The sequence below is a fragment of the Nipponia nippon genome, unplaced genomic scaffold (genome assembly GCF_047370975.1).
Source record: "Nipponia nippon isolate SJK-2023a ecotype South Korea unplaced genomic scaffold, ASM4737097v1 scaffold_8, whole genome shotgun sequence".
Classification (NCBI taxonomy): domain Eukaryota; kingdom Metazoa; phylum Chordata; class Aves; order Pelecaniformes; family Threskiornithidae; genus Nipponia; species Nipponia nippon.
The window spans coordinates 12,659,441-12,731,529 of NW_028262402.1; the positions used below are offsets into that span (position 1 = coordinate 12,659,441).

General features: G+C 43.5%; 1 protein-coding gene across 1 annotated transcript; it reads left to right on the plus strand.

Annotated features, from left to right (window-relative positions):
- Positions 1-3,091: 3,091 nt before the first annotated feature.
- Positions 3,092-27,145, plus strand: FEM1C (fem-1 homolog C). Its single transcript, XM_087742207.1, has 3 exons — positions 3,092-3,229; positions 3,844-4,573; positions 19,225-27,145. Exons 2-3 carry the CDS (start codon positions 4,030-4,032, stop codon positions 20,532-20,534), a joined length of 1,854 nt encoding a protein of 617 aa, XP_087598333.1. The 5' UTR covers positions 3,092-3,229; positions 3,844-4,029; the 3' UTR covers positions 20,535-27,145.
- The last annotated feature ends 44,944 nt before the right edge of the window (positions 27,146-72,089 follow it).

Here is a 72,089-nt window from a genome sequence, read left to right on the forward strand (position 1 = left end):
CACTGACTGGGGCTGTACCAGGACCTGTGGCTCTCGGTACCCCTCTGGAGCCAGGTACCACTGAGCAAGTGCCACCTCCGCAGGGCAGCATGGAAGTGTGAAACATGTACAATAGTGGTCAGGATGCAGCCGCATTGTCAGACCTCCCTAAGTCCACTCATGTCCTGAGAATGGCCTTTATAAAATACAAATACAATTAAATTATTGTTGAAGACATATGTATATTGAGGTATGAAAGAGAAGGATGGCAGCAGGGCACTTGGAGAAGTATAAGTCCTGTCAAATTTTCTTTAATAATTTATTTCTCTGCTTAATCCATAGACGCCTACACCTAGTGACTCTAAGGCAGATTTCTGAAATATCAAAGCAGACCTATTATTTGCCACAGGAGACAGAGATTTTTATTTAAAGAAGAAGGCCGGTGGTCTGGCTGGCTGTGTGCCTCGCAGCTGTGTGCCAGGGTTCATCTTCTGCCGTGGTCCAGGCGGGAGCTCTCTGCAGAATCCGTTCCCATTCCCTTCTGGCCTGCCTGCCCCATTTTCTGCCCATGGACCCTGACCCGGGACCCTGGCCTAATTCAGAGCTGTGAGGGAGTGGGGAAATGCCTGTGTTTGACATCTGTAGAAGCACTGCTGCAACTGCTACTTTACAGACAACCATGAAGCTCTGTAGTTTGCAGGTCCATCAGCACTGGCTGCGCTGCCTGCCACCCGCCCTGAAAACTCCAGGGGCTGAAGGGGAAAGGTCTGTCAGGTTATCATCTCCATGTTCCCTCCCACACAGAACTGTTCCCTACAGTACCTTATTTATATGTGATATGATTTGCACAGGCCAGTCGCAAATGACTCTGTCAATGAGCTCCCACAACTTCTAAATGATTTTTCTGGCTTGACAGGGCCTCCCTACCAGGACATTATTTTTGATGCTAAGCATGCGCTCTCCTCCCTTAATTTTCTTCCCAATTGCTGTTGACTAAAGCTTGTAAAACTCTTCAAATAAGTCCTCCGTTCCACTCACATCTCTTGAAAAAGTTCTCTTTTCTTCTTACCCCTACTTACTTCTAATTTAACATTTACAAACAGTTACATTTTTTAATCTCTCCCCATAAATTAATACCACAAGCCCCTTAATCATTTTGATTGCTCTTCTCTAAATCCCCATCAGTTTGTTTTCATTTTTCTGGTTCTGAGGTTTGCAGACAAAGCAATTGGCAGCTTCCTTGCCAGCACAGGGTACAAAGGGACAAATGACAACCCAGGCCGTGATATATTGCTTTTGGACATAAAATTGCAAATTGTACTGTTTTCTCTTTTTTTTGTTGTTTTTTTTTGGGGGGGGGGGTGTTGTATTGGGTTTGTGTGACAAGGTTTTGGTAGTAGGGGGGTCACAGGGGTGGCTTCTGTGAGAAGCTGCCAGAAGCTTCCCCCATGTCTGACAGAGCCAATGCCAGTCGGCTCCAAGATGGACCCACCGCTGGCGAAGGCTGAGCCCATCAGCGATGGTGGTAGTGCCTCTGGGATAACGTATTTAAGAAGGAGTAAAAAAAGCTGCGCAGCATCTGGGGGAGAGGAGTGAGAATAGGTGAGAGGAACAACCCTGCAGACACCAAGGTCAGTGAAGGAGGAGGAGGAGGAGGTGCTCCAGGTGCCGGAGCACAGATTCCTCCGCAGCCCATGGTGAAGACCATGGTGAGGCAGGCTGTCCCCCTGCAGCCCATGAAGGTCCACGGTGGAGCAGATACCCACCTGCAGCCCATGGAGGACTCCACACCAGAGCAGGTAGATGCCCGAAAGAGGCTGTGACCCCGTGGGAAGCCCGTGCTGGAGCAGGCTCCTGGCAGGACCTGTGGACCCGTGGAGAGAGGAGCCCACGCTGGAGCAGGTTTGCTGGCAGGACTCATGACCCCATGGGGGGCCCACGCTGGAGCAGTCTGTTCCTGAAGGACTGCACCCCATGGGCAGGACACACGCTGGAGCAGTTCATGAAGAACTGCAGCCCGTGGGAAGGACTCACATTGGAGAAGTTCACAGAAGACTGTCTCCCATGGGAGGGACCCCACGTTGGAGCAGAGAAAGAGTGTGAGGAGTCCTCCCCCTGAGGAGGAAGGAGCGGCAGAGACAACGTGTGATGAACTGGCCACATTTCCAATCCCCCTGTGCCACTGGAGGGAGGAGGTAGAGGATTCTGGAGTGAAGTTTAGCCTGGGAAGAGTGGAGGGTGGGAGGAAGGTGTTTTAAGATTTGATTTTTATTTTCTCATTACCTTACTCTGACTTGATTGGTAATAAATTAAAGTAATTTCCTCAAGTCTGTTTTGCCCGTTACATTGATTGGTGAGTGATCCCTCTCTGTCCTTACGTCAACCTAGGAGCCTTTTTTTAATCTTTTCTCCCCCCGTCCAGCTGAGGAGGGCAGTGATAGTGTGGCTTTGGTGGGCACCTGGCGTCCAGTCAGGGTCAGCCCACCACAGGGGTCTGCTAGACTGCACTGCAAATTGATGTCCCAATTACTGCCCATTAGCGCCCGTGAGTCTTCTTCAAGTTTGTTTCTGCACATGTTGCCACTCCTTTCTCAGGCTTGCAGATAATATACTTGGCTGTGACAGAACTTACATTCCCTGGCTCGGGTGCAGCTTTTTTAGGATTTTTCTCCTCTTTTATTATTACACAAATAAACCACACGTTACATAGCAAGCCACGTGCAACGTCAGAAAAAGCAAATTTTACACCAAACAGCGACGTTGTCCCTAGCCAGAGCACCCTCTGCGCTGCAAAAATCGGACATTGCAGCCCAGATGTATTAATTAATGAGGCATATTCACGGCACCTTTTGCCGCCGCGGGCACAACCCGCTGCCACCCGCGGGACCCGCCGCCGCCCCCGCCGCCCACTCGCGCTATAGCGGGGTGCGGCGCGGGAGGGGGGAGGGCGCCCTCGCCCGCCCCCTAGCGGCCAACCGCCGCCCTCGCCGCCGCCCTTGAGCGGCGGCGTAGTCCCGCCCCCAGCCCCGCTGCGACTGGCTGGCGGGCGCCCGCGCCCTTTTCTGATTGGTCCCGACCGCGCCCAGGAGGCTGCGCCGCGCCGCGCCCGGGGCGCAGGGCCGGTTCTTGGGTGGCGGGGGCCGGCTGTCATGGAGGAGCTGGACGGGGCGCGGGGGGCGGCGGCGGCGGCGGCGGGCGCTTCCCTGTGAGGCCGGCTGCGGCGGGAGGGGGCCGGTAGCGCCCCGGGAAGGTAATCCGCGGCTCGGCGGCCCTTTCTAGCCGGCTCCCGGCGGGCGGGGAGGCCGGGGCGGCCGTGGGGGAGCCGGGAGCGGGTTTGGCCCCCTGAGGGGAGGGAGGGTGGGGGAGGGGGCTCGCTTTGAGGGGCGGCGGCGGGCCTGCGGGCGGGCTGCGGGTGGTCGTCAGGGAAAGAGCAGGCTCCGGCCCTCCTTACCGCCCGAGGCTCGGCCAAAGCGCGGCGGCCGGGGCGTGCGTCGCCTGCCCCGCCTGGCTGTCCCCCGTGGGGTGCGTGTCTGCGGGGACCGGGCGGCGGCGGCGGGGGGGGCTCTTCCCTTAGGCTACGCCTCAAAAGAAGTCGGGGGTACGGCTCGTAACGCTGTGAGGGAGGAGGGGATTTTTCTGCGGCTGGTATGGATAACGCTGGTGTGACACCCCCCGCACACCCCCCCCCCCCTCCGGCAGCTTTCCTCAGGGGCAGCGCGCAGCCCGGGGGGGTCCCGGGGAGGGCAGCTGGACGCCGGTGTGCCACAGCAGCGCGTTATTTGGGTATAGACATAGAAAAATACAGTTGTGGTTACTTGTTTGCCAAGTAGGAGGTGAAAACATCCAGAATTCTTTCTCTTGCAGATTTATCACAAGCACAGCCTGTGCTTTGTCAGGACCCTCTTCAGAGTCTCCATGTTGTCCCACCTAGATGAAACTGATCTGAGAAGCAGCTGGGGACGTTCTGTTTGGGCTGTGTGTTTCCAGTAAGCTTTTGACTTTGAAAAAGGCAGGCGTGTATCCGTCAGGCAGCAGAGAGGTACAGACTAAATGGATCTAAAGACAGCAGTGTTCAATGCAGCTCGTGATGGCAAGCTGCGGCTCCTTTCCAAGTTACTGGCAAGCAAAACAAGAGAAGAGGTAGCCCTACTGATGTCAGAGAAAACCAATGGTGCCACACCACTTCTGATGGCAGCTCGTTATGGTCACCTTGACATGGTGGAATACTTGTTGGACCATTGCTCTGCATCGATAGAAGTTGGTGGTTCGGTGAATTTTGATGGTGAGACCATTGAAGGGGCTCCGCCATTATGGGCAGCATCGGCGGCTGGCCATTTGAAGGTGGTTCAGTGTCTGTTAGATCATGGTGCATCTGTGAACAATACAACTCTGACAAATTCAACGCCGCTTAGAGCTGCCTGTTTTGATGGTCACCTGGAAATAGTAAAATACCTTGTGGAGCACAAAGCAGACCTGGAAGTATCAAACCGTCATGGGCATACGTGCTTAATGATCTCATGTTACAAAGGCCACAAAGAAATTGCGCAGTATTTACTTGAAAAAGGAGCTGATGTTAATAGAAAAAGTGTTAAAGGTAAGTTAATTTTTTCACTTTCCGTGTGGTAAGTAGAGGTAAAGTTAAATTTACCCTTCTTCAGGAGGCTGACATCCAAAAATATTCTTCCGGTCTCATAAAGTGGATGACCAAGAGATAAAGTGTATTTAGCTATGTTTTTACTGGTCTTTTTTAACATAATTCATTGTTAATGTGGGTTATATAATTTCATTCTAAATTGATACATTTTAATCTTAAACCCCTAATTCTTAAAAAGACTTAGTCATATGAAATGTCACATTTATGCATGTGCGAAAAGCTAATAAACTTGCTGAGAACTCCTCTTTGCAGTAGGCTGGTGTAGCAACATATTCAAATGTATGAGCATCTATTCTTGTTTTTCATACTGTTTCTTAACAAACCAAATATGCTGTACATAAAACTGACCTGTGCCAATGAAGCTAGTACAAGGAAAGATGCACAAAGGAGAAAAATTCTTTTCTACATTGGAAATGAATAACCACTTTGTTCTTCACCCTCCTCTCCCTCCAAATTCTTGAATAATTTTGGACCTTTTTTCAGTGTTAGTAAACAAAAGCGTGTATTAGGGTTAAAGAAATGAAGCTGCAGGTGACTGTGATCTCAACAGAAGGAATTCCAGTGGTGCACAGATCACGAAGGACACCTCATTGCCCCTGTTTACAATCACCCTGGTGTTATCATTCAACGTGAAGATTTCTGTCGTTTTTGCTGTGATTGTAGTTATGTGGACCTCTTGGTTGAATCACTGACTTCTTTATTATATCTCAGGCTAGTTTGTGGGTGTGACATTTGCCTGAAAAGCATACCAGTTATTTCAGGTTACAGTTAATTTTTAGCTCACTGAGCCAAGATTCTGTTTCAGCAGCTTATTTTTATATATATATAAAAAACTAATCTGCAATAAACCTTTTTTGTAGCATAATACTTCCACTGCTTGTTTCTGGCTAATTACATTTGTAAGAGTATACTATACTTTACAGTTATTTCTCGTAAAGTATACTTTGTGTCTAGATTATTGTATGATAACTGGTAAATGCCAGATATGAGAGTAATCTTTGGAAAAGCTGTTTGGTTAAATATGCCTTTTTTCAGCAAATCATGCAGATATGTGGGTTTAATGTAAAGAAAGCTAAACTACAGATTTGTCATAGAGGTGGGCAGAGCAAAATAAATCTTCCTTTGTAAGGATTTAAGGTTGCTTATGAATCATCATGGACTTGTGATAGGATAAAAATGTCATTTTTTTCTAGACAGGGTTCTTGGAATAACAAGCTAAATATAAAGTGTGTATTGTTTTTTAGTTTTAAACCTATCTCTTTATATAATAGGTATGAGCAGAGCAGCGCTGTTAAATATCTGATGTAAGAGGGAAAAAGATGTATCTGTGCAGCTCTTTTTCTCCCTCATTTTGTGTTGGTGGAGTAGGCTTTACTTTACTCGTCCTTATTATTCACTTTACTAGTGCCTTAGTGTTATTTGTCCTTGTTTAAATGACTGAGCGGCAGCCACGCACTCCTGAGGATTTTCTCAGTGCTCTCAGTTTCTTTATTATCTTAATTCCTTCCTCTCTCTGCTTCCTTTAGTTTCTGTGTGACTTGCAACTAGGCACATGAGCAAAGGTTCATAAGGTATAACTGGTCCTTATTTAAATAAAACTTTAAGAAAAGTTGGATTGGATATGTTTCTAGCTCATTAAAATTTATTTTATACTTTGAACTGCCATGTGTACAAATGGATGTGTGTACGTAATACCTATTGGTCAAGTATGTGGAATATGTTTTTGTATATGGAAATCCCCTTTGATAGGACACGAGCATACTTTTTGGCATCTTAAAGCAGTCTGAGCTCTGAAATTATTTAATAAGCAGTGGTGAGGTAAAGGAAGAGAGAAAGAAAGTACTATAAACACTGAAAGTGAAAGTCAACAGTGGAAAGGCAGAAGACATGAGCAAAACTGGTAGCCCTAAGTATTGCAACAGTATGGGTACTACAGTGACTGAGGCTCAACAACTAAGCTTCTGAGCTTTGTTTTGCAGGAATGCTCAGTAGCTATTAATTTCAAAATTAGTATTTCCAACAGGATTCATTCTACATTGTCATGTTCCACCTCAAAGTCTCTGTGTATTATTTTCAGTTTCTGCTCCTCCCTGCTGTGTACTGAACAGAGTGTCTGTGCTTGTAGTAGGGAGATAGAGAGAACTTGAGCATTCTGCTCTTGAGTAGCAAAAGTTGTTGCTATCCTTGTATCTGAACTCTTTTTAGATAGGCCCCTTCCTGGGCCATGTATGGAGAAGCCTACTGTTCTGTGAAAGATGTAAAAGCTTTAGCTACTGCAAATTTTGCTGCATTTAAAATTACAGCGCTCCTTATAAGAACAAAACTATGTAACTTCAGTAGAGGTGCTGTTGTGGGAGATTGCTGTAGATTCTTTTCCCGATATTATTCTTAAAACCATGGCGGGGGCGGAGGGCAGAATTACGCGATCTATTGCTTGTATTTTTCCACTGGATTTTCATAATGCAAGGTAGAACTTTTATTCATATTTTAAAACCCAGGAAAATCTAGAGCTGGGAAAGATATGAAAATGTTTTCAAGTGTTGACGGTTCCAGGGAAAAATCCAAATACTTTGAGGTGAGAAGTTCACAGGCATCTAAGAGTCAGTGTGACAACTGAGGCAGGGTATGAAAGAGCAGGTGAAAACATGCAGTGAAATCCTGCTTCTAAAATACAGGCAGAATCCTGCAACTGTGTTTTGGACTATGGAAATTCAGAATGCAGAGGTTCTTGAAAGATAGTTGTGGAAGTGCAGAAGTACAGCTAGGAAATTATTAAGATGTTCATAAAGACTTCAGCGTCTGAGTCGGATAAGATGCTACACCGAGGTGAAGCGTAGGTCTGGCACTGTCTCACAGGAGATGGTGCTGAAGAAGGAGATAACGCTGTTTAGGGCAGATAAGTGCTATACTGTGAAAGGTGGCCAATGGTTCTGAATTTAAAGTATGAGCCTTTAGTTGTCTTTGTTTCTACTGTTTTGCAGATCTGAACTTCCACAGTTTCCCCGAACTTTTATGAAGCACATAGGCAAGACAAATGTAAAAAAAAATTTTTTTTTTTTGAAAATGTTTTATGCTACATGAACAGTGTTAGTGAGGGGGGGGAAGTGATACCTGGGGTAAGAAGGGTGGTTTTTTTTCTTTTAGAATTGTAGAAAACAGCAAAGATACCTGTAGATAGCTTTTTTTTTTTTCCTTGTAGAAATGCAAAAAGCAGCCAAAGCAGCACTTACAAAGTGACTTAATTCGCCACTGTCTTCCTGATTCATAGGCTTCTCCTGTGTATTACTCCTGGTTTAAGAAGCTGCAGATTAAAAATAACAAAGCTTAATAAGTTTCACTGGTATATAATACTATCTCAAATGGTAAGTTGGTTGTTTTTTTTTTAAAAAAAAAAACAACAAACCAACAAAAAACCTGTGTTAAAACATAAAGATCTTAAAGCTTTTCTGCAGCTCTTAAAAGGAGCAACAGTGTGGATAATGCTAGAGTAGCAGAAACCTGAGTTTTTTCAGGAGGAGGTAGAACCCTAGAACTAAACCTCAAGTGAAGCGGAGACCTAGCTTTGTGCTGGATGAGGATGTTCTGTGTGTTGGCTGCATGCAGTTTTCTGTTCTGCTGCATTGCGAAGCCTGCCAGTGATTTGTTGTTAAGAGTGGTGCTCCCTTACCACATTCAGAATAGACCTCTGGATTCAATACAGTGTTTCACTGATGCGTTTCTCTGCACAGTCTTCGTTTGGCTGCTATGTGTAGGGAGGGAGATGCTTGCTCTTGTGATTCAAGTGGTAGCAGTCTTTGGGCCTTTAAAATACAGATTTGGGCTCTCTTGGGGATATACCTGGGGCTGTGTTTGTTGGATTTTACATTTAAAATAAAATATTTCATATAATTGCCCTAATTTGCACGCAGATCATTTTAAAGGGATCTTATACTTCTATTCCAAGTCTAGACAGGACACTTAGATCTTGCATTTTGAAAATTGGCAATGCACATATTGATAATTTGTGTTATGCTTCATCCTCTTCCACCACACTTGCTGCAATGATGGAGATTCATTCCCTTCCTTTCTGCAATTAATGAGTTAAGTTATAGATAAAGTACACAGGTGCTGATAGCCAGGGCGGTCTGGATGTAATGTTGAAGGAAATAAGGACTGTTTTCCAAAATATCTACTTGAAAGGCAGATACTTTCTGAACATGGCTTGTAAGTCTTTCCGTTGCTCAGCTGCTTGGTGTGTGGTTTCTTTCTCTTCAAGGTGATATTCGTGGTTTTTACTAATGGTCTTCGCTAACTCTGTCCCTCTTCTGTTGTTAGCAGACTCATCTGCTAGCCAAAAGACTAATTTTTCTCCTCCTGAATATTAGAAAATTTCATAAGAACTGCTGGACTAGGCGTTCCTTTAGGTGTTTCTTGAGATCTGCAAAGGAATGTTTTGTTGCAAGCCCTGATTCTTTGTTGTTTATGATCCTCCATACTACCATAGCAGTTGGAGGGACTCATGTGTTTTGAAAATGCAAAATAACACTATGATTCAAAATCTTGTTGTTCGTAAATTCCATTGGCACAGTGTTTGATTAGAATAGCTTTGTAAAATAACATGAAGGACAAAGCTTGTTGACTTCGCTTCCTCGTTTTGAAAAGTATGAAAGCATACAGACCTCAATCCCTATGGGTACGGTATCAAGGTCATGCATATAGTAGTACTATATCAAGGGCTAGTGCTACTTCAGTATTGTCATTTGTGTAGGATACTGGAAAGTGTAACATTCAAACCTGCTGGTAAGGGGAAAAAAAATCTTCTACATGGGCTTGGCAGACCCACGAATAGGGGGATTAGAGAGATTCACTCTTTGCTCTATGATCAGTGTGGTTTAGTAGGTGTTAAAATAATTAATTTTCTCTTGCAGTAAACATTAAGGAGTCTGACAGGTTTTTTCTCTTCAGAGGTTTTTTTGTCTTGTCTGCTTGCCGAGATTCATTTTGGATGGGGGAAACGCCAAACAAAAAAACAAAACAAAGCCCCCCCCCCCCTTTTTTTTCCTCTTCTTTTTTCCCCCTTGTGAATAAACCCTTGCTCTAAAAGTGTTCTGTGTCCTTTTTTTTTTGCTTGTTTTTTCTTTTTTTTTTCCTTTTTTGGTCGGTATTACATGGCACAGTGCACTGCATTTTGTAGATATTTTGTGTGTGACGCTATGTGGAAACTGAACTTCAGTAGGATTGTCTGTAAATGAAATAAGGAAGATACCGTTTAAAAGAATAATTTCTTGAATTTCAACTAAAAAGGAGTTTATGTTGAAATTTAAATTATTAACAGCATGCTTTTTATTGGTAATCTTGATAATACAAGTTCTTGTGAAGTACTTCAGTGAGCAAGTGAGCAATTATTCCGTTACAGAATATGGAAACTAGATTAAAATAACTTGTTGAGATTAGCATTTCTTTGCAATTTTTACTTAATTTCTTCTTAAAGGGAAGATATACCTTTAGTTTTCCTTTGTCATGCATAGTAAGCGTAGAAATGTATTTTTCTGCAGTTTTCTTGTGTGCTGTTCATGTTTGTATGTATGTAGCAATACATTTTTTTAAATCAGTAAAACTCTTGGAAGACTTAATTACTTCAAGTGCTCTGTTAGAAAAAAATCAACGTTATGTGAACAACTTCACTTTATAAAAGTGATTGATTTCATCTGTAAGGCTGCAAAAATGAATACATTTGGTTAATTTTACATACTGCTGAGTCATTTAAATTAAATCTTATGTTTAAAGATCTTGGATATGAAATCAGATTGATACTAAATTTTAATGTGAGTTTTACTAACCAGAAATTTGATCAAGCATTTTCTAAGTATTAGGAAGTGGATTCACTTAATTCGTTGCAAATCAAGTCAAATCACTTTCTGTGTCATTGCTTCATTTTCTTTCATTCCCGTGTCACAAGCTACCAGTCTATTTTGGGAATTATTTGCTTCTGACATAGAAAGACATGGCCTCATTATGAATTTGAATGCCCACCCCCCACTCTGATAAGCTTTTGGTAGCACTGGATAATTAAAGAATTAGTTCTGTGATATGTGCAGTGTTTGTGTAATGTTCATACCACTTTTAATAGAGGACGGTGACAAAAGACTAAAACATGAAGCTATGGTGCCAACTGACCATACCTTTTTCCTTACTTTGTTTTTTGCAAGATTTGGAAGGACTGGAGGTGGGGTTATTCCATATCTTTGTTGCTGTTTTTAATTAGAGGAAGTTACTAGGTAATGTGAATAATAAAGTTTTATACAGATGGAAACTGTTTGTAGGCAGTACTAGCAATACAGTATAGTGGCACTCACTTTCTAGCAGAGAAGTACTGTGGCTACCAAAACACTTCCAGTTCAATTTTGTTTCTCTGCAAGAGCAGTGAGTCTTTCATGTTGTTCTAATATTAGCTATCTTTTACATGTGATTACATTCCTCCAGATCTTTTTTGAATTAAAAATGGATTCAGAAAATTTAATGAAACCTATTTTTAAATAATCATTCACACCTTTAAAAAAATATTGTGATTTGACCAACATCTTCACGTCTGTCCCTTGGAAAACTGCTTATCAAAGAGAATGACTTTCAAATTACTTTTACTTATTTTCAGCCTTTTTAACACAGCAGGAGATATAATGTTGACTTTTAGTTTGTTAATGAATAAATAATGTTACAAAAATTGAATTAGCTGCTGAATTGTGTTCAGCCACTGTTTATTCCTATCGCTATAGACAACAGAGTGTTTTTGAAACAGATGAGTTAATTCACAGAATAATGGTTGATTTGCCATACACTTGAACTGTTCAATTCCTGGCCAACATGCGGAACGTAGACTTTGAATCAGATGTTAAGGCCACTGCCATGTTTTCTTTCAAGTTCTTCCTCAGATGTAACACTTGATACTTGCTAGGTGTAGGTGGCTGGTAATCTCGTTATTTCTTAAGGCTGGGGTTTATGTTTTTTCAAGTTGGCAGCTCTCAGCCATCTGTCTACTGGTGCCCACTTCTAGTGTATGGAAACTTGTTTTTTTACAATGTGTCCTTCCCACTGCTGTACCTGTACCATCCAGTCAAACGTCAGTGAGGTGCAGCCACTAAAAATTAATGCTGATGGCCTTCCTTTATTGATTTGCACATGGCTTAAAATAACTGTGGTTATTTTAACTCTAAGGGCTACTACAATATAAGCAGCTAAAAAATTACGCTACTTCTGATATGCTGTCAGTAACAGCTTTTTAAGCTTAAGTCAGTAATTGTAATACAGCTAAAAAAACCAATTTTTTTTAAAGGAAGGACATCCAGCTGGACAGAATAGTGAAATTCCTTGGAGTCTTAAGCGTATTTCCACATGTTCTGCATAGCTGCATTGTAAATTAGTGACATACAGACTCTTGAATTGCACCTGAATTTACCCAGACAACGGCCAAGCTTAATTTGTCTGGATTTTTTCAGTGTTAATGTGTCATAGCATATATGCCTGGCAATTGATAAAAGAGTGTCAAGAGCAGCATCATATGGTGATGGATCTACAATGTGTAATATGAATAGCTGCCATTGATCCTATTGTCAAAATGAGAAAAATGTGTATTAATAGTTGTGAAGCAATAATAAGAACTTTGGAGTTACTAATACCTGTTTGTCTATTTGTCTTTATGCTTTTATGTTATGACTTTTTAAATATCTATAAAATATTGACTTGAAGGTAGAAAATACATGCCAATTCCAGTGTTTCAGAGCTCTGCTGTGAGGGACAGTATATGGACTAGAATACACCCTGAAATGGCTGTATAAGCTGGTGGCTCAGCCAACACCCAGATGTGTCTGGTTTTGCCTTCATCACTGAGTGCAGAAGTGCAGATGTTCTGAGGGACCAGCCAGTCTTTCATTCTGGATTGTCTGATGTAGTTGCGTTTTAACTAGGCTTTGTCTAGGAGAGCAAGAAGACTTATAATGTATGTGTGTTGGCAAGTTTGTGTATTTGTCTGTTTTTGACACCTCTCCATCTTAGGAATTTAAAGGTCTCATGCTCCTCAATATTGAGGTATCGACAGTTTTCGGTGATGTGCGATAAGGACAGAGGGAATTACAGCTAAGAAACTATGCATGTGAAATTTGCCAAACTTCACCTATTCTTGGTTAAATCTGTGTTCCTGTGATTGGAAATTTTGTTGGTCTTGGTAGAGACTGTAGTGTGGCCAGACCTATAACTGACTTAACGCTCTCTATTAATGATAAAAATTGCATAAGTTATTAGAGATTGAAAATGACTTGCCATTGTATGAACTGATTTAGCTTTGTGAATCTTGATCTAACAGATAATTTCAGGTGCCAGTTTGTGTTGGGCTGTCTTCCCCAGCTTACTTGTTAGTAAATGAGAATAAAATCACTGGCCACTATTCAGAAATGTTTCAGGAAAGGAATATTTTGCAATTTAAGTTCACTGTCTGTTAACAAAACAATCTGATATTTTCTGTGTTTTTTTATATAAGTTTGGCACACTTAAAATACTGGTTGGGGTGACAAAAGATGTTCATAACTCTGCTATAATTGCAGAAACCTGTTAAACTTGAGTCATAAGCTTTTGGAAATAACTTTTTACACATCTTTTGTATGAATTTGATTAGTGTGTCAGCTGAATTTTGGTATCTAGTGAGCCTGGGCTGAGACTCAGTTTGTCCCGAATAACTGACATTCTTTCTTATTGCTGTTCTTCTGGTTGCTGGAATTGAGAGCAACAAAGAGGCCTTGAAATGTCCTGTCAGTTCTTCTTCAGATGGTCCACAAACAAGTTTGAGGAAGAAGCAGCAGACCAATTTACACATAAAGTTTTGAGAAGTGAAAGATTAGAAGAGAAAGAGTGAGAAGGGGATGATTGGGATACTAGTGGGGAAACCAAAGCAAAATGTCTAGTGCCCATAGAAAATTTTCATCTAAACAGACCTTGAGTCTCTGTATACTTCTTTTTCTGCATGCCAAAACTTGCAAAAGTGTTGGATGAACATTTTCTTGTCTTGGTGGCTTGTCAACAGAAGATAAAAGCAAGCTACTGTGTGATAACCTGCTAATTTAAAATGCAGAATAGAGGTCTACATTGTGGATCTAAGGTACCTGGTTCTGCTGGCGACAAGCAGGTACTGAATTTAGCAGACAGTCATTATGGTTTGACCAGATATTTCTGAATTTTGCTTTTGTGTTTTTTCTTCAACTTTATATCCTCTTACTGTGTCTCGTTAGAAAGAAGACAAGCATGCTATGAGGTCATCCATGTAAGCTGGAAGACGTCAAAATTATTTGTATAGAACTACATAAGGTTCTTATAATTGAAATGAAAATGGAACAAATTTTCTATTTCCAAAGTGTATTTAATGAGTATGAATCTTTTTTCCTTATATACATGTACTAAATGTTTTGCTTTTGAATTTATCGTATTTTAGACAGTGTAAACAATACGTTCTTGGCAGAAAGAATGTATTAGCGGGAAGACTTTACCTCCATTTTAGTTTTAATGTATTTCTATACAGTATTCAGCTTTTAAGACAGATATCAGTCACGCTTTTGATTTGAGTTTCATTAGCTAAATACTCTAGTATAAAGAGTGAAATGAACATTCTAGAGATTAGAGTCTGGGGAAAAAAAAAGTTAAAGCGTATGAAGATAAATAGAAGCTGTTTAGATCAGTAGACTATATATCTGCAAATACACACTTATCCCAGATGTGAGCTGCAGATTTCAAGACTACTGCTTTGTTTCCTAACCCACCGTAGCTGTTAGAGAATAGAAATACAACAGCAAAGTGCACTGTAAATTGCTGTCTTGTTGGCATTAAAAAATAGCCTACCAAAAATGCAATTAAGGAAGTTTCAGGAAACTTCTCTCTCTTAACTTTGAAAAGGCAAATCTGATGACTATGAATGGGCAGAGAACCCTTAGAAAAGAAAGTCTTATTTGTAAATGTGGAAACTTGCTGACAGTGTAACAGAAACTGATGACCTGATGGGCAGTTAACTGCAATTTGCAGGGCTAATGATGACAGAAATTTTAGTTGAGGGGGGGGATTTTTACATGAGCTTTCTGTTAATAATTTGCATATTAATTTAGTGGGAGGCTGAAAAGTTACTATGCCTGAATTTGTAGTATGTATAATATATTATCAAGAGCAAAGTAGATTTAAATTGTGTAGTTTTAAAAGCAGTCAACCACGTAAGAGACTTTGTTATGTTGGGAGAGGACCAGGACCGTTTGTCTCCCTCTTTTTCCTTCTCCTTCAGTGAAGTGCTCATATTTAAAATTAAGCATAATTTTCATCTAGTTGAAGCCTAATAGTTAAATATTTAACTGTGGTGTCCAATGCTTGCTCTCTAATTTTCTGTGAATAGAGTTTTCAAACAGGTGGCACTAGTGCTTACTAGAAATTTCCCCACATGGTGTTTGAACTGGAGTGCCTTTAAATAAAAGACTGTGCAATGTCATGCTGATGAGAAATAATGTGCATGTAAATGATAAGACACTTATAAGATAGATGGCTGCATGTTGTGTGTTGAGGACATTTTTTTCTTCTTGCCTTTGGGAATCCTAACTAGAGGAGCAGAGGGATTAATGTGGGACTTCAGGATAAAGACGTAAGAAAGTATTAAGAATAGTTTGGCTGGGTATATACATGTGCTCGACAAAATATCCAGCTCCCTCAGAATATATTAGCAGTCTCAAAGGCCCCAGCTGAGATGAAGGGCCTGTTGTGATGGATTGTATTTTGCGTCGTGTACAATTAGTGCCTCAAAACATGTAAATCAAAAGGACTGGCAGACAGAGAGAGGAAGAGGTATAGTGTAGGGGCAAACAAAGCCAATTTTGAGGTAGCCCAGCTTTAATTTTCATACAGATCTCATTATTTCTTAATCATTGCTGGAGATAGAGGGCAAGGGAAGAAGGGAGAAGTTTGCGTTTCATACTTGAAAGCAGATACAAAACCCCGAATAGAATAGGTTATTTCAGTTGGAAGGGACCTACAACAATCATCTAGTCCAACTGCCTGACCACTTCAGGCCTGACCAAAAGTTAAATCAAATTGTGAAGGGCCTTTTAAACACTGACAGGCTTGGGGCATCAGCCACCTCTCTAGGAAGCCTGTTCCAGTGTTTGACCACAGGCTCAGTAAAGAAATGCTTCCTAATGTCAAGTCTGACCCTCCCCTGACACAGCTTTGAACCATTCCCAGGCATGCTGTCACTGGATCCCAGGGAGAAGAGCTCAGCACCTCCCTCTCCACTTCCCCTCCTCAGGAAGCTGTAGAGAGCAATGAGGTGGCCCCTCAGCCTCCTTTTCTCCAAACTAGTGACACCCAGAGTCCTTAGCCGCTCATCACAGGACATGTCTTCCAGACCTCCCACCAGCTTTGTTGCCCTCCTCTGGACGCATTCATAGAATCATAGAATTGTCAAGGTTGGAAAAGACCCTTAAGATCATTGAGTCCAACCGTCAACCTATCACTGCCAAGTCCATCTATACCATGTCCTCGAGCACCACATCTATCTGTTCTTTAAATACCTTCAGGGATGGAGACTCAACCACTTCCCTGGGCAGCCTGTTCCAATGCTTGACCACCCATTCGGTGAAGAAGTTTTTCCTAATGTCTAACTTAAACCTCCCCTCGCGCAGCTTGAGGCCGTTTCCTCTCGTTCTATCACTCGTTACTAGGGAGAAGAGGCCGACTCCCACCTTGCTACAACCTCCTTTCAGGTAGTTGTAGAGAGCAATAAGGTCTTCCCTCCTTCTCCTTCTCAACCCCAGTACCTTCAGCCGCTCCTGATAAGACTTGTGCTCTAGACCCTTCACCAACTTCGTTGCCCTCCTCTGGACACGCTCCAGCACCTCAATGTCCTTCTTGTAGTGAGGGGCCCAAAACTGAACACAGTACTCGAGGTGCGGCCTCACCAGTGCCGAGTACAGGGGCACTATCACCTCCCTGGTCCTGCTGGCCACACTATTCCTGATACAAGCCAGGATGCCATTGGCCCTCTTGGCCACCTGAGCACACTGCTGGCTCATGTTCAGGCAGCTGTCAACCAACACCCCCAGGTCCTTTTCTTCCAGGCAGCTCTCTAGCCACTCCTCCCCCAGCCTGCAGCGTTGCATGGGGTTGTTGTGACCCAAGTGCAGGAGCTGGCACTTAGCCTTGTTGAATCTCATGCAGTTGGCCCTGGCCCATCGGTCCAGCCTGTCCAGGTCCCTCTGTAGGGCCTTCCTGCCCTCCAGCAGATCGACACTTCCACCCACCTTGGTGTCATCTGCAAACTTACTGAGGGTGCACTCGATCCCCTCATCCAGATCATCAATGAAGATGTTGAACGGGACCGGCCTCAACACTGAGCCCTGGGGAACACCACTCGTGACCGGCCGCCAACTGGATTTGGCTCCATTCACCACTACTCTCTGGGCTCGGCTGTCCAGCCAGTTTTTAACCCAGTGTAGAGTGCACCCATCCAAGCTGTGAGCAGCCAGCTTCTCCAGGAGAATGCTGTGGGAGACTGTGTCAAAGGCCTTACTAAAGTCCAAGTAGACAACATCCACAACCTTCCCCTCATCCACTAAGCGGGTCACCTTGTCACAGAAGGAGACCAGGTTAGTGAAACAGGATCTCCCTTTCATAAACCCATGCTGGCTGGGCCTGAAAGGACCTTCACAACCTTCTTAAATTGTGGAGCCCAGAACTGCACACAACACTCAAGGTGAGGCCTCACCAATGCTAAATACAGCAGGATAACCACCTCTCTTGACTGGCTGGCTGTGCTGTGTGTGATGCTCCCCAGGATGTTGTTTGCCCTCTTGGCTGCCAGGGCACACTGCTGACTGATGTTGAGCCTGCTGTCAGCCAGCACCCCCAGATCCCTTTCTGCAGGGCTGCTCTCCAGTCACTCCTCTCCCAATTCATACTTGTGTCCAGTGTTACTTCATCCCGGGTACAGAGTCCAGAATTTGTTCTTGTTAAATTTCATCCCATTGATCATTGCCCAATGCTCCAATCTATCTAGATCCCTCTGCAAGGCCTCTTGTCCCTTGAGAGGGTCAACAGGACCTCTCAGTTTAGTATCATCAGCAAACTTGCTAATGGTGCATTCAACTCTGCATCCAGATCATTGACAAATATATTGAAAAGAACTGGCCCCAGGATTGAGCCCTGAGGAACACCACCGGTGACTGGTCGCCAGCCAGATGTTACCCCATTCACTACAACCTTTTGAGCTCTGCCCTTCAGCCAGTTCTTCAACCAGCACACTGTGAACCTGCTCATCCTGCAGCTGGACAACTTGTCCAGAAGGATGCTTTGAGGAACAGTAACAAAAGCCTTACTAAAATCCAGAAAAAGTACATCCCCTTCTTCCACTAAGCAGGTGACCTTATCATAGAAGGATATCAGATCAGTTAAACAGGACTTTCCCTTTGTGAACCCATGTTGCCTGTGCCTGATGATTGCATTGTTCTTTAAATGCATTTCAGTAGCACCCGGTATGATCTTCTCCATAATTTTTCCAGGAACTGAGGTTAGACTAACAGGTCTGTAGTTCCCTGGGTCTTCCCTCATGCTCTTCCTATAAATTGGAATAACATTGACTAGCTTCTAGTCAGCAGGGACCTCGTCAGACTCCCAAGACCTTTGGTAGGTGATCAAGAGGGGTCCTGCCATAACATCCTCTAGCTCCTTCAGTACCCTGGGATGAATCCCATCAGGCCCCATGGTCTTGTGAACATTCAGCTGATACGGCTGGTCCCTTACAATTTCAGTGTCCACAAATGGAAAGTTGCTGTTCCCGCACTCGTGGTCCTCCGACTTAAGGGACCAGGCAGCCCAAGGTATCTGTATTACTATAGACAGAGGCAAAAAAAGCACTGAATGCCTCCGCTTTTTCTTCATCCCTGTTAGTCAGGTGACCATCTTCAACAAGTGTTGGTCTGATGTTTTCTTTAGGCCTCTTGCTATTAACATACTTTAAAAAGCCCTTCTTGTTGTCTGACACAACACTGGCCAGTTTCAACTCTAATTGAGCTTTGGCCTTTTGTGTCTTCTCCCTGCATATATGAACCACAGCTCTGTAATCTTCCTGCGAAGCCTGACCTTGCTTTCAGAGAGTGTACAATTTCTTTTTCTTCTTGAGATCCACGAGGAGTTCCCTGTTCAGCCAAGCTGGTCTTTTGTCCCGCTTCCTTGACTTTCGACACAATGGTATTGCCCATTCCTGTGCTTTTATGTAGTGGAGAATTCTGTTTTAATTCTGTTTTTTTGAATAATGAGACAGAAAAGGTCCTTAAAACCTGTTTAATTCCTTCAGGCAATAATATTAAGTATTTTGATTTGTATAACTGCCTGGCAGCTTTGATATTTAATCAAATCTTGAATATTTTGACTTGTCATCTAAGCCTTTCATAGTCCATAGGTGTCAAAACAACTATTTTTTTAACTATTAATGTTTGGCTTTTTAAAACTATTTTTTAAGTAATTTTTTTTAACTATTAGTGTGTGTGGGTTTGGACTATAATTTGATTACGATTTGTATAATTGTGTTTCTTCTCTTGCAGGAAACACCGCATTACATGACTGTGCGGAATCTGGAAGTCTGGAGATCATGAAGATGCTTCTCAAGTATTGTGCTAAAATGGAAAAAGATGGTTATGGAATGACTCCTCTTCTGTCAGCTAGTGTGACAGGCCACACAAATATCGTGGACTTTCTGACCCAGCATGTACAGACCAGTAAGGCTGAGCGCATAAATGCTCTGGAACTTCTAGGAGCAACATTCGTGGACAAAAAGAGAGATCTGCTTGGTGCTTTGAAATACTGGAAGCGAGCTATGGAAATGAGATACAGTGATAGGACTAATATCCTGAGCAAACCTGTGCCACAAACACTAATTATGGCGTATGATTATGCTAAAGAGGTAAACAGCTCAGAAGAGCTAGAAAATCTTATTGCAGACCCTGATGAAATGAGAATGCAAGCACTATTAATTAGAGAACGTATTCTTGGCCCGTCTCACCCAGATACATCCTACTATATTAGGTACAGAGGTGCTGTCTATGCAGACTCTGGAAACTTCAAGCGTTGCATCAACTTATGGAAATATGCCTTGGACATGCAGCAGAGCAATCTTGATCCGCTGAGCCCTATGACAGCCAGCAGTTTATTGTCATTTGCTGAACTTTTCTCCTTCATGCTGCAGGACAGGGCAAAAGGCCTGCTAGGCACTACTGTCACATTTGATGATCTCATGGGTATACTGTGCAAAAGTGTTCTTGAAATAGAACGGGCCATGAAACAAACCCAGTGTCCTCCTGATCCAATACAGCTGAACAAAGCCCTTTCCATCATTTTGCATTTAATTTGCTTGTTGGAGAAAGTACCTTGCAGCTCAGAACAGGAGCATTTTAAGAAACAGACTATTTACAAGTTTCTTAAGCTTCAGCCTAGAGGGAAGAATAACTTCAGTCCACTTCACCTTGCTGTTGACAATAATACTACATGTGTGGGTCGCTACCCAGTTTGTAAATTCCCCTCTCTACAAGTTACTGCTATCCTGGTGGAATGTGGTGCTGATGTAAATGTCAGAGACTCTGATAACAACAGTCCGTTACACATTGCTGCACTGAACAACCATCCAGACATCATGAATCTTCTTATCAAGTCAGGTTCACACTTTGATGCCACAAACTCGCATAAACAAACTGCTAGTGATTTGCTGGATGAGAAGGAAATAGCAAAAAATTTAATCCAGCCCATAAATCATACTACGTTGCAGTGTCTTGCTGCTCGTGTAATAGTAAATCATAAGATATACTACACAGGGCACATCCCTGAAAAACTAGAGAACTTTGTTTTGCTCCATAGATGATAGTGTGGAGTCCCAGAGTACTGTTTTTGAAGCACGACTTGGTGACGATATTTTCCTTGAGCACTGTTGTGATACACCAGCGTTCCCTTAGCTTGCTCCATCTTGCTCTCATTGGCTAAAGTGTTGTTAGCATCAGGTCTGCAGAGTTGGTTATCCAGTATTTAATATGAATATGCCATATAATATATTTTGTGGATTATTTAGAAATGTAATGCCATATTTAGACTCTTAAAATTGTCTGCCAAAGGCTTGTCTGTTCTGGTCTTATTTGCCTGTTGGGTGTTTGGGACTGAGTTGAGTATTTTCCACTGATGTCTTTTTACTATAACTGTTATGTGGATTTTATACCGTTGGAAGGTCATCTTTTTTTTGGTTTTGCTTGAGCATTTCTACTCTTCCTCTATTCTTTTTCTATGGACTCATTGCTAAACTGTAGAAGTTGTATGGACTTGTTAACATTTGCAACTACCATAAGTGCTTTTATCTTCTCTATGCACTGGCTTAAACATGACTGTTGTGTGTGAGCATATTTCTATGCAGCACTTGGCCAATTTCAACTTAAATGCCAATTTTGTTTTGCAGTTTGTTTGGAGCTCTTTTGAGAATGCTGTCTTCATAGCATGATGAATTTTGGAGTTACTTATCAGCTCTCCAAACTTGGGTTTGACTTTTTTGACTGCTGTAATTGAGGTTGCTTTCCTTATGATCCTCTGGAAATTTGTTCTAAATTTGGGAGAAGAGAATCTCGCTTTTTCTCATCGTAGTCCACTTGAACTTTAAATCTGAAAATCGTTTTATTGCATCGTGCAGTTAGGGGAAGAGTCCACATTATGTACAACTGACACCTTCCCCTTTGCACTAATGTCTTGCTTGTGCTGGTTATGTGACTAGATGTGAAGTTTGCTCTAAGTTTAACCTCAAACTTAATGATACGCTTTAATGAGAAATAGATCAAATGTATGCTGTAGTTTAAAATTTACAAATCAACTTTAGCTACAAAAGAAACTAAAGCATGTTGGTGGCATGATGCTTATCAGTCCAGATCTAGACATCATCTAATATAGTAAGTGGCTGTATGCCAGGGTATTGGAAGTTCTATAGCAGTGTCCTTTTTTCTTCATTTTAACTATCTTTATAAATACTTGCATGGATTTTTCATCTCTACTGTGTCAGCTGTATTTAACAAAAAGCCGAAGTTCTGTTGTGTATATAGCTCCTGATTAAAATACCTATTTTTATAATATTTGCACAACAGCTTAGCTTTTACAACAGAAAGGGCTCTTTTGACTTGATAAGAAATCTATCAATGAAGATCATAAATGTGAGTGCGATTCAGGTAATTAATATAATTCAGCACTTTACTGTTGATTAATAGTAGAATTTATTATGGCGCATTAGCCCTGCAAATGTCTTAAAGTGAAATTCATTTCTGTTGGATAGAATACAGTTTTCTTCCGAGTTTAGTGGTCTAGCATATTGGATATTTTTGACTTGATGTTTCATTTCAGTGGTGGGCAGTAAGTGTACCTATGGGGTTCTTGCTCCAGAAATTCAACAAGTTGATTTAGGCCTTTGTCAGTGATAGAGATATTTAGAAGCCAAATTAATTAGATAAAGGTAAGGTTGTTCTAGGAGGGTCTTTCTTAATACTTTATTTTTATCTTTTAAGCTAATGTCAGAACATTTTTGTTGTTTGTGAATTAATTTGAGGAAGAACGTGTCTTGGGAGCATATAAGAATAGTTCTTCCTTGCTTTGGGGATGTTTTGGCGTTCCTGTTAGTGTACAGCCTGGTGCCTACTAGCTTAGCCATTCTTAGGAAAAAAATGGGGATGTTTTTAAACAAAGGTATGTTGACAGTAGTGCTGTTTGTGTATTGCCACTTTCAGACTCTGTATATTGAAGCAACTTTCACCTGTTTGTCCCATGCCTTGTCTACATTGTAGGAAATGATGAGAATGAGGAAACCCTGTTAATTTCTCATGCAAATGCACAGAAGTAAAATTATATTCAATTGGCTGAATTTCTCTGATTTGTAATGATTAAAACACATGCCACACAAGTTGTCATTTGTGAGAACATGTAGTTTGATTTTTGAATTCTTTTTTTTTTTTTTTTAATTTTTATGCTTTTCTACTACTCTGTCAGTAGGGATAATCAACAAATCACACCATGCTAGAAATGATCCACATTATACTTCAGGTCATAAAAATAATTTTTCTATAGATCACAGGGAACAGGTTTTTTAGATTTTTAGAGTTTTATACTCTGGAATCTGTACTGCTCTTTAGTGTTTTTAGTTTGAATTTCTGTCTTTATAACTGTCAAATATCCTGTTTAAAATTAGTTGGGACATTATTAATCCAGAAATATAATCTAAAAAATGTTGATTGTTAGCAAATTTTTGAATGGTAAACATTCTCAAAAGAGAAAGCACATCACTATTAGGGATGTGTAAATCTAGTGAAAATTGCTACAAGGAAGGCTCATTCTGTTAGCTACTCTTTAAAAACAAACCAATTCAATAGGACATACTGATTAATTGTATGTAGTTCTGTCTAAATATCTACCAATGTGCATCAGTCCTAAAGACTATCACCTCCATGCAGAATTTAATTTTTCACGGTGATGAGGCTATCTGCTGAACTCTTACCTTGACAGATACTTGGACTTAGGTGTCCAGGCAGATGAGTTCATGCATTTAATACCACTCCGCATTTAGCCCCATATGTTTACATTACCCTGTTCAATTTCTCTTAATTTTAAAACAAATTGGTACAGAGCCTGTGCTGGGTAATGTGTTAGGGATTAGTTCACAATTTGCTGATGGGGAGGGAGGGCTGGAACAGCAGGCCCTGTCTGAGATGCATGTACCGCTAAGGCCTGTGCTAATGAGTAGTAGCGGTTTCGCCCCCTTGGCCCCTGATTCAAACCAGTTTTGTCTCCACTTCTGTATAGACACCAACTTTCTGGACCAGACTTTTTTTTTTTGTTGTTGTTACACTTGTTGCTCTTCAGAGGTGGGAATAAGTTTATTTTAGTGAAACATGTTGATGCTAAATGCAGTAGTGTTGCTAGCTGGACTCAAACTGTGGTAAGGACAAGGAACTAAGGAGCATTCAGAACACAAAGAATTGTTTTATTTTTGTCATATTTTTTAACTCATTCTTTTCCTGTTCTTCTCTTTTCTTCCTCTTTGGGCTTTTTTTCTGATGAAATGTACAGCTTCTGAGCTACCAATGCAGAAAAATGTTGAGAAGACTGCGGAAAAAATCATATGTCCTGCAGGAGTAAAACAGGTTTTAAAATTGATAAAAGAGTTTACAGGTGTGGCTCCCTAGAGACAAAGACACTGATACCTCTTTGCTTGTTGAGACCTCTGAAGTTGTATTTTTGGGGGTAGGGGATAAATGCTCAAAGCGGTTTTTCTTCTAATCATCTTGGGTTTCAACTGAAATACTTCAGCCAGGAAGATGAAGAGTATTCTCATAAAAAAAAAAAAAATGAAATGCTTTTCTTACCAAATTCTAAAATTGTATTCCTATTTTTGTATCACTTATGCTGGTAACAAGATTCCAGCTGTCTGTGGTTTCTCTGTTCTGTTTGTTAAGTGCAGTGTAAAGACACTTTCTGAAATGCAAGGCAACAGTGTGGTTAGTTTTCCTTATACACTTTACAACAGTCCCTGGATAGGAAGTAATTTTGTGTATTTCCTAAGTTCCCAAAGAGCTCTCTTTTAACAACTGTTTTGCAACTGGTTAAAATTAACCTCTTTCCATTTTTACAAAACACTACTTTAAAAAAGGAATAGAGTGCTATAGAAAAATCCTTACAGAGGATTTATAAAAAGATAAAAACCTTACGAGGAAAAAATGTGCCTCTCCTCAGTTTTATATCAGCTGCAAGATGACAGTGGCAGGATACGACTGCTCTTGAAATAGCTTCCTCATGCTTTGAAATATAGAGTAGAATGCCTGTTATACTCTAAAATGTTGACAAACATGAGTAAGTAGACTAAACACTAATTTACTGATTTCTATCTTCCGTGACTACAGTGAAGTCAACTGGTATTTAATGCTTCAAAGTAATTTTTGGGGAAGTTGATGGGAGACATACTAGATGGCCCATATCTCTGGGCTTTGAGTGCGAAAGTAACTGTTGACCCCTCAGTGAGGGCAGAATGAAAAGTTATCATTGGTTTGGTCTTAACTAACATTATATTTGTGTTCCATTCTATCACAAAGACTTCCTATGCAGGGCTAGCTCCGTGTATGGAAATATTGCAGTTTCTTTTTTACGTGAAGTAATTCAGCTTTAACAGTAATGTAAAAAAGGAATAACAAGCATATTTCTCTGCTCTGACTCTCTTTAGGCTCCAAATGCAGATTACATTAAAAATATGTTTTGGAGAACACCTGTCTGAGTCTATATATCTGTTTCCTTTAGGGTTACTGCAATACTGGTTGGTAAGCCACTTTTTCTGTTGAGTATAAATAGTTAAATGTGAATGCTGCAGCTTTAGACGTCGATCTTCATGTCATTAAGAATTGTACCTTAAGCAAAATGTTATGTTTTATTCTCTTTCCTTCTGTGAAATGGTGGTCCAGCCAAGCCTTTAAATTCTTCAGCGAGTAATAGTAGAGAAAAGGCTTAAACTGGATGATACAGGAGGCATTATTTCCCAGATTCTAGAAAATGCAGTTACTTATGCTATTAACACTGTGAAAACATAGTAGTTTTAGTTTATAGCATAAAAGTAGTTAGCAAGGCTTGGTAAGAAGTAAGCAACAGACACTTTTTCAAGAAAGTTGCACAAATTAATTTTCTCCTTAAAGCTTTTTGAAGGCTCTTCCCTATTGCATGGACAATTTTAAAAAGTAGAGGAATACAATACTCCAAGGGTGAGAGGAGTATGAGAAGACCCTTATTCAAGGCAGCTAGAGAATGAAAGACTTTGAAGAACATTGCCATTGTAATTTCAAAAGACCTTTATACTTTAGGCGCAGTAGTCACAATCCTATACTTAAAGGCAGTGTACACTTCAGAGAGCTGGAATTTTAGATTTAGGCCTAATCAGTAACAAACAGCATCAACAAATAAGAGGTTCTGGATGAGGAAAACTGATCCAGAGCTTTCACAGTAAGATAATTGTCACACAGATGGCTTTAATGAATTGAATATAGATTCTCTTACTTAGAAAAGGGAAGAACCGGAAAGGATCATTTACATCATTATTCATCCCTCTGCAGTTGCAGATGATGAAAGATGTTTTCGTCTGGAAGTGTCTGCTGGTTACCTAAGCTGTATACCCATGCAAAAATGCTTCTTGGCAGTAGCAAATGCCGGCTTTCAGTTGAAGACCAAAACTCACTGTACAATGTAGCATGGGAAGAGGGCAAAAGAGGCCAAGTGTATGGTGTGTTACTCTGGCAAGGCAGTACATTTTTCTGTTTCCCACATAATACTGAGAGGGCCATATACCATCCACAGTGAAAGGCAGAAAGCCCTTCCCTCTCCCACCTAATCAAAGCCTTACCTTGCAATTGATCTCCAACATTCAGAAAAATTGAGGAGAGAGTTTCTATACTCAGAAGTTATGGACAACGATATTCAATTATGCACAAAGGAGGAAAAAGAATTGCTTTCTGATCCCTACAGGTGCCCAACAGAAGAAGTGCAAGGCTATGATGTAAGTGGCAACCACATCTCCCATTGTAAGACATGTGGGTTCCTATCTGAAGTTCAAAGGGTTGCTTTTGTCATAGCTCCTGAAGATTTATCAAGTCATAAGTTCCTTGCCAAATTTCTCTTTAGAAGGCTATTTGGAACTCCAGTCCTTCAATAATTAGGAACTTAATCCCCATTTGATATTTATTTTTTCACAGTTTTGTGTGTTTGATCTTTTCATAGTTTCAGCACTTGTCTGTCCTGCAGAGTTATCCTCTCTCAACCTTCATGTGGTTAGGCTAAACTAACCAAACAAAAAAAACCACAAGCTGTAAGGATGAGCAAAGAACAGAGAATAATCCAGAGTCGAGTAAGCTGAGCTAATGGTTCAGTTCTCCCTTTTCCCCTCCCTTGCTTGTATGTTACCAAACGAAAAAAGGGAATCACTGATTCACTAAACATTTTTTGCTGCTGAACCTGCAATTTAACTTGCCAATTCTTTTCTTGTTACAATGGGAGGGGTTTTTTTTTTTTACAGTAAACAGTCGATTGTTTTCTCTTCAGATACTTTAGCTTGTATTGACCTATTCTAATTTTTGTTGGATGCTATTTTGTTCTATTCACACACAGCATAATTCCAACTGGAAAGTGAGGCAAACCATTCAGTGAATGAGCCAGTGGATTGTTTTTTTATTTCCATCCCCTCGTTTCAGAATGGTAAACTTGCTTTTCCTCCTTTTCTTTCTTTTTGCATATGTGGCTACCAGGCTCACACTATACTTTTATTTGCTAGCCTGTAAGACAGAGTCTTCCTAAGCTGCCTGTGCTCTTTATCATGCCTTTCTTTTGCCTCACGCACCAAATGGGAACTCCAGGGAGCTGCAAAAATAAAATAAAAAAAATTAAAAAACAACCAAACAAAAAAACCCAGGGCCTACTGTAAAATAACAAAATTTGCTTTGTGAGAGAGATGCCCAGTGAATTGCTAAATGAGGCGTGCACATGGCTTACTTTCAATCCCACCTTGTGTTAACCTTTAGAGCCAAACGGCAGATAGTCCTGTAACAAGGCTGGCCTGTGCAGGGTGCACCCACCCCCGTGTTCTGGTTTCGATCAGGAGTGTGTTTTTGAAGTGAGTCTCCCGATTGTCCTCACTCTTGTGTGTTTGGGTTCATATCACAGAGCTGTCTCAGCCCCTGACCTGGATTCCTTTTGAATGAAATTGGGCTGAAAGATGTGCTCCAAAAGCTCACCTAACAGGCTCTGACCACTAATGGGTGTTCAGTTCATGGGAGCAGGCTATAAGTTGTTCTGAAATAACCCCTTTTCCTCTTCTGTTCCCTCCACCCCCCAAAGCGTCACAGACTTTTGGTCCTTGGCACCAACTCCTCCTTGCTACAGATCTGCTCCTTGCTAATACTGGTGTAGCCACAGTTTTCTGTTTCTCTTCCTATGTTAAATATAGGTTGACACATAGACCAGTAGTTTTTTTCCTCTTGTTTGTAAGTGGTTACTGCCTATCCAACGTAACATCCCATAATCTGTGTTATGCTTTGAGCTGGAAAATTAAAATGAGATAATGTAGTTGATTGCTAAGGTGGATCTACCACATCATTAGCTGTTGGAAAATGAATCAGCTGTGCTGTACGTGTCGCTGATACTTCCTCCTGACAGCATGACTGACCTTAGTACAAAATGCTGTCAATGTAAAGAAATATTTGCTCCATTATACAAATGCAGAAACTAAGACACAGACTGAGCAACCTCTTAAAATGACCATAGGAAGTTTGTGCTGTAGCAAGGAACAGGGTTCAGGTCATCTGGCTCCAGGGACTTTAATTTTCCCACTCTGCTCCAGGTATGGTTTGACATTAGTAATTTCATACATGAGGAGTCTGCTCTAAAAAAAAAAAAAAAAAAAAAAAATACCACACAGAATTCCTTAGGGAAATTAGGCTGATGTCATTGCACAGTCTCACTGTATATGTCTATCCCTCTTCTCCATCAGTAAGTTTTGAACGTGTTGGGCCAGTTTAATAAATTCAACTGAAATAGAGCAGCCGTGAAGATATGTGTGTCTGTAGCTTCCTTGAGAACAGCAGTCTGGGCAGAAGGCAGAGTCCCTATCAACAGTTCTCACTGAAGAGGAGGATTCAGCATGAACTTGACTCTTACTAAGTATGAGAGAATCCACACAGGGATTAAAATACTTAGGACCATGAAAAAAGCTTTGATCACAGCCCGGGCTTTACTAGAGAGCAGCAGATCCAGTCACGGGTCAGGACATGTCATACATTCGTTACATGATGTGTCGCACAGTTCCTGCACCTGCTCATCAAGGTGGTAGCATCTGACCAACAGATTATCCTGGTTTGTACAATCTCATCTCCCTCATTAATTACTCAATGTCCTGAGTTGTAGTAGTTAGCCGTAATGGCACAGAACGTAAATGAAAATCGACTAAGCTGCACAAAACAAGAAACTCTAGGACCATCTATGACTGTATACTGACTATTGCAGTAAATTAAATCCTTTCAGCATACATGGAAAAATTGTTTACAGTTAATTTTGCTGAGAAGTTATGGTTGCCTGCTAAGAGGGTTGGGGGAAACAGTGAGTCCTGTTTCAGCTATAAGGGTTCTGACCTTGTTTGCATCCTGGTTTCTGTCAACCTCTGCGAGTTATGAGCAAGACCAAATTCCATAATCACCCTCTTGCAAAATCCTGTATTTCATTTCTCCAAGATAGTAACTGTTGTATTAAAAAGCTTAAAGTGACATGAAATGAGCTCTGGAAAAGGAAACGTGCATCTGGTGGAAAACAGTTCTGTGGGAAAAGGGATCTGGCACTTCTGAAATCTGCCTGGTGAGGTCTGCTCTCTCACGAGTCTCCAGCAGGAGTTTTCCCGAGATCCCTGTTTCTGTCCATGCCTGGGGTTAATTTTCCAGCTCTCTCTGGTTCTCTCTGTGCAGCAGCCTTTCTCCAGCTGTGACGCCTTCCCCTTATGCCCTGCTGAACGTCGCCGTGCGCTCTGCCTGGCCGCAGCTGCCCTTCCCCATGCTGCTACCGGCAGCCAGCTGCCAAACCGGTCAGCCCCTCTCTGACAGTCATGTCCAGGGAAGTCTGGTGCAGAGGACGAGTGATGGTGGCTATTAAAAAAAAAAAAAAACCAAAACCTAAAAGCTCAGGTTTCCCTCCATCCTTCATGACCCTTTTCTAGCCATGCCATCGTTGCTTCTCATTGTGTTCTCCATCTCCTCTCTTTACTGTTCCCAGTTGCTCCCAGGAGTTTCCTGTTTCCCACTCTTCCCCTCCTGCCATTGTGGCTGGCTCAAGCCTGTGTTGAGATGGGAAGCGCTTGAGGAGATTTGGCCCTTGCCATGCCTTAAGTAGCTTGTGCTTTTTCTAAGCTGTGTCAGCTGAGAAGCGGGAGGGCTGGAAGAAATGCGGGATTCAGCTTACTTGTCCTTTCTTCATCTGCCTGGTTCTTAAGCGAGGTAAGGTCTCCTCATTAATGCAAAATGTGGGCTCTGCTAGTCACTCTGCACGATGTATTTTGTCTCACATGAGGTTGCGGATGCACTCCATGCAGGTATTGCTGGTGTAAGCTGTTCCATCAGCAAATCTCATCTTGGAATCAGTAATACTGGATTTCTTCCCATGCAGAAGGTACTTAAACAGCTTTGCCCCTCTTTAAACACCTCGTCTTGTGTTTTCAAACTTGCTGATTTTTCAGTTTGTGGGTTCTGAAAATCTGCCTTAAAAATGTGTCATTCTTTCAGTGGCTTTCCAAGTCCCACTAGTTTGTCCACCAGGTTGCTCCTTCATGACCCCATTTTGCCCTTCTGTACTGTGGAAATATGTGCTAATATTAGGAATGTGACATTTCATGTGTTTCCTCTCAAGATGTTTGTTGACACCACAAATGTGGGAAGTGCATTAAAATTGCCTCTTACTGTGTGTTCTGCCTGACTCTGTCTTACCATTAACCAGGCAAGGGTCACCTACCTCAGAGGTTAAATTATAGTAGGCTAAAAAAAATACTTTAAAATAGGTGATAATGAAAATTTGTAAATGATTACTGTAAAAGCATAATTTAATAACCTGAATTAAATATGGAACTATTTTCTTAAATCCAAAAAGGAGAAAATAAAAGGAAGCTGGACGTAATTCTAGAAAATGAAACACCAAGCATGCTATGGTTGCACCTTGGGACAAGGTACAGGCACCTACTTGGTGGGACTGGAGAAGCAAGTAAATTCGCTTATGACCCTGTTTGCACCACGGCTACTGCTAACTTCACCATGGCTGGGTAATTAGACCTCTATGGACTTAGAGCAAATAACGCTAGCTGCACAGAGCTGGCCAAAGGCTTCTCAGCAAAGTAGGCAAAAGAAAATCTAATCTTGCACTGGCAGGGGATTGCGTTTCGGAACAGAAGAGGGAAGAAAGGCCAGAAAGGGTTTTATGGAAAGAGGAAGATGTGATGGTCAGTTGGACTTTAACAGGCTATAGGTGACTTAGAGGTGCCATGGATGGATGTCTGTCATCAACCCCCGCATTCACCAGCTCCTCATAGCAGTCTCTCCTGACCATCTTGTGTCTTTCACGCTGTTGGGCAAAGGTCTGAGCTCATTCCTGCTGCAGCAAGTCCAAGGGACAAGGCTGAAGAGCACGCCTTCCACTCTTGCTGTTGTGGCCAGCAGTGACAGGGATAGCAATGGCTGCTGCTCAAAGTCCCCTTCTGTCCCCTGTACACAGCAGCCACCATCCTCCTGTTCTCCAGAACAGGGTCTCTATACGCAGTGTGTTGATCTAGGCAGTGTGTTGATCTACTTGGAGTTGTGCCATGATCTGCAGCTAGGATGAAATACCAGTCAAGGTATCTGAATGTATTGCTCTGACTGCAGGCAGTATGGAGACGAGCTGGTGGGGTGCCACTCTTTCCTAATAAACCCTCGAACCCCTCTCCATTTAGTTGTCAACTGTGAGATGTTGGTCTTACACCAGCAGAAAACCGTGAAGAAGAAAAGGGAAAGAAGGGCATGCAGCTACTGCAAAGCCAAGCTGATTTAGCAGGCAATAGTAACTTTTATTTGGGGGTGAGACGATGCTGGAAGAACACTCTGGGAAAATGAAGTATCGTTACTGTACTAATGGCAAAAAGTGGTGCAAGGCAGCCACTATAGATAGATCAGAGTCTGTGCTCACATACTGTGAACTGCCAGGCTGGAAAAGAAATCTGAAATATCACCTCAGTAATTTTAGCAAGCTTTGATCCCAGAAAAAGAAACATAAGTAGGAAAGTAGCTTTGTATCTTTTCTGAGCAGTGAAGATTTTATGCATAGTCATTGAACCATTCTCTGACACGATGCTGAAAATTCCTGAAATCTCCACCATGACTGATGCAAAGTCACTGCAGTGTCTTCTGTAAAGGGCCCCTCAGCACAAACTTCGTAGCTTCTAGGCAGAATTCATCTACATAGTCAACTCTTCAGCAATCTACTCGAAGAGCACTCTTGAAATGAGGAAATACTCCATCAGGGACAAAGACAAAAATGTCCTAGGCATTGTGCAACAGCAACAGAAAACTAAAAAGCAGCTCAGTCCTGAATAAGTTCTTGTTCACAAGAGGAATTTCAGAAGGTGGGGAGGAATGCACATCCATTCTTTAATTCAGGAAATCTGTCGGGACCTCAGAGGAGAGCTGGAACAACCCATTTCCTTTATCTGTAAAAATTGGATAGAAGAATAAAAATTTCTGGAAGAAAAAGGCTAAGTAATGTTGTCCAGATCTTTTATTATATGTTCTATGGAAGATGGCTGATGATGCTTCTTCCAAGAAAGCACTACTTCGCTCACAGTGGGAGACAATTCCGCTAATTGTTCAGTCAGATGGCTCAGTTCTGGGAACGTTGCTGTTACTCAAATCAGGGAAATCATCTGCTTTCATACAGAGGTGGGATTTTTAATTAATCAAGGATATCAGAAAGACTTACAAACCAAAAACCTTTCTAGAATTTGTAGTCTCTGTCTCCAGCCTGAGCATTTAAACCATGCAGACTGCTGAAAGCTGTCCTGAAGCTCCTGGACTTAGCACCTGGGGTTGAGCACATGCAGGTGCTGAACAACTTGAAAGAGGCTTAAGACATTCCATCGCCATTAACCAAGCAGGGCCCAGCAAGAGCGCCTGTATTACATCAAAATATGTGCATGTAGCTCATGGTATAAATATGCATGTGCATGTGTAGCAGAACACTCTGTGCATAGGCACGCACACACTTATAAACAGGGAAGCAAGCTCTTTTTGCTGCAAGAGCTGTGAACCTTCCTTAGTAATCAACTGTGCTTTTAACATGTCTCTTCTCATTTGCCTGAAGTAGCAAAGGCAAAGCAGAGTGACTTAAAGTCATTGAGCCAACTGCAGAGATACTAGATAGCTAAACTGAGGCACTAAGAGAATCAGAAGTGTTAAACAGTGATTTATGGCTTGTGTGGCTGTTTGATACTGGCCACAGAGAAGAACGTGCATTTGGACAAAGATATTCACCGAGCAGAAAACTAATTTTCATAGAGGTTACTGGATTTTGTGTATTTAATGGCATATGATGCAACTGCATATATGGATAAGTAGACACTATTTTTCTGGTTTGGCATGGTTAGAAAAATGTGTGACAATCTAGTGTAGAAGGGAAAAAAAATCCCAAACTGCCTTTGTTTCCTTTCCTGCTGTGAGCATTTTACAATCGATTGCAAACCGCCACATGTACTTCTGCCCTGCTGCCCCTGCGGATATCTTTTGTATGAAATCTGGCAGGTATTCACAGAACATCTCCATTGAGGCTGATCATTGAATGGAAAGAGGAAGAAGAGTGTTTTCCAATATTGATAAAGATATGACATTTTTGAGAGGAACACCTACAGACTCCAGTTCTGTAGGATTTTTTTTTTCCTTACAAGCTTTTGTGCGTTGGCTTTTTTCTCCCCCAAATGAAGTAACTGTATTTAAAAGAGAACTGCAACAAAATGACTGTTTTACCTCAAAATGATCACACTATCTGCAAAGTGGACGTGCAGTTTGCTTGAATAGCTCACTTGCAAAACTACTCAACTGAGAACTTGTTTAATTCATCACAGAAATGAAGATAAGAAATCTCTTTGGCTTGTGTCCAGTGCCTGAGATAGTTAAAAGCACAGTAATTCTCCATCATGCCCAGTGAAATGCAGTAGAGAGAGCGTGGTTTAGCTGGCGTGCACCTCAGTATGTAATTACTGTTACTAAAATATGTCCCTAGCTATGGTTTGTGCTGCAGAACATGTACTGGGAAGAAACACCTCTGAAATAGGGCAAATTGCAAGTGTGAATATCAACAACAGGTAAGAACGGAGACAGCAGGTTGCAGAACTAACATCTATCCCCTTTGCCTGCTCCCTAATTTCAGGCTTGTGTTTCTTAAAATTAAACGAAGACGTTAGTGTTTGTGGCTGTGACGTTAGCATTCAGGAGTGAACCAGTGGTAGAGATCTCATGTTTGCAGACAGCCTGAAGCTTTGGCATGAAGAAGCGAGTTGTTTCCCAGCCACCTCTCCAGGATGACGATGGTGAAAGCTCACAATGATACAGCAGCATTATTAACTACGCAAATGCCAGCTAAAGCTTCTAGGAAAGGCAAAGAAATGTCAGGATTATTAACAGTGTTGCGCTGGCTTCCAAGGCTTAGTGAAGCTTAGGAGGGTGCCATCACATTCCTTGTTTTTCCCGATTCCCGCTGTCTCCCGCCTGGTGCTGTGGGCATGCCCACATGCAGTTCCCCCAGGAATCTGCACTTGGCCCACGTGCATTCCCTCTAGAGTGCTCCTGGGGACCTCCTTCAGCTTGCACTGTTGAAGATGAGCCGTGAGGGTAACACCTCCCTTGGAAGGGTACCTATGCTGTTTTCTTCCCTGGTACAGAAGTCACCGACTCACCGGTGGCGATGTGTTCTGCCAGCTGAAACAGCCATTTTGCTGTCCTCTGAGGTCAAGACTCTTCCCTGGGAGGAAGTCTATGTTGCATAAGGGCTTGCTGACACAGAGAAGTTTGTGCCATCAAAATAACCATGCAAACACAGCGCTATAATGGCAGGCTGCTGGGTCTCTCCCTGTCCGCCAGGAATTCAAGGTATTTTTTAATGTTTCAGAGTGCTCTGGAGTAAAATTTGCTAGATTTTGCCAACTAGAGTACGGATAGCACGCAAGACTGTAATGACACAGCCAAACTGGTGAAGGGCAGAGGGAGGAAAGCAGCAGAGAATCCTTCTGCCTTCCATCAGTGGGATTAAGACTTCATAAATCAGGGAGGGTCCTTTGTGCCAGCAGTCTGGCACAGGTCCCCTGGAAGTTAAGAAATTCCTCAAGTCAAGAGGGGTGGAAGCGGCTGAATTGCTTTTTTTCTGATTATATTCTTGCACCTTGTGTATGAGCAAGCAGATGCATGAAAAACAGGGACAGCCAGTAATAACCTCACCATGGACATGGGAAATGGGGGAAATCTGCTTCCCATCGTGGCTCACCTGGTCCTCAGCCCTGAAGGGTGTTCTTAGAAAGTGCGCAGGGGTGAGGCTGTGTGATTACCTTGGTCCTCTCTTGCTCCTGGGGGGATTTTGCAGCTACAAGGTTCTGAATTATTGGTCTGTTCCCCTCTTACCAAGCCACAATATGTTAAAATAGGATTAAATTTTTCATACAGGGGTAGGAATACTCTGTGTACACTGCTGTGTGAAGTGGAATTTTGCCAGGCATATTAAGCCAATTAATAATATAAAATCTAGGTTGTCACAGAGTACAGGAAACTTCTGATTAAGCTAACTGTAGTGTTTTCAAACACATAAAAACCTTTAAAAAGTGTATTTGCAACATGCCTTGGCAAATTCCCAGTTTTGATGGTCTCATGCTTTTCAGCCAACTTTCATTCTTGTCATGCTGTTGGAAACTTATAGATCAGAGTGGTTTTGGAACAGTGTGTTTTATAGTATCACAGCCCATCAAACCAGGCTGATAACTAAGAATATGCTTATGCTCAACTTCTTCCTGTAAGTAGCTTCACTGCTGTCAAGGAGACTGGAAATGTACTTTATGTGTGACTCTCAGCCAAATACTAAGTACACATGAGACACTGCATGTTTTCTAGCTGTTGGTGCCATTAGTTGGTCTTTCACAGCATAATCTACGTTGGATGGGAGCTCAGCATGTCTCTCATCCAACCTCCAGCTGAAAGTATGGCCAGCTATGAAGCTAGGCCAGGTTGCTTCAGGGCTTTATCCAGTTGGGTCTTGAAAATCTTGATGGTAGATGTTTCTTCTAGAATCATCTAGCCTCTCTGCTGAACATTTGGAGAGAAAGATTTCCCATTTATGCTCTTCATTGTAGAACTACATGTGTGTTTTACCAGAGTCAGACCAAGGTATGGTGTATTTCTGCTTTTTGCCTTGGCTGGCTCAATGCACTAGCCTCTGAACAGTAAGCTCCATGAACACATCATCTGTAAGTTGTGTGTATTGTTTGAGATGTATTTGTCTATTTGGATTTGTTCTTTTTTTTTCCCCCTAATATTAATTTAATCGATCAGCAAGCTGCACGTTTCCTTCCTCAGCATTTTCTGATTGTCCATAGCTGTCTTATTTCTCCTTTATGCTTCCTCATCTCTGATTATTCTTCAGCCACCAGATGCACTCGGAGTTCCCATTGCCCTCCCCTCTCTGATCCCACACTTCTTCCAGCATCATCTAGTCTCGCTGAACAGCTTCTTCATGTGGATAGACATGTGTGTATATAATTATGCAGAAGAGCAAAGTTAAAGGGAAAATATGATGACAAAGTCAAACAATTAAAAATTCAGTAAGGACTGCCAGCAGTCTCATTTTGTATTCCCACACGCACATGGCTGATCAAGCTGCTGATAATTACACGATCGTTATTTTATTCACAAACCCCTTCCTCGTTCCTTGGACAGGATGTGATTCTGGGTGTGAGTCAGGGCTGTGTATTGAAGGAAGCTGTTTGCTGTTGCAGAAGCTGAAGCATTTGTAGCAAAAGTGTCTAACAATTGCAGGAAAAGCAAAACGATAGCTTTGTGGTTAAGGGGGCTGACCTGGCACCCTGGCCAGTCGGGTGCCACCTGACTCTGGTACAGGATTTCGGTAGTACAAAGCAAGTGGCTTCCACCTAAATTTTCACGGGTGGTTACACCAGGCATTTCGCACTTCCCAGGTGCTTAACACTTAATACCTGACATCAGAAACTCTATGTTCACAGATGTAACTGAAGTCAATAGGAAAGACTTGCTTTAAACGTGCATAGAAAGATGAAAAAGCCGACTGTTTTTGTATTCTTAAAAATTCAGCTCCTTCTTGTTTCAAGCAGGACATCAAAAACTTAAAAAGGAAAGAAGGCACAGCTTGTTTAAGACAGCATTAGGAATGTTTCTCAAGCTCTAAAATGAAAAGAAGGCCACAATCAGATATGACAGGTGTGCTGGGAGGACTCGATTCATTTCTGCGTGTGAAGCATTCAGGGTGGGAGCTCCACGAACACGCTCAGGAGGAAACCTCTCTGACAGCTGATGCCAGACTTAGAGGTGTCTGTTAAAGGCCGTGCTCTGAACAAAGGGGATAAAAGGAAATTGTGATTAATAAGAGCTTTGTTCAAAGCAGGGAGGCTGGGAATTACCTGCACTAGTTACACAGGGATGGGGTGTGTGTGCGGGGCAGGGGGTTGCTGGTGGTGGTGCTGGTGCTCCAGCCTCTTCCAGCCGCAGCTGGCACCAAGCCTCCTGAGAAAGCAAATGCTGCGTGTTGTTCATGAGGCTGGTCCTTGATGTCCTGTATGTCCCGCAGGCGTACTGCCCCACGCACCGCTCTGAAATGAGCCAGGCAAAAGGCCTGGCTTTAGCATGAGGAGAAGCGATGACTGCTGTTTCGTGCGGGAGCTGGTAACGCTGTGGCATCCCCAGGCACTCCTTTCCCGGGGACAGGCCTCCTTTCTGCCCTCCTGCCTTCCTGCTTTCAACGGCTGGACCAGAAATTAATTGTTTTCATAGCCCCAGTCCTGCAAAGGCAGTCATCAGCTGTGCCAGTGTCAAGCGTGCAAACAGGAGGGCTGAAGGGAAGTTCCCTGTGAAACCTTTGGGTTTGGAATTTTCTAAATAAAGTGTCTGTCTTCACAGATATAATGCATTTTTTGTTTTGTGGGTGACAGGCTGAGGCGAGAAGGACGAGATGTGAGCACGTATATCAGTGACTCTTAAGTTGCCATCCTTTTGGTGTCATTCACTCTGTTGTTACAGACACTTAGAGCCTTATTACATAAACCTAATACTCCGTATTTACTGAGACTTCAGCTAATTTTTGAGTTGAGTGTGAGGAGAAACCCGGACCCTTCTTCTACCAGAGCTTGCACTGGCTGCCATGAACCTCCAACCTCCCAACACAACCCTTGAGTCCATTGCTTAACCTCCAGCCATGAAATACAAGGTGTGACCTTCATAATGCAGAGCCCTTCCAGTGCTTGAGGGGGACTTCAGCGCTCAGCCCTGTCGTGGGTGCGTGGGGATATCTGACATCACCGGACAACTTGGTCCCAACTGCTGGGAAACCCTCTCCCTCAGATACTGCCCCATGTCCTTGTTCACATGCGGCTGAATGGTGTATTTTGCTATAAGAAGCATGCCATTTACCTTCAGTTTCTACCAAGGGTGGAGAAATAGGAAACAAAGGTATGAACTGCCATGTGTCCCGTGGGAAAGGGCAGTGCTTTATTGAGTCTTGCTCCTGTGGTCAGTCTGACAACGTGCACGTTGAAGTGTGATTTAAGCAATGCTGGTGTGAGATGAGTCAGAGAGGATTGCACACATGTTGCACGACTTCCTTATAAAAAGTGTTAACAAGCTAGAGTACGACATCGAGCCTGTCATTTCAGGACAGAAATGTCAAGCATGCAAGTAACAGGTGTCCCTGCAAAACGCTGGACCCTTTGGGAAAGACTGCTCTTTAAATATACAAGTGATTGTATTTGTTTTGGCGACAAGTCACTAAGCAACCTGCACTGCACCAAGAAAATACAGTCTCAGCAGTGCTTCTCAGTACAGGCGGCATCTTTGGCTTTGACTCACCATGCCATGAATTAGCACTGACGGTAGCTGTGGGGCTTTATCCACAGCAAAATACTGGGGGCAGATACCCAGCTATGCCAGTGGTTTCCAGTATTAATTAAAAAGCAGGTACACAGGTTTAGAGTAAAGTTGTTGTTTTTAAATCATATACAGTATTGTCAGTTTTGCTAGTTAGCATGAAAATGGATTAATAGTTACAAAAGTCCATATTCAAATGTGGTAATTTGAACATAAAAATGACTCTTATCTGAACACTGCTAGAAAGCAAATTTTTGTTGCAAAAATTGGAGACAAACTGGCTGAAAAAGTGTTGGAGAGGAAAAAAGGAGCAATATCTTTCAGAGGCTGGGTGCATGTGAAATACAATAGTGCACACCTCTCTGACTGAAACCCAGACAAGCCAGGTGGCCTCACCCAGTTGTTCCTCAGTGAGCTCAGCCTCAGCATCTGTCATACCTAACCATTGCAGTCAGTCACACGAAATTTAATTTAGTGAAGCAAACAAGTGGGTCATTTGTCATTAAGAATATACATCTTTTTTTTCAACTTCTTGTAGAGCATTATGGGACATCTCCCCTGAAATAAATATCTTCACAACCTCTGCCCAAGACGCTGGAGGGATCGGTTTGTAGATTGGGGCAGGACATAGAGGACGTAGTTATGGCCTTGCCTGTATCCTACAAATACCTTCATGATCACTAAAACTTGGAGCTAGCTAATCAGCAGTGCAGCTCAGCGCCAGACCACGGGAGGAGACACAGGAGCACTCTCCTGCCCTTTGCTGTCCACAGAGGAGCCGCCTCCTCGGGAAACCAATGGCTGCAGGCTGCTCTGCCATGCCGTAACTCAGACCAGGGCATGCCCTTACTTTTGTTGATACAAGACTTGTTAATGCTTCTAGCAAGCAAACTAGCTGAGAAGTGTGAGGTCTGCACAACAGAAATTTCTAGCTCTCCTTTGCTGATAGGAGTGAGCTACCTCAGGGTATGACCTGGCCCCAGGCTATGTGAATAACAGGAGGGAGTAAACCATAACATCAACAATTATCCTAGGAAACCAGGTGAAAAAGCATTACAGCTTTACGTAGTAAAATGAATTGGCATGAGTGGGAAGGCTGGGTGTTGGGACTGACGGTATGCCCGGTCATGGCCCTGTGGTTTTCTTTTGTAACAGGAGGAGCAGCCAGTGTGTAATCCTTCACGCTGAATTTTCTGCTTCACTTCCTCCATGTCACAACCTCAGTGTTGCCATAGCATGTTTTAGCATGTCTGCGTCTGCTAAAATATAAGTTACTTGAGCATGGAGACATTTGAATGGGAAAGATTTACTTGATGCTCCCCGCTCCCCCTGAACAACAGCAGGACAAGTGCCCCCAGTGAAGTGTGTGACTCACGTGAAATGAGTGTGATGCTAATCTTGGCCAAAAGCTTGTGAGGAAACAATGCCTGTTTCATTTCCAAGGAACACTGGTTTCAAAGGAGATTAAAATCAGATATTAATTGGAACGGACACAGCAATTTTATAAGAAAACTCCAGAAGGATGAATTTGTTAGGCAGACAACTGTTTATCTTGCATTCACTGCATTTCCATATTGTTTTAAGACCAATTCCTAAAACGTATTTCCTACTGCTCACCCCATCTCCCAGCAGCACAGTCACTACTTGGTGAGAGGGACTAACATTCGTGGGCTGGTATAAGGGATCAAAGATTAATTAAACTTCTTCTGACAATGCAGCTGCTTGGTTACATCGCCTGCCTCTCCCACCTACCATGATGATGTTTATATCAGCTCTCTGGTTTATGGGTCTATACATTTGTTAATACCAAATATCTTCGTACTGCCAGCAGCCCACCCAACTCTAATCTCTGCAGGTTGTGTTGCAATTCATTTGTCTGGTCACAAGTGAACTGATGCTCACAAAATCCTTAGGAGGAAAGTGATGCAACCAACTGCAACTAACACAGAACACATCGACATTTCTTTCTCTGTCCTCTTCTCTTTTCCCTCTCGCTCCCCTTCCCAAATTTCATTAGTTTTACAAGCCTTTGGGAACAAGGGCATACCATGGCTAGGGAAAGAGGAAATGTCCCTTTTGCTCTGGGACAGGCACATGCTGGTGGCATGACAAGCCCCAGAGCACACAGGTGTGTCTGTGCATAGTTAATGTGGTACAGGGGGAACCTCAGCAGCCCTGCTCTGTAATGGGCTGGGGGCGATCTCTAAAGAGAATTTATCTCCCAAGCCATCTGCCACTATAGACTGGTGGCCGAGTGGCAGCAGTGACTGAAATGACTTGGTGGATGGTCTGGATGCCTCCTGCCTGCCACCCAGTCTGGTGGACCAGACTGCTCAGCTGGGGCTTTTTGGGGGGGGATTGTTTGGTTTGGGGTGATGTGTATGGAAGCAAGTGCTGGCATGCTCCTCTGGTGGCTGACCTGGGGTGGGAGATGCTGAGGGGCGGCAGGACTACCACCGGTGCCTGCTGAAGTGCCTGGTGAGGTGTCGGGGCTCCTCCACTGCCAGGTGATGGAGAGGAACAAAATGCAAATAGCAACAGCACCTTCGTAGCGGTGGCAGCTCAGCTGGGAGGATACAGCCAAGCAATGTGCGTATAGGTACTGCAGCATCTATGCAGCGCACAGTCTCTTGGCTCTAGAAGCAAAGGTGGGAGCTGGTGGTCCCAGCTGCCCTCCTGGCCATCTCTCACAGGGCTGCAATCTGCGAACTGCTGATTTAGTGCAACGAGAAGTGCTGAGACCGTGGGAGGGAACCACCCACCTTCCGAAAATATAATTTACATTTACAATTATCTTTACTGAAATACCCAAGAGGCAGAGTGGGTTTTCTTGCTAGCACCAGGATCCACCAACTTCTAGTAAGTTACTCAAGTCCATTAATTTCAAATGCATCTACTTATTTTGCGTGTCTCAGTTTATGCATCCCCAGTTTGGAAAAGTGAAGCACTCAGGAGGTGGCAGTGGGAACTCAGGTTGTTCAACAGCTGTGCAAATAGGGCTTCAGGCATTGCAAGCTGGGCAGAGGAAAAAAGGAGATCCCTGAGAATGATGAACTGAGTTGATGCCTTGCAAAAACTTGAAAATATTAGCGGTTAAAAAAATTTGAGGGTTCACTTTGCTTACTCTTCATGTTATTCTTTATTTGATTAATAGTGCTGAGAGCTTAATAATCCTTGGGATCACCATTCTCCATAAACAGAAATAAAAGAGCAGACTTTTAAAATAAAAATGGTTCAATGTTCATTGCAGAAAGAATCAAAATAGTGCTGGACTTGGATCTTTTAAATTTGACATGATCTCTTCTTGACGATTCCTTGCAAATGTCTGAGTTTCTCGAGTAGAAGCATTTGTTAGATGGTCTTGCAGGGAATAAGGCTGAGAGCTGCATGAGAAAACATGCAGCTTATAAGAGCTTATAAGAGCTGAAAAGGAAAAATCCTGCCATTAATGCACATATGATGTTCTGCTAAGTGTAGGAATGGAGCGAAGTCTCAGGAGCACATCTGTGTCTGTGTGGCTTTAACAGCTTATACAGAGGTGCCATCACCTATCTGTGGCAGGCGCTGGGCTGTATGGGGTAAGTTACACCTAGGCAAAACACAACAGAACACTCGACTGCTGCAGACCCCGACTGCCTTCCCTGGGTCTGTCCCTCTTCTGCTTTCTGCCAAGTGAGCGCTGGCGTGAGAAACTTGGTGGCTTTCCCCCTTCCCTTGCTTCCCCACTGCGTGCTCTGCCACGGGCAGGAGCCAGAGCTCACATGGGCCGACAGACCCAGTGCGATGTGTCTGGGGCCTTCACTGCAGCCGGGGGTTTAGCTTTGAGCCACCCAGCTGCAGCCTCTGGGAGAGCCGAGCAGCCAGGCAATTAATTATTCTGCCCTGCCAGGGGTGCTTGCTGCTGCTGGTATGCTGGGTGTCTCGAATCACCTCTGGACTCCTTCAACTGCAGCAGCATCTGCTCTGTACGACGTGCCTGTGCTGGAGGAGGCAAGGCTGGGGATGGCAGCGCCTGGGGGCTACACTACAATGCGCTTGCCACTGGCAAGTGGCCCCTGCAAGGCAGGGCAGAAGCAGCTGTGCTCTGCCGTGGGATGGGCAGGGTGCAGGGGTCCGTGACCACCTCCCAAAGCAGGCTGAGGTCCCTTCATGCAGACCTAGATGTGACCGCCTATAGACAGAGAAGATATTAATATAATTCCGACTATTGAGTACCTATTGTTTTAAGTGCGGTGTCTTCCTGGGAATGAACTCTGGTTACTGCTTTTGTGTAATGTGTGTGTCAGGGTGTTACAGAAAGGGAAGCTGAAAGTAAAACAGAAAGAAACTAATGCATATTTTCAGTCAGTCCTTCTGTTTTCTCTGTAACTGTGCAATGTAGAAGATTTTCCACTTGCGGATTCACTTCTGAGGAGTCCAATTCGTTTTCCTAATGAAGTATTCTAGGGAATTACATGATTAATTTCTTGTTTAATTGGATAGAACATTTCCTTGTTAAACCTTTCCTGAAGCATTTCAACTTCAAGCAAGGTGAGATCTCATAGAAAGTAAAGGTTTTGCTTTTCAGGTTGCAATTTTCCTCTCTGTCCTCAGGTGGAAATGAGTGGTGTGGACCTGTTTTAACCCAGAAGAAAGTGGCCTTGGTAGCAGCAGTCCTGGTTTTAGACCAGGCACAGAAACCAACTGATCTATGAAAAGAGTTGAAATATCTCCAAGGAGTGTTGTTACACTTCTACCAACAAAGCTTCTGAATAGAGCCATTGATGTGTGAAACAACAAGAACAGCCCAGTAAGCACTACTAGCAAATACAGCACTTCTTTGTCACCTTTTAGAAATTAATCTACCATCTTGGTTAAAAGAAAACAAACAAACAAACAAACCAAGAGCTCCCAAAAGGACTGCTTGTTGGATTTTATTTTTTTTTTTAATTTAATACCAACTGGCTGTAAACCAAAAGTACTACCTTAAACTAAATTAAGCAATTTACGTGTTTAGAGGCTTCAGAATGAACAAACTAAATTGGATCTGAGGGCTGCATTATTGAAAGATATTTGTATAAATACACCACTTCAATATGAAAAACTATTATCTATTTCAGAAGAGTTGAGCGTCGGAAACTCTCCAGGAAAATGTATGCTTCTGCTGTATAATGTGTTGAAGAGCAGCATTTCCTTGCTGACACTCAGATCAAGGCAACTGGAGACCCTGCACAGGCTAGGAGAGAGAATGCTAAAGCTGTTGCTGAAACTGCACCATCACTAGAAACTGACCAGTAAGACCCCGCTGTAAGCAGCACCGGTGCTGGCTGTCTGTCCTACCTGTGCTACTTTGCTTGCAGTTTGCACTGTTGATTGCAACTTTGCCACAGGACTGAGGTGGCTAAAAGTACCAGTAGGTCCAGAAAGGGATTAGGCACATTAAATTGACACTTGAAGGAAACACTGCATGGTCTGCATGCACCTGAGCCCCTAACGTGTTGATTTCCAGAGTGCATGCTAGGGAAAGGATTGCTTCATACTTGCGTTGTGATTTATGCTCTTGCCTTAAGCATTTATTGCTGGTTGATGTCTGACTGAAACATGGGACTAGACTGGACTCGTGCTAGTGAGCTGTTCCTCCCTTTTGCCTTATCTTGTCTTGCACTGCTGAATGCATGCTGTCATCTCTGCAGCTCTGCCTTTTGCATCACGGATCCCAAACCTGCCATCCATGGGTCCTTCTGCCAGACAGCAGGGGTCCGGCAGGGGTCTGATGCATGTCACTCTACACAGTGCTTCCTTAAATGCCTAAGAATGGGCTTTTTCCCACTACGTTCCTTTTTGTAAAACCAGGACCAGGAAAATCCCTCTGCTTATCCTCCCTGGGCCTGCACAATTTCTTCCTGCTGCAACTCTTGGAAAATAGTTTGCAGCTGCCTGCGTTGACACTAAAAGGTGTTGGTAATATCTGTGGATCATAAGCCCCAAGAAGAGCAGTTCATGAAGTTCTTGTTTCAGTGGCTGTGCTCCTCTTATCCCTAGAATAGCCAGAGACATGTTCTACATGAGCACGATGTTCATTGCACAGTGCTATTTTCGTGCCTTTCCCCTTCTTACCAGCTTTCAACAGCTTCCCATGTGGATCCTCCCCCTGTGTTGGTCTGGTAGCTTATGACAGTGGTCTTTGAAGTCAGGGGGCATGCACCCCAGGCAGTGTACGAGACAACCCATTGGGGTGCAGAAAGAAGATATTTCTTGTACCATTAATAAACAAGAGAAAATTATATTTTTAAAATAGTGTTTATTCCACCTTTACATCATCCTTTTTTTTTAATTTCTGGTTTTGTGTATGTTTTACAATGTACCTAATATATTAGTACAGTAATATATGTATAATATTTATAAATAAATAAACATACATATATTGGGCGTGTATGCTTAAAAATTTTTTACTGATAGGGGTGCACAATCAAAAAAATTTGGAGGCCACTGGCTTAAGAGACATCTTGGAAAGCTGACTTCTGAAGACTCTTCTGCTCCTTGAGGATCTGGTCTGAATCACTCCTCCCCACTGGGGCTATCATCTCCCTGATCATCATCTACACGGGTACTTCAAGGCTGCCTGCTGTGTGACTTTTCAGTCCTGCCTGAGATCTATACAAATGGTGGAAGAATCACCAGTTTTGCTGGGGTGAATTGGTTGTATGTTGCAGGCAGAGCAGGAAGTTAAACCAATTAATCTGTCAGATTTCTGAGGGGTCCAGCAAAAGCCTGAATAAAAAGATATGTAATAATTCCGCACAGAAAGAGCAAACCAGTTTCAAGTACTAACCTGCTGGCAGATATTTGGCTGGGAAATCAAAATCTGTGTTAGAAAATTACACTGGCAACAGTGAAACTAATACAGTGCCAGAGCAGACCTGGCGTACCGTCCATCCTCTGCCACAGACATGGGAGAGATGCATCCTCTCCTAGTGCCTCGTTTTCATGTTTGTGCAGTGAAGATCACCTTTCTTTTACTTGCTGCTTGTGTCAACTTTAAGGCCCTTGTGACAGTGGCTGTAGCTTGCTGTGAGGTCAGTGAGATTGACCTCACCATCCTTACGCTGACGGTGATCTCGGGTGGAAGGTTTAGGTCCTCCCCGGTGAGTGCAGCTCAGCGTAGCTGCAGATGCATAACGAGGTTGGGTTTATACAAAAGGAGGGCAGTAACTAAATTCAGAACGACCTACTTAGACCATGCATATTCAGTTAGTACGTACTAATGAAATTCATTGAAAGAGCTACGAGGCAGTAAGGAAAGGAAACTGCAGTGACCAGTGGAGGGTCACCTTCAGCCGTCCCCTTCTAGAGCAAGCCTGTTAATGGGGAAAGGTTTGGAGATTGACATAACTGAAACAGTAAATAAGCCTTCTGGGTGAAATTTCAACGCAATACACAGGAGGATTATGCCTGCCTGTAAAAATCTGACAGTAAAAGAGCTGAATAAAGAGCAGGGGAAATCTATCCTCACCTGGTTCAATAAAAGAGCTCTCCCCCTGCACCATTTCAAGGTGTCCATCTCTGCCACCTGAAGTACCTCTGGGAATTGTGAAGGAGTCAGTGAGGAAATGGAGGGGTTTTTAATGTGTTCCCCTTAGTAAGACATAGGTGGATCTGTATGTGGATCTTTCTAAGTATCATTTGGCCTTACTGAAGGGGCACATGATTCATTTTGACGTGATGGCAGTCACACTGGGACACAAGCAGGTCTTCCTTGGAAGGAAATCCAAAGTTTGGGTTCTGTTCTCAGGAGAGTTTCTTCTCCAGCCCTTTGAGTACAGAAATTTGGGTGTTTGTGGGTGTTTAGTACCTGAACTGTGGCTGGCAAAGGCTGCTGTGAAGAGGTGAGCTGGGCCTTAAGTAGTAAACTGTGTCGTAAGCCCCTGAGAGCTTTGCAGATGAGGACCTTGATTCATTTTATGAAGTGAATAGGTAGGTGATGGGATCCTGCAGACCAGAGGTGATTTATAGTGATGGGAGGGTCTCCCCATGTGAAACCTGGAATATGCAGGGCCCTGGAGCTGCTAGAAGGTTGGCTGCTGTAAAAACATCCTTATTACAAAATGGAAGTAAGAAAACTGTGCAGTAAGACAGTGACATGGATGATCATGAAGCATTTTTAAGCAGCAGGTCTGATCAACTCATTGTTGATCCAAGTTAATTAATTTAAAGAGGAAAACCCCCTACTATTAATATCTTTGTTTCCAAGCTTGAAATCAACAGCTCCTAGGGTGGATAGAGCCTGCCTCTCAGTATAGGAGGCTCTTGGGCCTGCACACATCCTCGCACCCTCGGACCAGCAGTACATGCTGCACAGGGCACTGAGGAGTCTGTGGCCTGCTGTAAATATTTAGAACCTCCCAAAGAAAGCCAAAAGCCTCATCAAAATACATTAAACAATCATTAATAGGCAGGGATTGATTTATAATCAAAGGTTTGCATGTGCCCGAGCAGTCTATGTCCAGCCTCCTGGTTATTATCTATAACATCTAGGCTAACTAGCAAGACCTCTCAAAGTGAAACATGGCGTCTCCTGGCTATGTGCCTTTGCTTCTCTTCAAAGACATGTTTTGCAGAGAAAATAACCAACCGTTCTTTTTATGTAAGCCAGCACACAGTAGGGCTGTCTTTGAAGGGAGGTCACTACAGGGACTTTCGGTCATTCCTCCCTAATCTCAGACATCATCATCTCTAAAGGGGGACGCACCGAGAGCAGCAGGCAGCCAGCACACGGCAGCTGTTGTTAGCCATGCAGGCTGCCTAACCTGTTTGTTGGCGCTGGGAGTGCAACTTCTGATCTTGACCCTGTTTTATTTTTCAGCTGTGCATCAACCAGTACAATGGCAAACCTGATAAATGTCAGACGAGTCATTGTGCCCATGGATTTACCATAAGCCAAAAGCAGCTCCTTGCCCCGTCATTAGTGCCAGGCAGTGCAGCATGTATATTGTACATCACTGGATGCAGGGGCACAGCTTTGCCCTGCACTGTGACCAGCACTGCACCTTACCACGGTCTTCTGAGTTACAGTTCTATAGCAACGCACACATAACAACACATTTAGGAGAATATATACGACACCGAGTACAGAGCTAGTCAGGATATTTATTTTAATGCTTCCAACTTGGATGCAATAAATTCCCTTTCCCATCCCTGTGATGCACACTCTTCTCCATGACTGGATTGCATTTTAAAGGAGGGGGGGTAAACACTTCTTCCCATGTGATTTGTGCTGAGTAACAAGTTAATGGTGATGTCTATCCCAGAGTAAACATCAGTAGGGTTTTTTTTCTTGTTTGTGTCAATATCTATTGTATAAGGCCATGGGTCTGAAGAAAATGATTCACACAGCTGGTAAGATAAGTACTGCTGGTCTGGATTTCTTTCTAACAGGGGGTGAAAGAAGAGACTGAAAGCTGAAGAAAACTTCCCAGGAGCACAAAATCCTGCTAAGTTATTGACAGGAAAATTTCAAAAGGAGTGCAAAAAACATCTGGCAGCTTCTGGTTTACATTTCCTCTTTCCCTAAATAATTGGAGCACTTTAATTAAATTGTAATCTTGGCTGTATTTATCACTGGACTTGTATGGAGTCTTTCATCCTAGGGCCTTAAAGCACATGATTTAAGTCACAAAACATCCCCGAGAGACACACTGTCATTTTACTGGTAGGCAAAGAAACAGAGAACACAGAAATAGCCCACTGGCAAGATGACACAGGAAACTTTTAGCAGAGGGAGGAAGGAAGCCTGGGGTCTCTTGGGGTCTCAGGCAGTGTGCTGTCAGCTGTAGCATCTTTATGGAAACCAAGCTTGACTATAAGATACCATATCTGCTTTCTATTACTTCAAAGCACTTTTACAGGAAAAGATGATTTCTAATGTTGGAAATAACAGCTAAAATATGCATGCACCTTTCCAAGGGCAAAAATACTTTCCTAAGCTTCTGCAAATGTGGTGCTTGTGCGAGGCAAGGTCACTCCACAGTTCCTTCTGCTCTGTTTAAAATATCTCACAGTTACAACCAAAGTAAACATATTGCCAGCTCCCAATATAGGCCTTTTGAGTGCTCAACCTGACATCGCAAATAAAGTTGCCTCTAAATAAATAAATGAGTAAATAAAGTCATGTTTACCCTTCTGAATACTAAAATCTTGCATTTTCCCTGTCCCTCTCCTGGAAATTACCATAATTTTATTTCAGCAGTTTTCAGAGAGCTGTGGTCTGTGTAAGATCTCCTCTAACATGGCCCCTAATGAAGCTACTTGCATGAGAAATTGTAAAAATCATCCTAGCCGCCTTCTGAGCCTCCCTGCAATGCTGTCTACACTACCCTTCTCAGCTCCACCGAACTAATTGCTTCCTTTTATGACTAGCATTTTCTTGCCTTAGAGTTACTTCATGCAGATACACTGCTGCACTTCAAATGGTATGACTGTACTATTACTTTGCAAACACCGTATCTATGTTTGATTAAGTTTGGGGTGGAATTTAATGGAGGTGGTTCTTAAAGCAGTCTAGTTCTTACCCAAAGTGAAACTTTCTCAAAATGGGAGGTCAATGTCTTCATCAGATACACCTCCAAAATGCTTTTCTTAATGAAAGGGAAAAAAATATGCCCCTTCTTACCTAGAACTCAATTCTACTTTAGTTAAAAAAAAAAAAAGCCATTCCTCACCTGCATGCACAATGAAGCATGCTAAGATTAATAATCCATCTAGCATGCAAAATACTGCTGAGCATAGATTCGCATCTGCTATTGAGCCTCACGTACCATTTCATGAGTAGCATGACTATACTTGCAGAGAGGTGGGCAAGTATAGTTAATACACCCACATGGAAGGTCTATTCCAGCAGGTACTGCAGGGACTTGCTATGCACTTTTGACTAACTTAGCTCTCCCCTAGCCACTGCTCCCTCTCTCGGGAGCCTGTTGAAACTCATAAAACAATGGCTTGACACTAACCAGAGATAAAAGAAAACAGCTGGAGAAATGTCAGACCTTTCTCCTTCAAAGTGCTGTGCTTTGGTGTATTTGTGGTCGTACCTCAGCTACTAGCAAGAGCCCTCCCAAGGGGTATTACCCCTGGGCTACAGCCAGAGAGGTGGTGTGGTCACTGTGACAGTGCTGTCACCTGTAGAGCACCGGTGATGGCAGCAGTGGTAGCCCTGGGAGAGGAGAGTCTGGGCCCTCTGCGAGAATCAAAACTTTCTCCAGCCACAGTTAATGATGTTGCCATGTCATCCTGTGGCCAAGAAAGCCCTTTAAATGTCCTCTTGTCCCTTTTAAATGCCAACTTTAAAATCAAGGGATGCAAGTCTGAAAGTATGTCTTCTTTCCTCCCCACCATCCCCCCAGGGACTCGGGTGCATTTCTATAGCTGTTGTTGCTTTATGGTTGACTTTTCCCTCTGGTTTCTCATCATCTGAAGCCAATTTAGGTTGTATGTGTTTCAGCAGTTTTTGCTGGGGGAGGAAATAATGGCCAAAGGACAGCTGATGTGTTCAAGCAGTAAGGCGGCTTCTGTATATGTGACTAATGGGATACAGAGTGATGGGTGCATGCAGACTTCTGTTCAGAGTCTGAACAAAGCGATCATCTCAAATGTATGTAATGGGAAATCCGAGCTCTAGCACACTTGTATTGAGTGTATTGAGTATAACACAGAACACATCCAGACAGACAGATACACATGCACACATACGTACATGCGGCGCATTATCTATATGAAAGAAAAAGCCTTTAGCTTTAGGGAAGTCACTGAATGTACAAAAGTTGAACTTACTTTTGTGTGCAACATCAGTTGTGCTAGGAACTGCAGCTCAGAAAGGTTGTTTACGCTGCTATGAAACTGTCACACAAAGCGTTTTACCTCAAGGAAGAGACTTATTTTCTACAAAGGGGTTTGTAGGCAACGAGGCAAAAAAACTAAAAGCACTGGAAAGGTGCATATTTTGTTCTGTAGTTTCACATAATAACACAGCAAGAGGTTTTTCATAGCAAGCAACAGTAAAGGACTTAAATTAAAAAAAACTCACAGCATGACTAATGAAATGTGGCATTTCTGTTCACAAATTAATGCCTCCCAAATAAGAGAACTGTGCATGTGTTAGAGAGGAAAAAGGAACGGAGGCTGGAGAAAAGGGACTGGCATTGTTAAGCTAACATCAAACATGCTTCTTTTCTGTTCTCTTTAATTGGCTGAGCCAGTGTCAAAAACCTAAATAATAGAAACCGAGAACAATTTCAGTAATAGGCTCCATACCTGAATCAGTATAACTTCCACTGCGACTGTCCCAGGATTACTTCATGTATCTTGATGAACAGATATTAAAGAGCAGTGGTGAGGAGCATGAACGTGAAATAGCTCTGTCGCCTGTGGGGGATGCGATGGCAGTGGTAGTGCCAGCCCACAACTTCTACCTCTGTGTCACTACCTGAGTCCTGCTATGATTAACATTAATCAGTGCTTTATCCCTTCCAAAGGATAGCCAGGGACTTCAGTGAAAGCACTTAGTTGCTAATGAGGGATAATTTAATGATGGGTCAATTTAAGCCCCAATGGACCACTTTCATTTCACGTCACAAGCTGCCAGCACTGGCTGGTGGCCTCAGCAGAAAGGCTGCTGGCCAAGCAGTGGAGAGCTGACTCAGGCTCAAAGCCCACCTCCATCAGCACTACTCGGTACAGAGCTAGGAGGATCAGGGGTTGACCCTCCTACATTACTGCTCTTGTCTGCCCCTCCTATAACGGAGCAGGAGGTCACAGTCCCCTCCGGCAAGCTCCTGGCATTGCTTCTCCAAGCCACTTCTGAGCAGTCACGTCTCCCGCAGCCCCTGGCCAGGCAGCCCAGCTCCTCCAGATATGGATGTGGCAGGACAGCAGCAGCCGGTTCCGCAGGGCTGGCATCTGCCGGAGCCCATTGGTGATGGGCAAGGAGACAAAGCTGGCTCTGTTCCTCTCCTGGGAGCCTGCCACGCTCTGTGTGGAGCTGTCACCAGCAGCTGGGTGTGAGAGAGTGTCTGTGAAGCCAGAGAGGGGATGATGCATCCTAGGATGGCATAAGGTGCTGGGCTTGCAGAGCTGGCTCTGAGGACTGGCTCTTCTCTCATGTGAGCTGCTGGGGTTTAACACCTCAGTGGTGCAGAAAAAAATGCAGAACCAGCTCTCTATTCACACCCATGTTAACAAGAAAGTATCATCCAGAGGGACCTTGACAGGCTTGAGGAGTGGGCCCATGTGAACATCATGAAGTTCAACAAGGACAAGTGCAAGGTCCTGCACCTGGGTTGAGGCATCCCCCAGTGTCAATACGGGCTGGGGATTGAATGGATTGAGAGATTGGATAAGGACTTGGGACTTGGGAATCCTGGTGGACGAAAAATTGGACATGAGCTGGCAATGTGTGCTCACAGCCCAGAAAGCCAACTGTACCCTGGGCTGCATCAAAAGAAGGGTGACCAGCAGGGCGAGGGAGGTAATTCTGCCCCTCTACTCCGCTCTTGGAGTGAGACCCCACTTGGAGTACTGCGTCCAGCTCTGGGGTCCTCAGCACAGGAAAGACATGGACCTGTTAGAGTGGGTTGAGAGGAGGGCCACAAAAATGATCAGAGGGATGGAACATCTCTGCTATGAAGAAAGGCTGAGAGAGTTGGGGTTGTTCAGCCCGGAGAAGAGAAGGCTCCAGGGAGACCTTCTTGTGGCCTTTCAGTAAATAAAGTGGACTGATACAAAAAATGGAGAGAGACATTTTACCAGGGCCTGTAGTGACAGGACAAGGGGTAATGGTTTTAAACTGCAAGAGGGTAGGTTTAAATTTGACATAAGGAAGAAACTTTTTACGATGAGGATGGTGAGACCCTGGAACAGGTTGCCCAGAGAAGCTGTGGATGCCCCATCCCTAGAGCTGTTCAAGGTCATGTTGGATGGGGCTTTGAGCAAGCTGGTCTAGTGGAAGGTGTCCCTGCCCATGGTGGGGAGGGGTGTGGGGCGTGTGGGCTAGATGATGTTCAAAGGTCTCTTTCAACCCAAAACATTCTGTGATTCTGTGATTCAGGATGGAGACTGCCCTAAGCACTAGTGCCTCCTTGGCAGTATACAATGCATGGTTTTGAGTTGTGTAAGTTGACTTCTTTGTTTCTCCCACTGGTACCTAGCACAGCAGCTTCCTTCTGCTGCTGCATGTAGCACCCTGATGTGGACGGCACAGAGGTCCCCAGTCCGAGTTGCACAAGCCACCCCAGCAGTTCACACCAGCTTTGCTTCCGGTTGATGCTGACTTGTTCATGGCCAGCAGTGGATCTGCAGCGATCTCTCATGAGCAAAGCGCACTGACAGGACAGGCTGGGAAAGTCTGGCCTGACACAGCCTGTGCAAAAGCCCGGCCAGCAGCAAACCTCCACCTGAGCTGGTGATAATTCCATTCCTTTGGTGCTCCTTAACGCAATTGAAAGCATTAAAAACAAATTTACATTGCAAAAAACAGCAAAAAAGGCAGCTTCTCTTAAGATACTCAGTTGCTATGCTCAGACAGCAAGAAGAGGTTGTAATGGTTATTTCAGTAAGCTATGAAAGCATCTGTGAGAGTGTGTTGACCATTAAGAGCTCAGCTGAACTCCTGGCCAGATTCAGGACAGTGTGTTCTCCATCCTGGGACAGTGGCTGATTACTGCAGATGATTTCAGCTTTCCCAAGCTGCTAGCTGCCGGTGTAGAGCATATGCTGCTACAACGCTTTTCACTAACTGTGATAGCAGAGGTCGTGTTCTGTATGGAAACGCAGCAAGCATGCAGCAAAGACATGACAGCAGCGCACAGTGGTCTTGTTTGCGGCAGCGATCCAGCACTTGCTAGCTTTTCTCCCCTTGGGTCAGTGTTTGTGAACTTGTGTTTACAGAGAGTAAATCAGTGCTCGGCAGGGGGGCCGAGTGCCTAGGGCTGGTGCAGGTGGATGTCAGAGGCCTAAGATGCCCCTTCTGCTGGGTAGGTAGCACTGGCACATAGAGGAAGGGCAGCTAATGCTGCGCTTGTTTACTGCATCCACACTGCTATTTCCAACTGCATGACTCTGTCTGTGTTCCTGAGGGAGATTAAGGCTGCCCTTCTTTCTGCAAATCCTTAGCTGAGATCATCCGCAGCTTTAGTATCTGCACTTCAGCAGGGCTGAATCCCACCTTACAAATAGGTTTATAATCAGTGCTGCCATGATGGCTGCCATCTATGACAAGTGTACCTATGGATGTGCTGGGGACACCTGCAGCCAAAAAACATGGTACTTCCCCAACTGGGTTGAAAAGCAGAAGCATGCACTGGATAGTTGCTTCCTCTCTGGGCAGTCACCAAAGGGACCTTTGCCCGTGGTCCCTGGGAGAGAAGTCCCAGGACAACTCATGCAACGTGTGGTAGCTGTCCTCTCTGCCAGCAGCCCCGGATAAATCAAGGATGGCCAGAGCTTCCAGCCAAGGTTCTCCAGCATGGTGGGATCACACATGCAAAAGGCTTGGTGGCCTCCTCAGTGGTGCTGTCACATGACATGGAAGCAGCTGGTGCTGATCCAGCTGGAGAGTTGAATACAAATATAAAAAATTCTAGATATGTTTGTAAGCACAGAGGACGACCTTCAAGATGCTTCAGAAAATGGGACTGCAATGCCCAAGGCTGTGTGTGAGCATCTGTTCAGCATGTGATGGCCATGTCAGCCCACGGAGCCTCCTGGGTCCGACTGTTGGTGCCTCCTGGGGTGCTTGGAGCAGAGTGTCTGCCCAGCGTGCCGCAGGCCTCTCAGGTGGGCACATGTGGAAAGGGGTGCTGTGGACAGTGCTGCAGATATTCCTTGTTTTACACTCTCGTTGAGCAAAAACCTAAAGGCAGCATGTGTCTTTGCTGTTTCTGCTGGGCCTTCATAAGGCATCTTGTTTGTACTTTCAAAACCATGCTATGCAATGCTCTAAGAAAAGTACCGTCCTCCCCTACTTGTTAATATATGTATTTCTAGAAGTTATAAAGAATTGGTTATATTCTATGCATTTTTGTCTTATTGTATTATGCCTTTTTTTTTTTTTTGCAGTGAAAACCCCTCAAATCTTGTATTTAGGTCTCTCAATGTTAAAAGCAGGTACTGTGTCAGCCTGATCCACGACAATGGCTTTTACGCCACTCAGTCATGCATTATGGAGGGAGAAGAGGCTGAAACTGAACTGAAACACACACCTGTGTTTTCTTGTCTTTCCCCAAGTGTGACTTTTTTTTACCCATAGAATAAAAAATTTAGGAGGTATATCTTTGACTTGAAAAGCCAACCTTGGCAGACAGTTTTAGTATCATGTTCTGGCAGACCTCCTGTGCCTTTTGCAAAGGAGCAAAACCAACATCTCTTTGTGTGATTTGAGAAGTACGCTTGCCAACCCAGATTGAGTTTGACCTGGATGGCAAGCTCCTGCCTACCTGTCTGGCTTGGTTTCTACCAAGCCAGGCTCCTGTGGTTTGGGCAGCTGCCCTAACCCTCTTTCTCGATGAGGACCTTGGGCACTTAGGTGGAAGCTAGGTCAGCTGAATCTAGGAAAAAAAATCAAAACTTCTGAGTAAAAATGTGGAAACACTGCATTTAAAAAGGAAATTTCTCTGTTTAAGAAGTGTCTGTGCTGATACTTCTGTTAAAGCGGGACCGAAATGACTTCCCAAATTTGCAGGTTGTTTGAATTTCCCAATCTCTGTTTGCTGAGAATTGACTAAGCAGTTTTGCCAAGCTGTAGTCACCAGATCAAAATGTGATGCCATCCAGAGCTGACAAGTGTTGCTTCTGCCTATAAAACTTTTCTTTTCCTGGTACTTTGCTTTCACATTTCCAGTGCTTCACAGTTTGAGATTTCAAGAAGATAAGTAGTTTGTGGAGAGTCCTTCAAAGAGGAAATTCACAAGGTGCTCTTTCACAGGCATGACTTCTGGGATTATTTTCTTGCAGATTATTTTTCTTGCAGATGACACCAAGTTGGGTGGAAGTGTCGATCTGCTGGAGGGCAGGAAGGCCTTGCAGAGGGACCTGGACAGGCTGGACCGATGGGCCGGGGCCAAGTGTATGAGGTTCAAAAAGGCTCAGTGCCGGCTCCTGCACTTGGGTCACAACAACCCCATGCAACGCTACAGGCTGGGGGAGGAGTGGCTGGAGAGCTGCCTGGAAGAAAAGGACCTGGGGGTGTTGGTTGACAGCTGCCTGAACATGAGCCAGCAGTGTGCTCAGGTGGCCAAGAGGGCCAATGGCATCCTGGCTTGTATCAGGAATAGTGTGGCCAGCAGGACCAGGGAGGTGATAGTGCCCCTGTACTCGGCACTGGTGAGGCCGCACCTCGAGTACTGTGTTCAGTTTTGGGCCCCTCACTACAAGAAGGACATCGAGGTGCTGGAGCGTGTCCAGAGGAGGCCAACGAAGTTGGTGAAGGGTCTAGAGCACAAGTCTTATGAGGAGCAGCTGAGGGAACTGGGGCTGTTTAGCCTGGAGAAGAGGAGGCTGAGGGGAGACCTTATTGCTCTCTACAACTACCTGAAAGGAGGTTGTAGTGAGGTGGGGGTTGGTCTCTTCTCCCTAGTAATGAGTGATAGAACGAGAGGAAACGGCCTCAAGCTGCGCGAGGGGAGGTTTAAGTTAGACATTAGGAAAAACCTCTTCACCGAGAGGGTGGTCAAGCATTGGAACAGGTTGCTCAGGGAAGTGCTCCAGTCTCCATCCCTGAAGGTATTTAAAGAACAGATAGATGTGGTGCTCGATGACATGGTATAGATGGACTTGGCAGTGATAGGTTAATGGTTGGACTCGATGATCTTAAGGGCCTTTTCCAACCTTGACAATGCTATGATTCTATGATTCCATGATTCTTTGAATTGCCTTGCACAGACCACACAAAAATCATTTGCCATTATCTTTTTTCCTTTAGTACAGAAAAACAGTACCATCAACTTTTCACATGGGCCATGTTTGCTCTGAGTGTTGTTTTCTAAATAATAGCGCTACTTTTATAAAACTGCAGGACAAGTCTTCTGTCCACTGGGTACGTTCCAGTGATGCTAAAGCAGAAAACAATGAGGATTTTAGTGGACTTACTGCCCCAGCATCTTAACATAATTTAACCAACAGGATATGATAAGAAGATGCAGCTGGCTTCTTCCAGTGTGTAAAGTCTTTAAGCCTGCAGCTGATTTGTGTAAACAGTTATTTTCTCAATAATCTCTTATATGAGGAGACTTCCTGTGAACTGCATAATTTGAGGCAGAAAAAACACAGTGAGCAAAAATATCACTGGGAGAGCCTAGAGCATGAAAGGAAAAGAATAGTTGCTTTTTTCTGCTCTGATTGCCAGCAGCAACGTGTGTTGAGAACATGCATCAGGCTGGTCTGGTCTCCCAAGGCAATGGCTGTAAATTCAATTGCTTCCCCACTGCTGCCTCTGAACTTAGTGTCTCCCCTCACCACTAGTTCAGCATAAGTTGTACACAGAAACTGGGGCAGGTGATTGGGAAAACCAACAGTGACAAGTGGCAGGGATGGAGCTGTTAACTTCTCACATTTCTGAGCAGAGGAGAAAGAGCTTTAAAGTGAAGGGGGGGGGGGGGGGGGGAAAGGTGGAAGAGGAAACAAGAAACAGCAGAAGTGGTGGAAAAAAAAAACTGGTTGAGGAGTCAATAGCAAAGATTGACAAGGTAGGGAGTATGGCAGCCCAGTAAGGGGTAAAGTAGCTGGTTACAGGAAAATTAGGTGTGTTGTCTCCTTAATCTGGAAGATACTTTTTTTTCTGCAAGTGCAATACATTCAGTTGATACCAGATGTCAGGGGATAAAGAGGTTTCTCTGTCTTATTATGACCCAAATCCTGTCATTTCTATAGAGGCAATGACTCAGAATATAAATATTGGTAACTTGTAGCATCATCACCACATCTCCCACAATGTGAGCATTAGATTTCACAGTACGTCCCACGTCATACAGGTAAAAATTAACTCTAATCTAGAGTAGAGCTACCAGCTGGGCAACAAAAAGGGGATGCAGGGGAGGGTCTCCACCTCTCTGCTGAGATGTCCCTGTCAGAAGGGCCAGAGCTGGGGCTGGGGCCCCCACACCTTCCACCCCACTGCAGCACCATGAGTAGGTATGTTCCCAGGTGATATACAGCAAGTCTTGCATCCCTTAGAAAGACAGGGCAAACATTTTAAAAGTATGTTAGCGCAGAATGGCTGCAGGTTTAATATCAATCTGAAACTCAGATTTACCAGCTGTCTGCTTCTGCTCTGAATCTTCGCAGCACCATGCAGCACACTGTACTCTGGTGATGCCTAGCACGCCTGTACGCGGGACATACTGCAAGTAGCCCAGCCTAACAGCAGCCGAAGTGGCTTTCCAGGTTCCTGACCCTGTCTCACATGCAGCTGAGGCAGTGATTTTTCTCTTAGGAGTTGTATGCCTGTTTCCAGTGATCAGGTGTCTCCTCTCCGCCTGCAGTTCGCCCTCCTACAAGCGTGTGCTCTACAAAACACAGTGGTTTTGGCCCAGATACAACACAGTGGGAGAAGTGACCTGACTGGGTTCATCCTATTTCTACTGTATTTTTTTTTTTTTAGTTTTGTACTCCTACCCACTTCCTGTATGCTTGCTCCCAGCTTGCTAAACCATCGTACTGGGTGCACAGTCGCAAAGAGCTTCATATGCTGAGAGGATCCATGTTTCTTCACACTCCTCCTACACAGCCTCAAAGATGAACTTGTTATGGGGCATTCCAAATAATAAGAAATCCCCACATTGACTGTATGGACTGGCTTCTATTTTTGAGCTGTGTTGTCAAAGTCATTCTAGCAACAGGTCAGCACAAGCAGAGTCATGCATTTATGGGACTGGTAAGTTAGGCTGTGGTTAAGAGGAAGGCATGCTGTGTGTTTTGCCAATAGCATATTCTGGTTTCGTTCTGAGAGGAAAGTAGGCTGATAACTTCTCTCCAATAAGACCAGCACCAAGACACAAACACTTAAGGATGTGTCCATGTCCCCCTTTGGCTTCTCTTACATGTCCTTACAGGAAATTCTTTATGTACAGAGATGGCTCGCACTGCAGTCCAGCTGATATCCACCTCTAAAATTATGAGATTTAATTGAATCAAAGATGAGCTGGTATAGAACAGTGTGGGTGAAGCAGAAAGAGAAGGCACCATACAGATGTTCATGGAACAAATACATACAGCAAATGTCTTCTTGTGAATGTCACAGTGAGGAAGTAAAAAAGGTTTCATCACGCTAATGCCGTGGGGAGTTCTGTGTGTAGCTCAAGCACGTCAGAAAAGAGTAAGAGGAAGCTATTAGTGCATTGGCAACTTTTAAGGACTGCGTGGTTTTTTTTGTCAGTATTAAGCCCCTGTCCATCTCATTTATTTTATACACCCAAGTTTCAAAACTACGATCTTCTGATGAGAGTGGTAGATAAGCAATTAGCAGATACCCTGTACAGAACAAGCTCCTTGTTCTGCAGTAGTGCTCAGAGGCAGAGAGTGTATCATCATTTTTCCAGACAGTCAGTGTGCTTAACTGATACCCTCTAAAGATGACAGTCTCTTGTGGTTACTTTTTCCTTCTTGCTCACCCTTTTCTCCGATTCTTTGATATTTCCATAAAGCACAATAATCCTCCAGAACTGCTAAAAAGGAGTCAGCATCCTCTGCCCACATTTTGACTGTCTCTGCAGTAAGTCTCTTAGATTTAATGAGATGTGTGATGAGGGGTAACATTGCAGTTCTCATAAATGAATACTGTCTTATGTCAGAAGTGTCCTATGTCAGAAGTGTGCTAAGTGACAAAAAGAGGTCATTTTAATGGAGACTGTCATCACCTTTTATTTTTCTTCCTGAAGAATAGTCTGAATTCCACCTTTCAACCCCACTCCATGTCAAGAGAGATGCTTGTGCGGTTTGCCCTGATGGTCTGGTCCAGGTGTGCAGCCACACATAGGCAAGGCAGCGACGGTGACCTATTGCATTGTGGAGGGTCAAATATTAGCAGCGTGTTTCCCTGATCAGATACTGGTTCACCACAGTGCTGGGAATTGTTTTGTGCGGCTCAACATCTCTCTAACTCTACCTGATAATTGCTGGGGGAGCAAGAACAGTTCCCATGCTGCACCAATCCACAACACAAGCTCAGTTAGGCAACCTACTTCCAACTACTGCTTCCAAACCTCTGCTTTAGGGCAAGTTGTTTCTGTGCTTGAAAGGGGCAGCTGTGTCATGGTGCCTTTGACCTGCTCCTGACTGGGGCAGCTGGGTTGCCAGCCACGATTTGGAGACAACTGTAAAGAGGACAGCGTCCTGCTTTGGACTCGGAAATACCTTTTCTGCACCATAGGGAGCACAGAGAGCTGCCAGGTTCCCCACAAAGGAAAAATCGGTGGGTGAGAGGAAAAATCATTTCAGATCATTGTTTTGCCTTATCCGTCCCCCTGTTTTACAAAATCTTATGCTTTAAAATGGGATGCCTCACAATCCAAGCTCTGTTTCTTTGTCTCCCGATACAAGGTTCAGGCAAGACAGACCAAGTGTCATGGACTACTTTCATTTTCATGGGAGCTCATGTCAAACACCAAATGCCTGTGTCCAAATTACCCCACCTCATTCTAGTTTGGGGCTGGGATGTGTTAGCTACATCTTGTGCTTCTCACAAGTTGTATACAGGGTCCTGCATTTCGTTTGAATTGGTCCTGAAAAAAATCCTAACTCTTATGAATATTTTGACCTGCTGCTGGGCTATAGAAATCTATTCTTAGCAGCAAATGGTGCTATGGCAACTGTCCCTGCAATATGACACAGTAGCAAGAATGCTGTCTTCTTTTAATCCGTAACTCCCAAAATACCTTCTGCACATCCCAAGCCACCTGGCTTTCCCCACCCTCTTCAGAGCTGAGGAAGCAGCTCCTTCCCAATTTATTTTTCTAGTTCAGTCTGAGGCAAAGCTATCTTGAGCCAATTTAAGTAGATCTGAAATAACATACTCAGTCCCAGCTGTCATAACCTATATTGCAGGATATTCCCCCTGCTTTCCTATGACACTTTCCCAGTTGCTCATATGATCTCTTTTCCCCTCAAGACTTGCTAAATAATTCTTTGACATGGGCTCTATCATACACTATATTCCTCTTCATATAGCCTACCAAAGGTGAGCTGTCAACTTGAAATCTTCTGCTTACACATTTTTTAATCGATATAACATACTATTTATTCAGAGGTTAACATTTCTGTACAAAGCCTCCTCTGACAAGACAACGTTGTGTTTTATGAATTAATTTATGTCCATTACAATAGCTAGACTTTTGGGAGCCCGTATGTGTCAGAAGCTCGCTTTGGTTGGGACCTACCTACCTACGCTAAGAGATGGGCTCTGCCTTAGAGAGCTGAAGACCTGGTATTATAAACATGCTCAGAACTAACTGTTACTCATTCAGATCTGTTAGCGATAGACCTATAGAAAAATCTGAAACCTTTCAACTCTCCCGATCCACGCTAATTATCTGCTAATTTCTCAAGTACACTGTGGGCTCATACATGGCATCCTGCTAGTAATTGGGAGCTGCAAGTGCTGTTTGCTTGAGTACCAAGCCACCTACAAGTTTCGCAGCATTTGGTGAGTAATTGAAGGATTTGTGTGTTCAGTACATCCCATATGCCATGAATGTCTTCAAGTGGCAATACAGTGATAGCAACAACACAGCTATTTGAAAAGTTCTGCAGATAACAGCTAAAGTCATCTCTGATGTAACCCCACTGGCTCTAGCACGTTGACAGCTACCCTGCAGGTGGAAAAGCAATGCACAAGGCTGTAGGATGTAAAGCCGCTCTTCCTGCTGTCCTGCTCGGGCTCTCTTGTGCTGCTGCCCTGCCAGCGTGCCACTTGTGTGTGCTGAGGCATGGCTGATAATATCATTTACAGCTCTTCAGCGGGGTCCCACAGGCATTAGAAAAGTATATTGTCATTGCTAGAACGTGGGCATGAATAAAAATACTTGCCCTGGTTTCTCTGCCATAATAATAATAATTTCTAATATAAATTATGTTAACCTTCTTCCTCTCATAAAAGGTGTTTTAACCCTTCAGTGAGAAAGGCCAGGAACAGACTAAGTATAATGTAATGTGTTTTTAAAAAAAGGACTGCTCCTCAAATTCTTTCTTCTTCCTTAATTTTACTGATCCTGAAGAGCATTTTAAGGCAACTATCTTCCTTTTATGAAATGCAATTTACTGAGACTTTTGTATCTCATCTAAGTTTGAGGGTTTACTGGAACGTAAACCCTCTAAAATACATGCTGTTCACATTCTGTGTATTTCTTCCAGCTTTCCGGTCGTTTTCGCGCTCCGCAGGAGGACGAACAACTGAAATGTTAAAGCGTAGCAGGGAAAAGGGAGGGAAGGGTGAGCAGCTCGCGGTGCAGAGCCCTCCTCTGCCCCAGCTGTGGGGTCAGGGACCTGAGCTTCACCCTCAGCCTCTGGAGCAGAGCAGTTTCACTCCGTGTCGGCACCTGTTAATTGGAGCGCAGGTTTGAACTCGATGCTCATGCCTCAGGTGAATGGCCTGAGCCATCCATCTACCCAGCCTGCCACGCTGCCATCAGGTGGGTACTGAATCATCCACGCAGCAAGGAACATCCTCAACAGGAAAGAAAGTGACAGTCTAACATGCTCAGAGCAACAATTTGGACCCTTAGCCCCCAAGGCCAGTGGTCTGTCTGTTAGGTTCCGGGGCAAGCCTCTTTGCCTGGGACAGCTTTGGGGTTAATCAAGCTATACCTTCATTTACCTTTTTTTTTTTTTTTTTTTAAAAGAGACAGCTAATTCTCTGGCAGAAAATGCCCTGCTGCTTTAGTGCAGCCAGGGCCCATGTTTTTGGCAAAAACCCCGCGGGCAGGCTGCAGCCCCCATGGACATGACATGGATGTGCTCTGGCGGCTCTCACTCTGACAGCAGCACTCATGTCATTGCAAAAACTCCCTCCCGCTGCGCCTGCATAAATAACTCTTCGTTGCGCGTGTGCATTTACGTAGTCAATCTGAGTTTTCTGAAGTTTCTGGGGGTGCATGAGGGGGAAGAAGCGTAAACCCCGCTGGAATTAACCCTGTCTGGCTGCGTACAGCTCTGCCTTCGTGTGTTTTCCCAATCCGCTCCTCCCCTGCCTCCTCTCAAGCTCTTGTCTTTTCTCCCTCTCACACCCACCGGCAGAGATGAGCTGTTGCGGCAGTGACTAATTGTGTCAGCTCAGTGGCAGGACGGCAGCTCCCTTCCCTGCCCAGGCGCTTTCTGGTGGAGACACTCAAAGCTGCAGGTTTTTTGTTTTTTTGGTTGGGCTCATGCATGCCTACCAGAGATACTGGGAGCCAGTTACCCATGCACCAGGCATTGATGGCCAGCAGCGTCCAAGCTCACTGTGGCACCCGAGTGTTGATGGGGGAAAAGACATGGAGGCAGTTCACATCGCCACCTCCCCAGGACTTACATTTAGTCAATCCCTTAGGCTTTGCATCATGCCTTTTGGTTGTTATTGTCTATCAGGCATTTAGCACGCATTTTTAACTGGGTAATTATTTTATCCTTATGCAAAGCATGTACTCCAGCACCCGTCATTAGCAGCACCATGTGTTCAGTTCATGCCATACATCTTTGAGTACTATATTTGGATGTCTTTGTCATAAAATACCACAGGTGTCTTGTGGAGGCCTCAGATAGTCCTTTGATGGACTCCAGACATCCTTGTCATTTGCCCATTATCAAGTTGTTTACCAGTTGCACTCTCAATCACCCCATTATATTAATTGCAACATTCCAGTAATTAGGTTTCCTGTTTTTCAGGCCTGTATGCTATTATTTCAGCCTGCAACTACACACAGACCAGTTAACGAGCGCTGCCAGTTTGTATCACATACCAACTGAAGACAAACAGAGCAAACTTCCTGAGAGAGCAGGGAAGGACATCGATGTCTGTGAGGGCATTGGGCACTGCGGGGCAGCACAGCCTCGTAACTTCACCTTACCTGCACAGAATTCCCCACTGAAGAGAAAATTTGACGCCCAGTTCCACTTTAACCTGCAAGAATTGAGGTGTCGCAAGCCATTAGCCAGCTGCATCATAAATACCAGCAGTGGTGGTTTCATCTCATCTTTAGCATCTTTAGCATTTATTTTCCAAATGCAAGAAGGTACTCAGTCTTTCTCACACAAGATCTCCTGGGAACTTCATCTGATTTTTTTTTTACTTCAGTCAATCAGGCCACCCGTCATCAGTTGCTCTATATGTGTTTTCCCATAGGAATTATTTGCAATATTATTTTATTCCTATAGAAATGCTTTTATTTCCTATAGGAATCATTTGCAATAAACACATTTTATTCTGCTGCATCTGCCGCATGAAAAGACTGTCTCAAGCTTAGGCATTTTCCTGTCCTTGTGCAAAAATACACAATCTTGTTCAGGTTCTGAAAATGTTGAAGGATCTGCTTGACACTAAATTAAGACTATTATTTACTTCCAGACTGCCCTCCCCCAACCCCACCTTGTCACCCTGCCATCCTGACCCTCTCCATTACAAGGCTTCCTACACCTTGAGCGTTTATGCCAATGAAGTTGGTGGAGAAATCCTTTCTGCTGAATGAAGTCTTACTCATTAAGCAGCAATTTGTTGTTATATTTAGCACTGGTTTCCTCACTGAGCAGGCTCTACAATGTAGCCCAGAAAGTACCTGTGGTTTCTGTGGGAGCTTCACGTCAGTTGCTTATGAATTTCTACCTGTTGCACATGTTCTCCACTAAGGACCGAGCTGGAGCAGAGACATTTCCAGTGAAGCTTTGGGGTCAGCTGGGACTGAAATTATTCCAGCTCTGGCAAATAAATAGCAGCATGATAAGCAGTCTGCAAACTCCAGCATAGTTGACACAAGAAAACACCAGACCCTAAAACTGGCAAGGACACTGCAATGGGGGCAGGAGCCAGGGGATGCGGGGCACTCACTGGGCATACTGCAGGTAATGGCATGCAATGGTCTGCATAGGACTGCGAGAGCCAAAGACATGGCCAGGACCCTCCAAACCTAGGCAGTTTAGCTGGGGCTAATAATCAGCCCGTCCAGAAAAATCCTTTTTCTGGCCCAGTCTGTGCTAATGTCTCAATGGGATGCTGTGTTTTGGTGTAAGAAGGAAGGGGTGCACAACACATGCTGGGGGGTCTCAGGGCTGGGGTTAGCATGGAGCAGCAGTGGGTGAAGGAGAGGTAGAAGAGGCTGTGCTTGCACATTGAAGTCATTCCTCATAGGAGATGCCAGTTTTATAGCTACTTCACAGTCTTTAGAAATACATATTTATTCAGTGCTAACAAGAGTTCAAAAAAACGATTAAAATAATAGTGCCTGCTTTAGTTCTCATTCAGGGAAAATGAAAGATTGGATGGTTTTTTAGGTTGAGTACACTCCCTGTTCTTATCAAATATGCAGCACATTTCCTGCTCCCCATATCTTCTACAGCATTTTTTAGTTCCTTTTAAAATGCTCCTCCTGCTGAAGTGCAGAGAGGTGCATCTGATTAATTGTATCATGGTAACATTTCTCAATGGCTACACAAATAGTTCCTTCTTCTCCTCCTTCTCCTCCTCCTCCTCCTTCTCCTTCTCCTACTTTCCCAGCTTAAGTGACCTTTATTTTTCTGCATTGCTGGATTTGAGGCCCAAGTACCACTGAGGGCTCAACTGAGACCTAATGCCACATTGGCACTGTTCTGGGACCAACAATTTTGTGTTACTCCTTTGTTCCCCAGTGGACAACACTGTAAATGGTGGGGAGCTACTGGCCATAAACAATTCTTTCTTGCCTGTAATATAAGTCATGTTCCTCAAGAGGTTTCTTTACCTGGAAAAAGATGATAAAGCAAATCTTCTATATCAGTAGAAAATCCTGTGCATTTCCGATCTTATTAACCAGAGCAACTACTCACCTTTTTCCTGCAGTGCAGCTTGGACACAATATAGTCACACTGTTGAGAGAAGACTCAACTGGTGGAATGAGAGAAAAGTCAGAGCAGAAAACAGAAAATGATCACAGCTCCTTGGGAACCAGTTACTAAATCCTTTTCTAAAAAAATTATATACATCAGCATTGAGCACAGAGCAATTCCTTATCTCAAAAAGGCATTAATGTACAGCGTACCAGAATAAGCATTTTATTAGTGCATTGCTTTTTAGTATAACAATTTTACAGCCTAAATGCACTTCAGAAGCAATTATCTCTTGTAATATGAGCTCTGGATATAATGGAGACAGAAGAAATGCCTCTGTAATTAATGACAACTTAAAATCTTCTTCATCAAAAGCGCCTTGCCTGCAAGTCTTTTCACATGCAGCTATGTCTGTGAGGCTAATGTGTTTTTCATGTTTTCACATGCCGCAGTGCAGGTTTGGTAAATGGTGTGCGTGGCTGCCAGCTTCCAGGGCTACATTCCAGGAACACTGTGGCAGGGGCCAGTGGCTGGGGCATCTTGCCTTCCTGCATCTTGGGTGCTTTGCAAATCCCAGCAATACTACATGCTTTTCCATCAGGATCTGGATGCTGGCACAAAGCCACTGATGCCTTTATCCCTAGCAATTCTCTCAACCAGGAAAGCTCTGATTTCAAGCCCCACTCCTGCCCTTCCAGGACAGGAAGGCAGCAAAATTAATTTTTTGTCAACATGATCTTGTTATTGAACCCTCGTCCAATAGAGGTCTAAAACTGCCATATAATTGCATGTTATATTTCAATCACCACATAACCACATCCTTTATGTACTTTTTCCTTTACAGAAGAGGCCCTGTCTGTGCTGGCATAGAGGGCCAGTGGGTATAAGTTTCTGTGCTTGTCTGGAGATTCCAGTGTATGTAGGCACTCTGATTTAAGATATGTTTACCTAGCCACGGTAAAACACGTTGGGAAACCTAGTCCCTTTATGGGCAGCTAACCTGTTGTCAAGCATCCTAGCTTCACAACAAGCTTAATAAGGATTAGGACTGCTTCTGCCGTAACTTCACAGAGCTAATGCAGCTGGAAAAACATGCCCTTTATGGCCATCATGGAAGTATGTCTAGGGAAGCTGAGAACCTACTTGGATCAACTAAAATACATTTTTTAAAGATTGTGGCTCCACCTGTGTTAAAAGGGCTAACTCGCTACCCCTACATGCCAGGTTAGAAACACTGATTTTTTTTCTCTGTGGACCAGACAAAAGGCATGAACTTTCCTTAGGTGACATAGGTAGGGCTCCTAAATTTGCTGAACACCACTAATACATTGCTAGCTAACACGTTTGTATGTTCCAGTTTGGAAACACCATCCACGTTTACTGCCCAGTACACAGATCCACCAGAGCTCAAAGCCAGAGTGCCTGTTTGGTTACGCCACACAACCTCTGGGTAACTCACGTTCAGGAATTACACCCAGCCACTCTTGCACCGAGTTCAGTATTTCTTACTTGCATAAAGCATGTCTAGCACAAAATGGTGTGGTAAACTTGGGGGCTGTGCGGAGGCTAAGGGTCCCCCACACACTGCTTAGTTGGACAGCCACATGTACACAAGGTGTGCAAAGAGTCATCCGCTAATTTTGACAAATTTTACATAGGCATATACAAACTTTCTTTTCAGAAGAGTATAAGTGGAACCGATGATTATGGTTTTTTTCTTACTAAAGCTGTTGATTGGGAAGTTAGTTTACACAAAACAGTGCGAGTTCCTACTTTTGCAAAAGCACAATGTTATTCTTCAGGCTATTTTATATCTGAGCATTTCTTGTTAACCAAATTAGTGGTTGCAAGCACAAGGGAGGAATGCAGTGAGCCTCTGATGTAACAGAAATCCACTGGAGCTGGAACAATCTGTTTTGATCTATAAAATTCCTACAGGGAAGTTGTAAAAGTCACAAAGGTCTCAGAGCTACTTACTGAGGTAAATACTGGGTCACCATATATTTATCAATGGTAACACAAACTGCAGAAAAATACAGAGTAGGAAAAAATCTTCCTCCAAGTTACTATAGAGGGGGAAATAGGAAGAGGTTTGCCTGAATGTATTCTCATTTGCTTCGCTTCATACAGATAAATCAGTGAATGCTCTGTTGTATCTTCTGTGCTCTAGGAGGTCAGAGTGCTCAGAGACGGTCTGTAATTATTTCACTCAGAGTCTTCTCTCTGTGGAGGGAGCAGAAAAACAACTGCAGTGATCACATTGAAAAGTTGGACTTTGGGGAGAGAAAAAAAATCTGTCTTCTTCAGTCTTCTTCTGCCACCTGATTATTGGAATAATATTGTGTGGCTTACAGCACCACACAACGTGGTACCCTAAAATTAGACCAATTGGGCATTTACCTCCAATAGCACTGGATCACGCTGTAATGATGAAGTAAAATCAGAACAGATGCATCTTGGAGATTTTCTTAGGGCTTCTTTGATTCACTGCAGTCTCGCTTTTGCCACAGAGCAAAGAAGGTCAAGGCCAGGCACTTCCTGAAGGCAAACAAATGGCTCTGACTGCCGGAGGATGCTACCCTGCCTGTTTCATACCAAACAGGTGCAAACATGGAGTAGTTCATGTCTGATGTCTCTGTAGATATTTTCTTATGGTGAACAGAGCTCCAAGTCCTTGGGTACCCAAGGGTCAAAAGCTTCAGGCACTTCCATTACATGCTGTCATAACTGGGGATGATTGCCATTGCTGCTTGCCAGGTTGCTCCTAGGTGCTTTAAAAAGGCTTTTTTATATAAAAAGGTGCCTGCCACACCCAGTGTCTAGGCTATGCAGTTTTCTAATATGATTACTGTAGTACAGCACCATAGCAGAGCTCATCTGACAGGTGGGAGCTTCTTTTTTCAGTGAAGCCTTTTCCTGCGGGCATGCAAGACCTCATGAAACCCAGCTGGTACTAGTACTGCAGCCAGTAATGACAAGAACATCAGAGGTAAAAAAAAATGAGCAGAAATCTATAGATTTTGCTAAGCGTCATGGTATAAGTAGGAACACCAGGTAGAGCTCACCTAAAACCTCCAGTCAGGAGGTGGCTCACCAAAACCAAGGGACAGCCAGTGACTTCACATGAAACATGCAGATCTGGTGCGTCATGATGCGTCTCTTGACACCCGAAACACTGGTGTGTCTCTGTGGCCTGAATGGGTCCCTGCTAGACAGAGAGGAGGAGGCCTGAGCAGAGGTAAGTGTTTCCATACTGTGCTAGTTTTAGCTGGGATAGTTTGTTTTCTTCGTAGTAGCTGGTATGGGGCTATGTTTTGGATCTGTGCTGAAAACAGTGTTGATAAAACACGGATGTTTTTGTTATTGCTGAGCAGTGCTTACACAGAGTCAAAGCCTTTTCTGCTTCTCACCCCACCCCATCAGCAAGTAGACTGGGGGTGCACAAGAAGCTGGGAGGGGACACAGCTGGGTCAGCTGACCCCAGCTGACCAAAGGGATATTCCGTACCACATGACATCATGCTCAGCACATAAAGCTGGGGGAAGAAGAAGGAAGGGCGGGACATTCGGCATGATGGCCTTTGTCTTCCCAAGCAACCATTACATCTGATGGAGCCCTGCTTTCCTGGAGATGGCTGAACACCTGCCTGCCGATGGGAAGGAGTGAATGAATTCCTTGTTTTGCTTTGCTTGCATGTGCAGCTTTTGCTTTACTTATTAAACTGTCTTTATCTCAGCCCACGAGTTTTCTCACTTTTACCCTTCCAGTTCTCTCCTGGATCCCACTGGGGGGGAGGAAGTGAGCAGCTGTGTGGTGCTCAGTTACCAGCTGGGGTTAAACCATGACACATAATTCTGGATGGTGTATTTCCATTTGTCTTTTAAATATTTGTCCTTTCTTAATTATATCACGCTGTTAGAATTTCAATGCTCAGACTTTTCTTAATTTCTCTCAGCTGCTTACCAGCTTCTCTGACCTGTACATAGTATAGATTTAATCTTCCCTGACTCTCCTCAGTTCCTCTACTGTATAATTTTTCTTTTGTGACATGGCATTCCTCTCTGCCACAGAGTCCTCCACATAGCATCCCCATGGGCTTTCTTCCCTCAGAAACTCCAGTACCTTTCTCTTACTGTTTTGGTACTTCAGCCCTATTCTTGTTCAATCTCTTTGGTTGGTTGGTTGGTTGTTAATATTGCCAAGCACGACAGTGCAGCAATGAAAATTCTTCCAGATCTCACATTCTTCTCAGTTGTGACACTGACTGTTTGAGTTTTAAATATCTGTTGTTGTCTTTATCCCATTGCACTAAGCTTATTAAACTGATCCTCTATCACTGTTGTGTCAAAACATGTCCTAAAGCTCATCCAATGGAAATCTCTTAGTTCTTTCCTTTTGAAGTAGTTGTTTCTTTTTTTAAATGAATTCATTAGAGTAATATTTCTGCTTACTGTATCTATGTTAACTTCAGCATTCCTCCCTCTTTTTCTGATCAGTGATTTCACTACCTTCTGCACCACCAAAGGCATACTCTGCAGAAAGCAGGAGGTAATTCTTTCTGTCCTGCCATCCACTCTCACGCTCAAAACTGCACCTGCTCATAACTGTGCCAGCGTCTCTAACTTTCTGTGCTATTTCCTTAGTCTAGTTTTGTAATGAAAGTCCAGCAAGTAAACACCTCCTATAATTGTCCCTTTGTATCTTGGGCAAAATATTGCCGTCCTTACAGTTTGGCACAGTTTGCACCAGTGTGCAGAATTTCATCCAAACAGCACTAATATAAAAGCATCTATTACAGATCCTCCCCTGAACACAATGATGACTTGAAAGAAATGGGATGAAATAACGGTGAAGAGCCCTCCCACCTGGAAAGACTCCCTCTCCAGCTGTCCTGTTCTGGTTCAGCCCAGCTGTGATGCTCTTGCTGGGCACTTCTCAAGTGGTCTCTTAATGCAGATGTTCTGCTTCATGTGGTTTTGTTTCCTTTTGTCTGCTGACGTATTTCTTTTGCAAGGTGGGCTGATTTCTAGATGCACCATAGATTAGGGAGCTGCTGAATTTAAACACTGACCTTTAGCTTTCCTACCGCCTCCACTGATGCACAATTTAGTTTCACTCATAGTGAAATTTGCAGAATTACTCTGGGCAAGAACAGAAAACATTTCCATCAGTCACGAATCTAGAAAAACAGCCTGATGTGATCAGTTTCGCTTGATGTATTTTAATAGGAATAAACCTCACTGCAGCTGGTTTGGGGAAAATTTGTCAGCTACTCTTGTTTGTTAAAAGTTACTCCCCAAGAAGCTCTATGAGTTTGAGTTATTAGATGTGTTTCCTGAGGTTCATATTATTTCTCCTCATGTTATGGAAAATATAAATGTTAAGAATGTTACAGCTGAATGTTTTGATCTAACTTTCTGTTACTCAAAAGAGAGTAAGTTAGATGTGAAGTTAATATTTGACTAATTAGAATAAAGCTCCAGAGATTAAACAGCACTTTAGTGCTGTGATATTTCTACTCTGAAAATTTTGATATGAAAGATAACTAGAGGTTCAGCTCTGACTCTAATAACCATTTGTGGCTGCACAAATCTTTAGGATGTGACAACACAGTAAGTCACTAACGCTTTGTGAATAAGTCTGATGAGCTTATCGGCTTCACTAACTTGAACCCCCATTATTTGCTTTTTGACAATCCTTTCTTCCAAACACAAAAATTTGTGTATTGAAGAAAGTTTGGGAACTCTGTGTGGTTGTTCATCGGCAGCGTGATGCTCGACCCGTGCTGTCGGCTCACTGCCATTCATTCCTCCCCCACAGTATGGGTTTCAAGCTGGCAGTCCCTGAGCACGAGTCACAGCAAGCCTTGGGGAAGAAATGCCATGGGAAAAGGGAGAGCAATAAAGCAAAGACACTACTCAAGAGCAGCCCATGGGTTAAATCAGCTTTAATGAATGCACTCAGAGAAGAATACAATTAATTCCTACATCTTGAATCTGAATAACGTGTCAATTCATTAGACAAGGCATAAACAAGTAAGTCACTCAAATAGGATCTGTCTATTAGTGAGGAGAAATCTCCGGCATTATTTCTGTGGCAGAGCAGTCCAGACAGGATTGCTGAAATCCGTTCTGCAGATCTCCTGAGCTGCTCTGATACCTGTAATTTTTATATTTGTTAACATTTTGGCACCTTCCTCCACACAGGATTAACCCTAACGTTATTCATCCTCTGAATTCTTTACAGCATTGAATGGTTGTTTCTTCATCAACTGCTTAAAAATAAAGATGAGCTATTATATTTAAATTAATATCTTAATTATATCTGGGAATCACCTCTTGAACCTGTCATGGCTCTGCAATATTTTTCATCTTGTAAATCAAATCCTTATGGCTGGATCTGCACCTTTCTTTGGGCAAATCTCTAACTGACATCACAGATTGTCCCTCTCAATTCCTTACACATACTGGATACATAAATTTCAAAGTTGCAGAAGCACTTCTTCTCATGTTACAGCAAACTAAAAGTTGGCTCCCTTCCCACTAGATACACAGCTATGCCACAAAGGTCCACGCTTTTGTGTCCCATGGGCTGGATGCTTGCAATGCCTTGCACCTGGAAATGAAGCCACAGTCGCTGGATGATGCATTGTGCAGCACCCTCTGATTGCAGCTGTTGGGAGCAACATGGGAGTATCAGCCCAGTGGTCTGAT

Excerpts from the sequence above, each read along its gene's own strand:
- FEM1C (XM_087742207.1), top strand. The coding sequence starts at position 4,030 with ATGGATCTAAAGACAGCAGTGTTCAATGCAGCTCGTGATGGCAAGCTG. Across the intron at positions 4,574-19,224 it reads TAATAGAAAAAGTGTTAAAG|GAAACACCGCATTACATGAC; the intron begins GTAAGTTAATTT and ends CTTCTCTTGCAG.